Consider the following 72,089-nt stretch of genomic DNA (forward strand, 5'->3'; position numbering starts at 1 on the left):
TGTAACGACCCCAAAATGGACCGTCACCGGCGCTAGGATTCAGGTCGGCTTAAGGCCGCCAGAACCCATAGCAAGCCTGCTATACTCTCTGTGTACCTGTAAATCTCATATATGATCATACATTTTCTGTGAAAATAAAAACTCTTTTCTAAACCAAGGCTTAACCTGTGCATGCACTATCTCTGTACTCTGTACTCTGTACTCTGTACCCCTGACTAGAGCTTGCTCTAGATGGGTTAACTTACCTCTTGAAACCAAGAAGATGAACGATCCTAACGTGGAGTTGTGGAGCAACGCTCCTTCAAACTCTCCAAACTTCACAACTTTGAGTTTTTAGCTTAAAACCTTCAACATAACATAAAAACTAATCAAACCTTTGCAAGATTTGATGACAACATGTAAAATACTCAAGAAGGACAGAGTCTCACCTCAGAAATCGAAAGGAATCGGCGTGCCTTATCCTTTCAACCGACTGAGGGCCTTTTATAGGTGGCTGGCCAGTCCACCTTCGGCGGCCTATCGTGAAACTGAAAGCCATGCATGTTCGGCGGCCGAACCTCAACTTCGGCGGCCGAACCTGACTTTTCTGCCTTGGTTCATTTCACTCAAAAACTCATTTCCTTATACTTTAAAACTATGAACATATCAAAACATTTTAGAAAAACATAACTCTAACCCTTCTAAAGACTTCCGACATCCCGGACTCCACCGAAAAGTAGAATTCCGATGCCGGAAGCCAGTCGGGTATTACAGGAATGTTGAATGCTAAGCTAGGTTTTTTCTAAGAATGTATTTATAGTCTATCAAAATTTTTAATATTGATTTTAGTTAACTGATAAATCAAATTAAAATTTAAAATTTTTTTAAATTAATAATTAAATTAAACTAATTAAATTAAAAAAATAAATTAAATAATTTAATTTAATTCGATTCGATTTTTAATTTTTTATTTTACGAAAATTACTCAAGGTTACATCAAACTCGCAGGCAACAACCGGATCCAAATACGTGAGATTTAATACTAAATTTATTAGGGAACCCTTACTTGTTTCAGTCATAGCTTTATCAAGAGGTTAAATTTTAATTTTAATTCTAAATGTAAGATTTTTGGCGTTACTATTTTACTGTTTTCATTCTTTTCAAATCCCATTGCTCCAATAATAATTTTACCGTGGAAAGCTAATTTATATGTATTTTAAAATATTATTGACCAATATAATAGGAGTTTTTTTTTTTTTTAACCATATGACATTTTGAAATTTCAATAAAAACTTTTAAAAAGTAAAATCAAATTTATTTAAGAAAACAAACTTGTACTTTATTTCTTTAATTTATAAATATGAATGATTTTTTCTTTATTTAATCTAAATTCTTTTTACTAAAATATTAATATTAATTTTTAAATATATTATTGTGTACAATACATGTTAAAAAAATATTAATTTTAAAGATACTTTAATGAAACAATATATAGATACATAGAAAAATTTCTAATAGGTGCAAGCAATTGTTTAAAGTTTTTTACATAATAATTAAAAAAAGCAATTAAATCATTTAAATTAAATTATTTTTATTTAATTAAATTATTTTACTCTCCACAAATCTCTCAATTATTTTTTCAATAATTAAAAGATATAATTAATAAAATAATAAAATACATCTTTAAAAAAATTACTATTTTCAAAAGAGTGAAATTTTCTACGCTCTAAATCTTATTAATATTACTATATAATTTAGTCATACTATAATTTACGTGATTTATGTTCTATTTGTTTTTTTAAAAAATTATTTTTTTTCATATTTTTTATGTGATATTTAAAAAACTAATTAATATAAAATATTTTTTAATATGCACTCCAAGACTTAGCCTGGTGGAAAGTGCATCCTGTAGCCTTGAAAGGTCTAAGGTTCGACTCCCCCAACCCCTATTTTAAAAAAAAATATATTTTTTAATAAAAAATTAAATTATATTAAAGAAAATAATTTATTTTTTTAGAAAATAATTCTCGTATATATTTTAAAAATTTTATTAATATCATTATATATATTATTTTTTATTTTTTAAATTAAATTCAAGCCATAAAAAATAAGTTCTTTTGTTAAAAAAATTTTAATTTTAATTGTCTGCTAAATGAAACTCATCAAATCTGCTCAGCAAAAATTTTTAAAGCCTCTTTTAATACAAAAAGAATTATTTTCTAAAAAATATTTTTTAAAAAATTAATTTAATTAAATTAAAGAAGTAAGTCGCTTACTTTCTTTACATTAAAAAAATTCATTTAATTTTTTAAAAATTAAGAAAAATTAATAATTAAATAAATAAAATTTTAATATTTTTGAAAATTTAAAATTTTTTAATTAAATTAGTTAAATTAAATAAATTTCAAGTAAAAAAAATAAAAGAAAAAAAAAAACGTCAGAGTGTTGAAGCAGGTGACTCTTATTTATGTCGGTCATGACATTTTTTATTTAATATTTTAAAAAAATATATATTTTACCTTGATTTTGTTGTCGTGGGCGCCTCTTTGTTCGTGTTATGCACAGACTTCAAGGCCAATAGTCGTTGGTACGAGGGAGATAGTCACGTGTTTAGTTGACGCAACAAGGACCAAACACGCGTTATAAACAAGACTACGCAGACACTTGGGTTTGGCATGACTACCAAATGACTGAAATAACCCTCGCGTGTTTAATGACCGGTGAAATATTGAAAAAAATATCAAAATATAAGTTGTTAGAACCGTATGAATAGGTTTTTAAGGCGTGAAAAAAAAATTATTTTTATTATGTTTGTTGTTGAATTATAGAAATACTTTTTTAAATATAAAAAAATAAAGAAAATTATATATAATAATTTTATATATTTAATTTTTAAAAATATCTTTTCACATGGATAGATATATTTAACTAAAAATTATAAAAAATAATTATTTAAAAATATTTCTATATCAAGTAGGGTGAGCACTATTCGGTTCAAACTAAAAAAATCGATCGAATCGAATTAATTTTAAAATTCAATTCGATTTTTTATTCAATTCAGTTCGATTTTTAATTTTAAAAATTTGGATTATTTCGGTTCGGTTCGATTTTGATAAAAAAAATCGAAAAAATCGAACCGAACCGATTAGTGATAATAATTTGTTATTTTTAATAATATAGAGAAATTAAATTATATTAAAATTAAAATATTTTAATTAAATTTTAAAAAATTAAAAATAAAGTATAAAAAATAAAAAAAATTATTAAAAATCGAAACTGATCAAATCGAACCGAATCGATTAAATCAGATCGGTTCAGTTTGGTTTCTAATCAAAATTAGTTCGGTTCGATTTTTATAATACTAAAATTTTAATTTTTTATTTATTCAATTCGGTTCAATTTTAAATCCAACCGATCAAATGGTCAGCCCTAATATCAATTAACTACGGATTTCAAGTGCTAACTGTACTCAATGTTAAATATTTAATTTATAATATAATTTATTAATTTTAAATTTTTTTCTATATTTAAGTTAAAATTTTTTATAATGTAAATTTAGTTTATTTAATAAACAAGCTAAGTTACTATAAAATTAATTTTAAATGAATTTTAATTTAAAAATAATAAATTAAAAATCAAATAATTTTAAATATATATATATAAACTTTTAAATTTATAAATAAATTAAACTCTCAAATCTCATATAAATTAAGTATTTGTGAGTTCGAGTTTAATTAGTTTTTTTTATATAATTTTGAATTTTATTTATTTAATAAACAAATAAAATTAAGCTTAATTTTTATTAAGCTGAGTATCAAATATTTTATAAGCAGATTATTTTTAATAAAATAAATAAATTTATTTATAATCCATTTGAAAAAGAAATGTATCCTGTCAAATAATAATCTTATAAATAAGGTGAAAATGTAAATCTTGTTAAAATTATTAATATTTGCTATTTATATCAAAATTACTTAATTAATTTTTGAGAATTTCAATTTTAAATTTGGGTTTTCTTAGTTAATAATTATTTTCTTTAGAATTTAATTTAATATTAAAGTACTAATATTTAATGTATTTATAATTGATATTAAAAAATTTATTATATTATTTTGTTAATTTTTTTAAAAAAAGTATCCATTTTAATTTATATTTTTAATGATAAAAATTTATGTAAAGTTTAAGTTTTAAATATTTTGAAAATATTAATAATGGAGTTTAAAAAATGTTTTGTGAAAAAATAATTATTATTTATAATATAAATATTTATATTTAATTTAAAAATAATAAGAATAATGAAAGAAAAAAATCAATTTATTAATTTATTTAAAATAAATAAATTCAATAAAACTTTATTATTTTAAAATTTATTTCAAATAAAATAAATATTTTTATAAATGTAGATTGGGTGAGCTTTTACCCTCACCTAGTTTAATAATGGCAAAAGCTCTATTTTGAGTTCATTAGTTATATTCTAAATTCTACTTCATAAAGGAACGTTATGAAATCTTCTGGCTCATATTATAATTTTAAATAACGACAGTTATATAATATAATCATCGTTGTGTAATAAATTTTAAGAACCGTTATTCGTTATTCGGTTACGTAATAACTCTCTTAATTTATAGACATAACAGTCATAAGATAAAGATAATGGTAATTATACGTAATTAAAATTTTTTTATATTCTTCCTATTTTACTTACTATTCTCATTTTTATTAATTTTTATACTTTTTTCAAACAGTTTTAAAGATTATATTTTTTTAAGTTCTCTTTCTTTTTCATTTAAATTTCAATATTTCTTACATATTTCTCATTTAAATTTAAATTCATCATAAACTATTTTATTTTCAAAACTTATTTTTAAGAAAAAAATCAGTTAAATTTTATTTATTTTAATTTTTAATTAGTTATTTAAAAAAAATTGAATTAAAATATTAATTTTAAATTAAAATTATATTTTGAACTATTATTTTATTCATCTATAAAAATTGATTTTTTTCTTTTAAATTATATAATATTTAACTTAAATTAAATAATATATATTTTATATATTTATATTTATTATGTATCCGTATATATTATTTTAAATTAAATCTAATTAATAATTTTTTATAAATTTTATAAATTTTTAAAAAAAATTATATAACATTAAATCATTACTGCTATATTACGATGGTTATTCATAATTTCAAGTAGATGATTGAAGGAATTGTGATGCGTCGGATTGGGATTAAATTCCTTTATTAGGCAAATTGAAAGAATCGTTTTACTTCATATTAAATTCCTTCTCTTTGTAAGGGTTAGGAATTTTATAATTTTTTATTTAAAATATTAAATTAATATTTTACATATTTCAAATTTATTTATTTTATTTTTTACACTTAAAGGATTTATTTAAACCCTCAAATACTTAAAAGGGATTATTAATTTGACTATTTAACAAAATATTAATGGATAAAGTAGGTTTTTTTTTTCCTTTAATAATAAATAAATAAATTGATTTAAACAATTAATTTTATTTACTTTTTAATATCATTCACTCATATTTAAAATTAATAAAATATATCTTAATATATATCGAATAAAAATATATTAATAAGCAAATACATTATTATTTTTTGAAAAACAGTATATAAAATTATTGATGAAAAAAGATAGTGTATAATTGAAAAGAAATAAAAAAATCTATATTCATGGGGAAGGGATGTATCATATTTTTTAGAAGTTTATGAAAAACACTAATTTTTCAATTTTTTTTTTAAATTTATTGGGAAAAGAAAATTTAAAGGCTTATGGTGACTTATATTTATATTTTAAATTTTAAATTTTGAATAATATATCAATTCTTTTATATTTACCTCCATCTTAATTAGCCATAAACCTCAATTAATTTTGATAAAATTTTTAGTTCATGTATTATACGATATAAAATTGTTTTTTTAAAAATTTATTAAATAAAAAAATTTATAAGTTTAAGTTAACTTATTTATTTCTAAAATTTTAAATTTTAAATAATAAAACTGAATATTTTTTAATTTGTTACTATTGAAAGGAAAAATTAAACTGAATCTGAAAAGGTATGACAAGTTATAATATAATATTTAAAGTTTTATATATTACTAAATTTAAATTTTATGTTGAAAATAAATTTATTTTATATTTCTTATAGGATCACTGTCCTTTAAAAAATTATGCCCCACAAATATTTAAAATGGCAAATTCTTTTATGAATGTCATAATCTAATTTTGAACATAACCGTTTGTAATAATAAATGTCTCCAGTGCCCAAGTGTCATCTTTTGAATTTCAAATATTAATTTATTAAAAGTTAATTTAATTTAATTTTAAATTTTTTCTTCAAACTTTTCTGCTGATTATTAAAAGCTTATAAACATAAAAGTTTTCTTATAATCTTTAGATATGGGATTGCTAGTGTAATACCCATAACTTTGATATCAAAATTTTAATTTTTCAACAAAATCTCTATTAAAATTCAAAATTTCAGAACCAAAACACTTAGATGGATAAAATGAATTTTTATAAAATAAATTTTGAGCATTTTAAAATATATTTAAAAAAAAAAAAGAAAAGAAATCTTTTCAAATCATCAACATTCAATTGCTGAATTGCCCAACCTTTCAATTTCAGTTGCCGAACATTTTAAGTTTAGTTGCCAAGCACAAACTGGAAAATCAAGCTATAAAAAGCTTCCAACCCGATTTTGAGAGGAGTTTTTTTCTCTCTTTTAAGTAGAGGTGAGCCTAATACCTCTTGATGATTTTAGCTTTGAGTTTTTTATAAATCCTTTAGAAATTCATGAGTTTTACTTTTATTTTGAAGAATCAAGTTGAATTTTCGAAGTTTTTGGCCATCGGATCCTTTGGAGCTCATCTCTTTCTCCTCCACAACTCTTCTTGTATTGTGCCTTTTTCGAAGAGGTAAGTTGGACTCTTATTTTCCTTTCGGTTTTGAGAAGTTTATAAAATTTTTTAAGTGTTTTCACTGCATGCAAGGGTTGAGATTTGAGTTTAAAGAAAAAGCTTGGGTGGGATGAGTTTTCTTGATTTGATGTTTTTGTTGAATGCATATTTAAGTTTAGGTTAGTTTTAAATAGTTTTTGGTGTGTTGAGTTATATATGTATGTTTTTGAGTTGTTGCATGTGGGTTTAATTCTATTTTGGTAGCTATTGGCTGATGCAGAATCGAATTCTGCATTATAGAAGAATCCAGATTTGATCGTTGAAGTCGGATTCGATTCTGCATTACAGAAGAATCTAGGTTCGACTGCCTTTGGCCGCCTAACCTGCCTCCGAAAGTTTGACCTTCGGATCTGTAAGGGGACTTTAGGCTAAACCTGCTGTCGAAAGTTCCCTGTCTAGCTGTTTTCATCCCATTTTTCACATATTTTCTTATATGTTTTTAGGAGTTTCTTAATATAGCTTCAAGTACATTAAAAGTTATATTTGGTTTCTCATTTGAGTCTATCTGTGTATGATCAAAATTGAGAGATCGTGAGGCTAGTAAGACAAATGCTTTAGAGCTAGGCTCGTGTCAGTTAGAGATGAGTAGAATTAAACTAAACTATTATTTTTAAAGAAATCAAACGTTTTAAACATGCTCATGCATCACGAATGTCATGTGTATATGATGTTTTGCATTAGAATTTATGAATATGATGCATTGCATAAGTAATTGTTATTGTGGATGGATGTTGAATGACCCACTAGACATCGAGTTATGATATGTTATGACAGATATAAAAAGACCAGGATTACCCATTCTATGCTTCTAGCATTATGTAAGGGAAATACCAGGATTCCATTTTATGCCTTTGGCACTATGAGCATGTTATGTCATGTTTAACATGAAGTTCTAAGGAGCATATGTACCGGACTAGACACTATTGGAATTATAGAAGGTTACGAGTGATAAGTCCATATTAATGTGAGTTGTTTGTGTTATGACGCATTCATATGATCATATATTTTATTAAACTATTTTATGATTATGTTTTTACTTATTAGGCTCTTGTAACTAATTATTTTTTTCTTAATCCCAGATTTGCAGGATCAAAGTTAGCTCAAGAGGTGAAGAGTATTTTATGGTATAATTCTAATGTAATAGTTATAGTAGTGGTCATGTAATCCTTTATGATTTAGAATTGTGTTTTGTAATCCTTTGTTTATGATTTTATTATGTAAAAATTTTAAATTTTAAGTTTTGTTTGGACCAAATTGAGGTATGTAATGATGATTATATTAGGATATTTGACGATGGTTACAGTATGAGTTTTATATTTTCAGTTATATTTTATTCACATGTCAAGTTTTGATTCATGAGATAAAAATATTTTTATATATTTTTATGATCATGTTTGAGATTATATCAGATGTACAAGATGTATAATAAACTTATTACGGGTTCCGACAATTTTAAATCGATAATATTTTGACTTTTAGTTTATTACGACTAGTTTTACTAACTATATCTAATAATATTAAATGAATATTTATTGCAAATATATTCTCATTATATAAACTATTACATATTTCATTAAATATTTAACTCAATATTATAAATTATATATATTTTTAATTTATGAAAAAAATACTATTTCAAAAAAAAATTATGAAAAAATAAATTATTAACATATTTTTAATATATGAAAAATTATAATGCATATCAATAATATTAAATAAAATAAATAAAATGAAGTATTATTTATTTTAAGAGATATTCAATGTTTTATTTTGTTCACATATACAATAAGTAAATTTGTGATGGATAATTTATTAGCCTATTCACTAAAATTGTATTTCATATCAATAATATTAAATAAAATAAAATAATATATATTTTACTCTATAATTTTTTTTAACATTTAAATTTTTATTTATATAAAATATTTGTATAAAAATAAATAATAAATAATCAAATTAACAAAAAATTGACATTGTTGAATAAAATATGCATTTTAAGGACTACTTTATGAATCAAAGAAAATTTTAGAGATTATATTATAATTTACTATTAATTTTTTAAATTCAACTTAATTCTCTCATTGTAACTTTGACAAATTGAAAAAAAAAATTAATTTTATTATTTAAAATTTAAAATTTTAAATATAAATATAAATTAATGTTAACGTTTGAATTTTTAATCAATAAACTTTTTAAAGAATAATTAAATATGCAATGACATGTGAGTTAAAAATTTTTTAATTAAAATTAATTGAGATTAATTATTAAAATTAAGGCATGAAAAAAGTAATTTTATTCTCTAAAATTTTAAATTTAATATATAAATATGAAAATTAGAAATTTTTAAATTTTCTTTATTAATATGTTTTTCTTTATTGTTATTATAACCCTCAACACAAACACATTTTTAATATTATCTAGAAATTAATCATAAATATAATATATAATAACATTTAATCCAATCTCCAAACCCCATTTTTGAGTCAATAAGTTAAAATTTTTTAATTCATTAATTAATTTAGAGAGAATTATGATTGTCGCTACAATTTACTTTAATTAATCAAAATATCTTATATTTAATAAATTATATCAAATTATCCTTATAATTTATTTTCCTTAATTTAAAAGGAAATTAATCCTCTTTAAAATTTTTTGCCATTAGTTAATGTCTTTTCTTACGGTCATTGGTGAGATAAATTATTTTAATACCAAAATTATCCTCCATTCACAAATAAAACCTTCCTCCCATCTCCTTCTACTTAGGGTGGATGAGCAGTATTCGGTTTAAACCGAAAAAATCGATCGAACCGAATCGATTTAAAAATTTAGTTCGGTTTTTTATACATTTCGGTTCAGTTCAATTTTTAATTTCAAAAATTTCGGTTATTTCGATTCGCTTCGGTTTTAATCAGAAAAAAACTGAAAAAACCGAATCGAACCGATTAATGATAATAATATATTTTTTCAATAATATAGAGAAATTAAATCATATTAAGATTAAAATATTTTAATTAAATTTTAAAATATTAAAAATAAAGTGTAAAAAATAAAAAATTATTAAAAATCGAAACCGATCAAACCGAACCGAATCGAACCGAATCAGACCGGTTCGATTCGATTCGGTTTCTAACCAAAATCGGTTTGGTTCGGTTTTTATAAACACTAAAATTTTGATTTTCGATTTATTCGGTTCGGTTCGATTTTAAACCAAACCGACCGAATGCTCACCCTACTTCTTCTGGTGATAGTGCATTATTGTTTAGGGTTTTAGCAATCAAATTCATGTTACCTTCTTCTCCCTTCTTTCCTGCTCAAAACTTTCTACAGTGTTGATTCTAATTTTGAGAATGAATCGTTCGGGATGAAAATGAATATAAATTCGAATTTGATTTATATTAGTAATATCTGAATTTATTTTTAAAATTCATTAAAAATTAATCTAAACTATTCAAATTTATTTTAAATCCGATTATTATTACCTTAATAAAATCCAAACTCTCTTAATTAATAATTTAGATACAATAGTAATAATGTTTATTAATAATTTTTATTTAAAAATTTAATATTTTTAAATAAATATTTAAATTTTATTTTTTAAATAAAAACATATAAAAAATTTATAAATTTTATTGTAAAATATATTTTTATATTAAATTAATTATTTTTATAAATGAATTCAGATAATAGCTATTTTCTATATAAAATTCGAATCGACTACTAATATTATTTTTCAAATTTAAATTTGTTTATAACTATACAAAATTTATCTTAGTGAATCACATACCCAAATATATCAGACCGATTCACATCTCTGTTCATCATCCTTGAGATTTGGAATTCTTAGTTTTTTTGCTTCCTACAATGTTCAAAATGTTGGATCTACAAACATGGATAAATATTGCTTCCATAGTAAGCACAATAGGAATAAGTATATTTTTTAACAAGAGGAAAGTTTTATTTGTGAAAGGAAAGCAATTCTAGCATTTGAATAATTTATCTTACCTTAACCATAAGAGAGAATATTTAGAGACATTAAAAAGATTCAAAGAGGATGGATGTCCTTTGATATTAGATAATTTATATATAAATCCCTAAATTTTGATTAAATCCACGTATCAGTTCGAAATTAAAATTTGAGTAATACGTATGTTTTTTAATTTAATTTTATATAATAAATTAGTCATTTTATTGAGAATAGTGTCTATTTGCTATTAATTTTTATTTGGGAAAAATTCAAGAGTTAAAAAGCTTAGTAAAAATTGATTTTATCCAAATAAAAGATAAGATATTTCTCTCTTCTTACATGGACAAACAATAATAAATTTGATTTCTCATGGTCGGTATTTTTGACATTTATTACAAATTAATGGCAAATTTTAATCTATCGTAACAGAAGAACCAATTTATTATACAGAATTTTAACTTAAAGACTCATTTATTATCCAAACTTTAATTAGAGATTAATATATAGGTTTAGCTAAAATTGAAGGATTTGCATGTAAATTACCTTTTATATTAATATAATAAATAATAGAGATATTTTAATATAATTTATAATATATTGATTTATTATATAAATATTCATTATATTTGTTTGACATCACATGTTATATAATATGAGACTCATCATTTTCCTTTTATTTTATCATATGGGTCCCATAATATACGATTCATGAATGAACATCTATAAAACAGAGAAAATGACATCAAAAGTCCATCGAAAATACTTTCAATCAAAACTCTTCGATGTTTAAGTCAAATTTAGTGAGAGGATACCCTTCAAGTTCGGCAGTCCTAACTTTCGAAAAAGGAGTTTCCTATACCTTATTTACCTTATAAAAAAACGTGGGAATATATTTTGGTAGAGTTTAATTTTTAATTAAAATAATATTATAATTTTCATATGTTATTACATCTCATATTAATTTATATAAATATTTAATATGAATTATATCCGATAAGAGATATTAACAGTGAATATTTTATAGCGCTTATATTGATACGTTCTATCACTTATATTTTTAATTTTGAAAAAAAATTATTAATTAAAAACTAATAGATTATTTATAAATATATTGAAAGAAATAAAACACATTCAAATTAAGAAATATATATTATATTTCTCATGATTTGTATTTATTTATTCAATTCAAATTATATTTTAAAAATTTATTTTTAAAATTAAAGATAGCAAGTTAAGTAATCGGCTAAATTAAATTGTTTAACCGCAAATGTTTTAAAATTAAAGGGAAAATAAATTTATTTTTTATGAATAAATTAATAATTTAAATTAGCAATAACAAATTAATAAATATTTTTATTAACAAATAATTAACTTTAACTATAAATTTAAAATACGAGAAAAATGAAAAATGAACGAGGAGAGGGATAAAATAGTAATTTCATTTGAAAAGAGATGGATAGAATAAAACTTTCTTTTACTTTTATATTCGAAAATCTGATATTTTTAAAGAGAGACTGTTCTCAAATAAATTAAAATTTATAGATTCTTTTGATAGTAAATTAATGTTAAATAATAAAAATTAAAATAATATTTAAAGTTGAGAAAATTTTAATTAAAATATATAAAGTAAACGGAAAGGTAACCGAAATAACTGAATTTTTAAAGAAAGGATGAGTGAAATCAAAGTAGTGATAAGAGAGGGGTAAAGCGCCCAATTAATAAAAACAAAAGGGAGTGCCCAAAAGAATTGCATGTATTGATATGAATTAATTCTTTGTCTTCCTCTCTCTTTCTGTTTCTCTCTCTCTCTTCCTCTCTCTGTGCTACGTCCCTTGTTTAACGTAGACTGACTGGGTCTTTCCGGCATTGACTCGTTTAAGGACGATAAGCTGACTCAGTGCCAGATCGGTGAGCTAAGCTGAACATGACATATAATTTTACCATATATGTGAATTTTAGGTGTGGGTTAACGGGTATTGACCCAAAAATCAAAATACTAGCATATAAAAGGGAAAGATTTTTTGGGAGATTTTGGTGTGGGTTTTTATGATCTTAAGAATTTAAAACAGATTAGAATTCAGTCAATATATGCAGATTTAGGTAAACCTGTTTTGTAAAAACACTAGATTCTTTCTATGGTTGTTCATGTTTTCCTTGTTTTTTGAGTAATAGCTAGCTGTCCTATTTAGTTGTTGAGAAATATCTGGGAAATAATATCCCTGCATTTATAATAATAGATGCTTTCTTTGTTTTCTCCTACCGGAGAGTTCTTCTTTATATTTTATTTCTATTTTTTTCCTTATTTTTTTAAACAAGATTTTGTTTAACCATATCTGTGTGATTTTGGTATTTGGACTTGTAGGTGAGTAAGAAATGAGTGTGGGGTTTTTTGAAGGACATGTTCAAGCAATGGGGGGAATTTGAGCCAGAGGAAGAAAACGATTGGATTTGAAACAGAGAAGTGAAAGAATTGGTAGAAGTTTGTATAGTATGGATCCAAGGATCAATCTGGGAGAGGGATTTTCAACCCAAGGGAGAGAATTCGAGTTTATGGGTTCTTGGGTACCAGCAACTCCGAAAAAGCCTATTCAAACAAGATCTAATTCCATGCCAATTGACAGGCATGGGTATCATCAATTGGGCACAGCGAATTGGCAAGAAGTGGCAGGATTTCCCAATGGGTATGTACAGGAGGTGTCGACGATTGAGCAAATGGGTAGAAATGGGAGTTTGGCAGAGAGGAAGAGAATGATAAATCACATTGCAGGGTCCTACACACAGTCACTGAGTCAAGAGATTGGGAGTTGGAATTGTAGTTCATTTGTTGATCTTTTAACAAAGGATTATGCAGCTCCTTTTGCCTGTCCAGATACAAGTTTAAGTAGAAGTATGAGCATGGGAAGGCCTTTGATTCCAGATTTCCATTTCCAGGTTACCCACTTGAGAGAATCCAGTTCAAGAGAAATGCTATTCCCCAACCAGCCTCACTGCTCAAGTTCAAACCTGTCAAGTGGCTACAATAGCTTACTCCATGCATCACAATGTAAGTGATTCTATCTGCTCTTTCCATCTGTTTTTTTTTTTTCCCTCTATCTTTTTAATGATAGTTTATGAATATAATATCAATCACCAAAGACATACCATGCAGATTAAATTGCTCAACACATGGGCTCTGTTCATTGTCCATTGACGGGACCAAAGAACATTAATCTGAATTTGATCGCTTATGGTGTTGATTTTTAATTTACCTTCACAGCTATTGATCCCATTCAATTCATGAAAAATAAGTTTACCTTTTCTCATAGAAATGCATGTTGATCCCATTCAATTCATGAAAAATAGGTTTACCTTTTCTCATAGAAATGCATATTTGACAATTTTACTGTTTTCCATGTGGATTATGTTTGAGTCCATCAAGAGAGAAGAGAGTGGTACTATATTAAAACATATTTTTTCCCTATAGCTTACCCCAATAAATAAATAAAACTATATGTTCTGACAATGTAAATCAAGAAAAACAACATATGTTTTTGGAGTTAATCTCAGTAAATCTTTATTACATTTTCTCAAGTAATATTGTTTTCTACAGATGGATTTTCTATGCCTTGTGATCCTAACTTTGACATCAATTCACAAACAAGTAAAGGAGTCAATGCTGCATCAATTGCAACCGATTCATTTCAATTTGCACCAAAAACGCCACCACTGACAAAGAGGTTGAAGAACCAGCTCTCTGCAAAATATTATGAACAGGAAAAAGGCTCAAATGAAGGGATAGACAAATGCCATGATTTAGTCACATCCGTGGACTATACTCCGAAACAGCACACTTCTGATGAGCTCTTATACAACATTCTGGACTCATCATTTGCTGTCATTTCTACACCATCTGAGGAACCAAAAGATTTTGGCAAGCAAATTGACCAAGTCATTGACCTGAACCAAACACCCCAGCAGAAAACACAAAAAAGAAAAAAGCACAGACCTAAAGTAGTCAGGGAAGGAAAACAGAATAGGACTCCCAAGGCTTCAACCACAAAAATAGCTGATCTTAACATGAAAACAACTGAAAAGAGAAAGTATGTGCGCAAAAAGGGCCAACAGGAATCACCAGCTCAATGTCCAGATTCAATTGGTGAGACTACTGATTCAAAGGAGACACTGAATGGAAGGAAGAACAATGTAGATCATATTAGTGAAAGAATGAATCCCTCTGCTGGAATGGCAGGACCTTCATGTAGAAGAGCATTGAATTTTGACAACTTGGAAAATATCAGAGATGAAAGAGAGAGCAATTCAGTTTCTCAACAGGAGATAATGAGGAAAAAAGAGGCTTTCAACTCAAGTACAGGTTTTCAAGCTGCAGAATCAGTCGATAAAACCAACATGATGCACAGAACAATATCAGATTTGCAGTTGAGACAACACAATGAGCTACTCCTAGAAAACCAGGAATCAGCAGCAATAAGTAACCTCACCTCTTCCCCAAGTCGATTGCTGTGTAGCAACACCTCAATTTCGCACAGAACAGAAGCTGGAGCCATTTCAGTTTCAGACAGAAGAGAAGCTGCAGGACTACCAGCTTCAAAAAAAGACGCGCAAATGGATAATTTAAATGCCAATGCTCGAGAAACAGATACCAGAATGCAGCAACATCTGCATGCAGACCCTGAGAGGACCAGACAATTGATGCCTCAGGATACTCAATCAGTTGGAGAGATTCCACATCATTTAATTCATGGTAGGGGAAACAAGAGAGGATTTGGTAATGTTGAACAGACAAGCCACTGTTCTGCAAGTCCACCAGATTATGACTCAAATAGCTGCATATTCAGTGCAGTTTGTTCAGAGACCCATAAGAAAATGAAGATTGAAAATGGAATCCTAACAAATACAAATGGTGTGCTACATTCTATTGCAGCTGTCAACTATTCAATTGCATCTACAGCACAAAGGAATAGGGAAATATGGAACTCATACTTGAACAGCAAGAATATCAAAAGGAAAGAAAATAATGGGTCCACCAGATACCCTGTTGACTATTACACAAATCTTGTGGCTTCTGGACAAGATTTGTCGATGCAACAAATCTTTTCTGGGCCTAATTTGTACATGGAAAGGATTGCAGAGGCCAAAGCCACACATGTTGAAACTCTTGCCTCCCTAACCACGGTTGAGAAGTATAACCTGCTCCCACCAACTCCTAAAACAGGCTGTCAACCTGAAGGCCAACTACAAGCCAAAACTTCCAACATTGATGTGTCAATGAAGCAGGCAATGGGCAACAATCAGTCCAAATATGCTTCATTCAGAGAAGGTAAAATGCTACAAGAACATGCGGACATCCTGAAAGATCAGCAATCACCTGCAAAAAGAAGAGGTATAGATATGGCACATTATGAAATATACTTGTAACATCTTGCAACCTCTGATTGCAAAATATACTTGTAACCATATTGAAAAGCAATATTCCTGTTATTTGATGAAGGGCGGCCATCAAAGCAGAGATTTTCCACTACAATTGAAGAAATTACATATCGAATGGAATGTCTCAATCTCAATGCAGTAGGCAATGAAAAGACAGGCAATGAGCAAAATGCACTTGTGCCATACAAAGGAGATGGCACCCTCATTCCATATGGAGGGTTTGATTTTATCAAGAAGCGTAAGCCAAGGCCTAAAGTAGACCTTGACCCAGAGACAGAGCGAGTGTGGAAACTGTTAATGTGGAAGGAAGGAAGTGAAGATGTTGATGGAACAGATGAGAACAAAAAGCAGTGGTGGGAGGAAGAAAGGAGAATTTTTCGTGGACGAGCTGATTCTTTCATTGCAAGAATGCATCTTGTACAAGGTATGAGTATAAATATCCAATAATATAAGATGCTCTAGTATTTAACACTTTGACTAGAAATTATGAGACTCCAGTATTCAAACCATAGCCTTTGACAATTTCATTGAAGTTTTTACAGATAAATCTAGGTGAAACGATTTTTTTAAATATTAGTCAACAGTTCACAGTTAGAATAAAGTTAAAAAATCACCTCCATGTTTGCAGGAGATAGGCGCTTCTCAAAATGGAAGGGATCAGTTGTTGATTCAGTGATAGGAGTCTTCCTTACTCAAAATGTTTCAGACCATCTATCCAGGTGAACTCCAGGATTTGTCTGAATTTTCAAGTTACATTAGCAGGAGAACTGCTCTTGAGCTAAACAATCTCTTCTACTACTTGCCCATCATGCAGCTCTGCCTTCATGTCTCTAGCAGCAAGATTTCCTTTTAAGCCAGCAAGAAACAGGACCTCAAAGAGAGATGGGAAGATAATATTGGTTGAGGAACCAGACGCCTGTGTGCTAAACCCAAATGACACAGTCAAATGGAATGAAAAGTTTTTACATCATTCCTTCTACAATCAGAACTCTATGGCAAACTGTGAATCAACAGAATATCAGAGAGAAACTGAGACCTCATGGACTGGCAGGACAAGCATTGTAGAGGTTCACAGTCACAGCCCTCAAGAAGAAGTTTTGTCATCTCAAGATTCTTTTGATTCCTCACTTATCCAAAGCAATGGAGTCAGATCCTACTCAGGCTCCAACTCAGAAGCAGAAGATCTTGCAAATGGGTGCATACACAGCAAGCATCTTGATACACATTTAACAAATCTTCCACAAGTTGAGAGCACCACCTTGTTTGAGGAGTTCTATGGTAGTGTCAGTGGAAGATCACTGTTTGATATACAATCCAGGCATGAACAAAAGCAACCTGAAGATATGGAAAACAGGCAGCAGCAATGGCCAAGACTGGAGAGATTAGATGGTAGCATAAAAGGCCCTTTTACGTTTTATCAGCAAATCAATTACAGTACTCCGAAGATGCAAGTACCAGATGTTTCTTCTAGTAAGTGTCAACTGTGCACAACTGTACTATCTGAGATCCTTGACATAGACAGTGTTGATTTTAACAGAGAAGAAAGCATATCTTCTTGGCCTTCAAGTGCCTCCAGATTCAACAAGGAAAAATATGCAAGCTGCACAAGTGCAAGGGTTGTACAGGGGGCAGAGAGTATAGCTTTATCCACAGCACAACAATATGGGCCATGGAGCTATCAAGAAACCCGGACAGTTGACCCACATCCTTTCCTAAGCAAGCAAATGACAGATCAACAAAGCAACACTGAACCTTACCTTGGCAGTCAACCACATAAGATAAACAAGACCTTCCAGTTGGAAAGAAAATCAACAGGTGAGACTGCCAATCTTGCTGATGCACAGGTTAACGGGCAGAGTAGTTATGAGCAACACCTCTCAAACCTTCCCAGTCTCGCAGGAAAAGTTTTTGATGTTGAAGAAAGAATTGTTTTGGTGGATGATAAGCAAACATGCACTGAAAATGGAATCATTGAATCAAATTTGGAGGAGCAAGTGCATTTTACTAATAAAAAAAACTTAAAAACAAGTTATTTGAAAGCAAGAAAAGTGAAAGCTGGAGATGAGAAAAAGGATGCAATTGACTGGGATAGTTTAAGGAAGCAGGTTCTGGCGAATGCTAGAGAAAAAGACAGAAGCCAAGATACAATGGACTCCATGGACTATGAAGCGATGAGATGTGTTAGTGTTGATGAGATTTCTAATACTATTAAAGAAAGAGGGATGAACAACTTGCTAGCAGAACGAATCCAGGTAAGCTGATTAAATTCGATTGAAAACCCCAAAAATGACCACCACCATATTCAGCTTCAGATGGCAGTATAAGCAAACGATATTGCTTAACATGTCAAACTATTTACAGATTTTAACAGCTGTAAAGTATTGCAGGAATTTCTGAACCGACTGGTCAGAGAACATGGAAGCATTGATCTCGAATGGTTAAGAGATGTCCCTCCTGACAAAGCAAAGTAATCATCTAACTTATTAGGATTCCTTTTAAAACGTTGAAACTACATTTATTTAATCAGATTACATATAGCTTCATGTAGTCAAAGTGAACAGAAAATAATGATTTTGAATTTCACATTCTAGTTTCTATAATATCTTTACTCTGCAGGGATTATCTGCTAAGTATAAGGGGATTGGGTTTGAAAAGTGTGGAATGTGTGCGCCTTTTAACACTTCATCATCTTGCTTTCCCTGTAAGTTAAATATGTTTGAACTACAGAGAGGCTGTAGGATCTTACAATCAATGTAATTCATTTATATCTTTGTGAAGGTTGACACAAATGTTGGACGCATAGCAGTTCGATTGGGCTGGGTCCCTCTTCAACCACTGCCAGAGTCACTGCAATTGCACCTCCTTGAACTGTAATGATTCATTTCCAACCAATTCGCCCTTTATAGTTTCATTGATAAAGAAATTTTAACCACATTTTCTGCAGGTACCCAGTACTCGAGTCAATTCAGAAATACCTCTGGCCAAGATTGTGCAAACTTGATCAGAGAACATTGTAACTATTTAACTCTTTCTTTAAGCCATTTTCTTCATTGGGAACAGTATTCCTGTACAAAATTACTGTAGAAAAACTAATTTTTGATTCAGATATAGATTTGTCTCATATTGTTCTATACAATGGATTACAGGTATGAATTACATTACCAGCTGATAACATTTGGAAAGGTATATCTAAAAAGTTCGACTTTTACTTCAATATTTGCTGCAACTTTATTTTTGGTATGATCATTTTGGAAAATAATTATAATGCAACGTGCTTCAACATGTAATCAGGTTTTTTGTACGAAGAATAAACCAAATTGCAATGCATGTCCAATGAGAGCAGAGTGCAGGCATTTTGCTAGCGCCTTTGCAAGGTTCATCAATCAATCTATGCTTATGTTGTTATCAATATGCTAAAAAGAACATTGTTGAATCCCATATAGGTTTTGGGATAGGGTAATATGCCCTTATAAGGGTCCCAGGAGAGTTTGGGACGAGTTAGGACCAGTCCAAATTTAACATGATACAATATTAGAGCTTTTGTAAATATATCACACTCCAGTATAGTCCTGGGTCTGAGGGGCTGTGTTGAATTCCACATCGGTTTGGGATAGAATTGAGATAGAGGTAATGTAGTCTTATAAGGGTTACAAGGGTCTTGAGCTAGCTTTTCCTAGCTTTTAAGTGAGTTAGACTTGAACAGAAAAGCATTCAGCTCCAAGAAATGTTTTAAAATCCCAGACACCTAATAAAATTAGGGTAATAATGGTCATCTGATCATTGCCAGGAGACAAAACATAATTTTAGTAGAATTGTTCCATTACTGTCCAAAGTGTATATCCATAGATATTTTGAAAGTGTTAGATAACAGGTCCGAAAAAATGACCAAAGTATGGTTCATAAGACAAGTACAATTGTGCTGCACAACTCTTCTTCACTTAAAGAAAGGAAATCCTAAAATCAGACATGAGGTTTGGGAACAGAGTTTTCATTCCAAGTACCAACGCTGGACAAGGTTATATCATTACTTGCCAGGCAAGTCTCTCATGCTGTTCTATACAAGGCATAAGATGGTTCTGACATTAATAAAATTGTTTTCCTTACCTCCCAAAAGTTCCAAAAGAAATAATATGGACATAAAGTTTTCCAATCTATCAACTATCATAATTATGAGGCAGATGGGGGTGGGGGAAGGATTGTAATGACAATCTTTGATTACTGAATGATCATAGGAGTTCATTTTCCAATATCTATAAAGCATAATACTTCAGAGGATGGAGCTGAATGTGACCTTTGTTTGCTGCAGTGCAAGGCTTGCACTACCTGGGCCAGAAGAGAAGATTATGGTGACTTCAACTGTTCCTTTAAGAACAGAGAGAAGCCCTGGCGTAGTTATTGATCCTATGCCATTACCTCCATCTGAGGAGAACTCAGTTAGAAAAGGAGGATCAGATATTGTTACTTGTGTGCCTATCATTGAAGAGCCAGCAACACCTGAACAAGAACACAATGAAGTAACAGAAAGTGATATAGAGGACATAAACAATGAAGATACTGATGAAATACCGACTATAAAACTCAACATGGAAGAGTTGACGATGAATCTACAGAATTACATGCAAGCAAACATGGAACTTCAAGAAGGTGACATGTCCAAGGCTTTAGTTGCTTTGAATCAAGAAGCTGCCTCCATTCCCACACCCAAACTAAAGAATGTCAGTCGGCTACGGACAGAGCACCAAGTGTAAGTGAATATCTTCCATAAGATAATTGCAAATGAACATCAAGTGAAAGTAAAAATATTCTCATTGCTATTGTTTTAGCAAACACACCACTGCATTACAGCTGATATAATCAAGTTAGATTGATTAGAAAAACTCATCAAAATCAAATGATTAATTTTACGTGCTAATTGTCATCATAAACATCTTGCCATAGTGATATTCTGAAATAGTGTACTTTGAAAAATGAAAGGCAGTTACCAAAACTTAGAGAAGACTCAAAGTCCAAGATATAAAGAAATGGAAAAACAAAATTAAAAATAAAGAATTTAATACTAAGACAAGGAATATGCACATCAAGATATATTTAAAAAACAAGGGGGAAAATTCTTGATACTCAATTTGACACCCATCTCCTACTGTGATACAGATATGAACTTCCAGATTCACATCCTCTCCTGAAAGAGGTTAGTTTCTCCTTTATTTGGCACTGTCGGTCTCCTTCAATTATTTTTGTTTAATGGTACATTAATAAAATTGCAGATGGATAAAAGAGAACCCGATGATCCCAGTCCATACCTTCTTGCAATATGGATTCCAGGTGAGTACGACCCACTCAAATACAACTAACGAATGGTCTCAATGGACCAATTAAAGTATAGGCTACCATGGTGTACATAGATAATATTGTTATGATATACCATGTTATTTTTAGAGTTTCTTAATATGATATTGAAACATATGAACTATTCAGTGTATATAATGTTGAGACAGTTTTAGTACATGCTCCTACGTTGCATTAAATATGCCCCTCCCCCATTATCTAGCATGGCTAAACAATAACCTCTTACTAGGTGAAACTGCAAATTCGATTCAGCCACCAGAACAACATTGTCAATCCCAGGAACCAGACAAATTATGCAACGAAAAGACATGCTTTTCATGCAACAGTATCAGAGAAGCTAATTCACAAACAGTCAGAGGAACACTTCTGGTAAGCAAATTCATCCACTAGGACATAGAACCATGGAAGACAAGTTGAGAACAAAAAATGACTTCTCATGTCACTTACTGGATTCACATGGCTTCACACACAGATACCTTGTAGAACAGCAATGCGAGGAAGCTTTCCACTCAACGGCACCTATTTTCAAGTGAATGAGGTAAATAGCATTGAAGTATGTGCTAAAAACTCTGATTTTAGAATGTCAGCCTACAAGGCTTGAGTTCCAGGTAGAACACCAAATTGATTATTTTTCAGAGAAGGTATAAAACCTGCATTTTCATTTTTGCTGTAAAAGCAAATGGAAAAAACAGAGAGCACTCCTTTACGAGGAGAGCATCCTAATCATGGTTTCAAATAACGGCCATTAAATTCATTATTTATAGGTTTTCCAACATATTTTAGGCATCTTCTGAGTTGTTTATGTAACGTCTGTTCCCACCATTACTCCACGGGAATGTTGTTTTACCAATTAGTAATGATAACAGCCATTATCCAAAGTAACACAACTTCTGCAAGTCGCACAAAATCATTTCTATTGATTCTCTACATTTTCCAGCAATCCCTACCTAGTATTTCTATCACACTTCCTCAAAATTTCACTCCAGTTTCTCCTCCTTTCTACAAATCTCACCTTTTAAGCTTAGACCATCATACATATCTCTATTTTCTAGAGCTAGTTCTTGCAAAAAGTGAGTCTTATTTTTGGTTTTTTGCAGTTTCTTTTCATTATTTGATTTATCTCAGTTGCTTATGCTCATTACACTGTAGTGTGTGTGTGTATATATATATTATAATTTCTCTAGTTGATGTATTTACGCTTATTTTGACTTGTATCTGCCAATATCTACTCATTTCATTAAATTTGTAATAGCGCTAGACCCATGACCGGGACTGTGATCGCGAATGCATACTGAACAGCAATTTAAAACCGTACTCCTAATTGATTCCATTATCTTATCTCCACCGGAATTTGAAATCATTCATTTCATGTACTAGTGTCAGTTGTTGAGCAAATTTGCCTCGCAGGTATTTGCAGATCATGAGACTAGCCTCAACCCGATCAATGTTCCAAGAGCATGGATATGGAATTTGCCAAGACGAACAGTGTACTTTGGAACCTCTGTATCAACAATATTTAAAGGTATGAAAAACACTCTGTTTATGATCATCGACAGAGGATCAATGTTCCAATTACATTAAGGTAAATCTAACTCATACAACAATTATTTCTTCTAGGACTTTCAACTGGAGGAATTCAATACTGCTTTTGGAAAGGTATGCACTGCTACATTTAACTTTGTATGCTATCTTATTTGAATAGAGTAAACAAGAGTTCCATGGGGACCTTGTTTCACATGGATGTAAGAAGAAATAATTCCACCATTTTCTACCCTATTTACCCAGCATTTAGATTATTGTGTTTAGGATGAGATATATAAGCTCACTTAATTACTTGAAATAAAAAAATAGTAAAAAAATCCAATTAACCTTCTTAGAAGTATTGAATGTGTTTTTGACACATTCAATTTCTAACCAAAATTATCAAAGGCACAATCAGCATACCAGTATGAGATTATATAATTATGCTAATTACATAATGTGTTGTAATTACTTCATCATAATTCTGCAAATAAATGAGCTTCTCATTAGAAGATATCTGGACCTCGTACCTGTATGAAATGAAATGGCACATAGCATGTTACAAGTTATGAGGTATGCTACTTTATAACATAACACTATATGCAAGCATAAATCATATTACATGACATGATGTACAAGCACAAATCATAATTTGTAATAATTTTTCAAAATGTTGGTGCATGTTACTTGCAAATGATGTTACTGTTAACAGATAAAATTAGGGTGGAGGCAAGTGATAAGTTAGAACTATAGTTGAACAGCAATTTAAAGTTCAAAGATTTTATACCGTGTAGGACTATAATAAATTCACTTATGGAACTAGTATTAGCCAATGCCCAAGAGATTTTGGTATCTCAGCATTTGTCTCCAAAGCAGATGATATTGAAGAAAATATTTATCATAGAAGTAGAGAAGTACATCAGACATAATGAAATAGAAGAATTTGAAGAATGAGAACTTGATACAAATGTTAAGATGAATATGCAATAACATAAAACGTCAAAATACAAAAGAAAAACATTTGGGACAGGTGGAACAAGCACCAATTGAAAAGGAAAAATATCAGTAAAAATAATCAAAGATGGTTAGGGTCGTTAATCCTTCAAGCAAGATATAGCTTTATCTTATGAGCAAAAGTAATTGTTTAGGTTGAAAAGAACAATAATGTTTCTTGAAAAAGGGAACAAATTGGCAGAAGCAACTACCTTTAAACTACAATTACAACTTCAAAGTTCTAGTTCATATTAAATTAACCAATTGGTTAATACAAAATTCAATTTAACCCAAAAAAGAAAAGAGTTTTCAATCCAATTATAGTTCTAATAATTCTTTGTTTCAAGTAAGCTGATATTAATATGAAGAGATTTATCAAAAAATTCCTTAACTAAATTATTTAAGCGCCAACTCATGAGATGTAAAACAACAAATGTAAACTCATGGTACTTTAATCTAGCGCAGTCAAAATAGAATGGTTGAGAGATCCGCAAAAACGTTAAGAAATAAATTAGGAACATCATTGTTAATCACTCAAAGGGACATGCTATCAATTACAGATCCAACCAATGGGAAAGGAAGTTGCTTTAACTTGATCTCAAGGACAATGAATGACTTCAATGACAACTCAAATTGTAAAGGGTTCAACAAGGTGCAAGCTATTTTTGAGCCAAAATGATGGGAGCATTACTCTTAAATAAATTAAGATTTTGGAGAGGCTGCTTTTGAAGCGTTTAGTCATTTGGTGTTGCTACTTGCTACATAAGCATTCGACCTAACATTCCAAAAACATTGGTGGTGCCTTGTTTAGTCAGTTGTCTTATATGGTTAGACTCACTAGTGATATAATTTGCAGATTTCAGCCATGGTTCACATATCACTAAGGTGAAATTTTATTTGCAGGATTTGTTTGTGTGCGAGGGTTTGACCAAAGAACGAGAGCACCCAGACCTCTTAGTGCTCGATTGCACTTTCCAGCAAGCAAGCTAGCGAAGACAAATAAAAGAACACAATAACAAGCAGGCGGTGATCATCTCTTTTATGGCCAGATTGTATCCAGCAAGCCAGCCAGTGAAGACGAAGAATGAAAGACAATAACAAGCATGCCGTGATGCACAGATTATCAATAGGAAAAGTCCTAACCAGCAAAAGATCGGTGATCACAGATAAGTGAAAGAGATATCATTGCTTACTGTTGTACATCAATTATTCTTTGTCTAACAAGAAATGCACTTGCCCAATCTTAGCCCATCATAAAGAAATTTTTAACATTGTGAGGTACCATGGCAAATTGGCAATTGGGATGTAGTCAGATAAATGCATTTATAATTAAATTCATGCTCAAAAGGAGCAATTTTATTTTCCCACCCAAAAGGGGGGGAAAATTCCTTTCAAATAAACACAAACACACACACAGAAACAGAAAGAGATTGATTGTGTAACTATTGTTATGTATTTGATAATCATTTTTCTAAAAGAGTTGGGAGTTATTAGACAATTATTAAAGATATTTACTATTTTAATGGCAGAGCCAAAATAGAAAGGCAATATTCTTTTCACACATGAAAAATAGGAATACAACCGATGCGGAACTCAAGTTCAAATTTATTATAGATAATTAGGTGATAGGTCAAACCAGAAAATGACACAATAAATTTTTAATAATTTAACTAAGTATAAAGCGATAAACTTCAGATTAAAAAGCAATCATTGATAAGTAACTAAACAGAGAAATTCATTTTTGCATTAAAGTAAAAAGAATCATCAAATTCCCATTATAAATAATATTTGTTTGCAGTGTAAAATAAAAGTTATTTATAGTAAAAAAATCTACAGAATCAAATTTAAGTAGAATTATATAATAAATTATAATTGCAATAGAAAAATAAAAAAAAATTGTATTTAAGTAGGATTATATAATAAATTATACTTGCAATAGAAAAATAAAAGAAAAATTGTATTAGATTCAGTTGCGACTTTAACAGCAACTTTAGCAGAAAGAATGTGATATTTAGCTGTTTGTGGGACGTTCCACATCCTACCAAAATATGAAATTTTGTCTACGATAAAAAATTAAAACTATATATACTAGTTAACATGAAACTATTAAATAATTTGAGTTAATTATTTTAGGTCAATAAATTATTTGGATTAATTTACGCCGGACTATTTTAAGATAGAAAAACTTTCGATGTATTTGTATATGTATTACGATCTTAAAATTCTTATTTTTTTATACGTTATCAATATCCATCATTTGCATATATTTTTAAAATCCTTAAATTATAATATTCGGTCTATATGCAATTTTTTTTTAACTTTATCAGAACAAAAAAAAAAGTAAAATAATGATGAATTTTAGTCACTATTTTTTTTTTTTTTTAAATGGGGGATGGTGGATTCGAACCTGAGATAAATCTATCAGGTTTAACCGGATGCACTTACCATCAGGCTAAGCCTGGGAGTGCTTTAGCCACCATTTTGTAACCATCTGAATATGAGGAGGTTTTTATTAAAAAAAAGCTTAGCAATTAATACATTAATATTTGTTTTATGCAATTTTTATTGATTCAACCATTATAACTTTTTAATATCATTACTTATAAATACAATTATTTATTTTAATCGCATTAAATCTATTAAATTTTTATAAATAATTTATTTAATATGAAAATTCATTAATAAACTTAAATTCACATCTCTACCATTTGCCCATTTAAATTTTTTTATTATTTTTATTTTTATTTTATATTTCTTTTTTATCCTTAAATTCTTATTATTACTTTTATACTTATTTAATAATAATAAAACTAATCATTTTTATCATTTTACAATAAGCTATTTATACTTGAATTTATAAATTATTTTAATTTCATGAATTCACTTTTACACTTTTATAATTTTAACTAATTTACATTTTACTCTTAATATTTACATTAAACATCATTTTCCACTTTATAGATTTATTAAATTCTCATATCACATTTAATACAACAAATTAAATTTCATTTTACTTTTAAATTTGGATTCAATTTTTATAATCTTATTTAATATTTTGTTAACATTTAACATTAAATAAAATATATCTAATTTATCAAGTACACTTCATTTTATTTTTATAAATTTCATTTTAGCTCTTAAAATTTCAATTTGATCCCTTTATGTTTTTCATTATTCAAATATCTTGTAAAATTCATAATTTCAATTCAATATGTATGTATTTTAGTCCATATTACAATTTTAACGTGCAAAGTTTTAAGTCCAAGTAATTTTTATAATTAAATCTTATTTAAAATTTAATTTATCCTAAAGAAATGTCAAAATTTTAGTTTAGTCATTGGCTTAACTTTGGGCCAAATTACATATTAATACCAAAATTTCCATATTATTATTTTGTTGATTAATTCTAATTTAAATATTCACTATAATTCAAATATTATTTACTTGATTCAATTTATCTAATATAATAAAAATTCAAACTAAACATAATTGAAAATTTGAAGGTTATTTAAGAAAAATTGAGCACAAATCTCTTTCTTCAAAATCTCTACACTTTCTTATCTTCTTTTTCCTTCCTAAACTTCTTTTCTTTTCCTTTTAAATTTTTAAAATTTTTCTCAACTTGAAAATAAACCAAATAAATCCAATTTCTTCTAGTAAATGTGATAATAAATATTGCCTGACACCTCGCGGCCCCACCACATTCTGGTTCACTGAATCGAGCAGAATCCCATTTCATTCGCTGTGGGCCCCACGGACGCCAACACATTATAGTATAAGAATTCCATGCTTTCTTTCTTTCTCCACCACTTCTCTCTCTCTCTCTCCCTGTGTCTGTCTCTGTCTCTCTCCTTCTTCTTTTGTCTTCAATTTAAGAAATAAAAAAGAAAAATAAATAATTTACCTATCATAGTGGACGAGGCAAGATTCTCATGGCCATCGGTCGCTCTCAAGATAGCAGAATAGAATAATTTTTTTAAGCTTCATTTTGGTCCGGTAGCTGTTGGTGTGGACTGGCGAAACGGAGAGAGTTTTGTTTTTTCTTTTTTTTTTTTGTTTTTTTTTGCCCCTCCTCGTTTTTAATGGAGTACGGTGGCTGGGAAACGACGGCGGGGAAGACTAAAACGGCAACGCCTAATAGCTGGGCACAGCAGACGGAAGAGAGTTACCAGCTGCAGCGGGCGCTAGCTTTGAGGTTGTCTTCTCAAGCAGCTTTAGCTAATGATCCTAATTTCTTGGTTTTCAAATCCGATGATCGTTTAGGAGGAATCGATTCTTTCTCTGATTCTGCTGAAGCCGTTTCTCATCGATTTTGGGTAAGCGAGTAATTCACCTATCTTGTGGAGCTTTTCAATTGATGTTCTTGGTTTATCTGACTTTGCATATCTTTAGCTTGATTGTTAAGATTCTTGGTGTTGGTCACTCTTTAAAACTTCTATTGTCATCCAGCCATAGTTACTTGCCTATACTTATGAAGAAATTAAATTTCTTAGTTTATTCATAGGTGACAGTGGAATGGCATTCAATTGGATGGTTATGGATAGTTGTTCTTAACTTAGGTTCAAAATTTGAAAGTTAGAATGGTGGGAATTATTTCACGGAATAGATATTCCATAATCTCAAATTGTAATTTTTAAGCATGTCTAGAATGGATATTTCACAAATTTTTGGGATGTGAACTACACAAGTGTTGGCAAAAAAAAAAAAAAAAAAAACTACACAAGTAAATGAAGAACAGCTATTCCATTTTATGAATTATTGGTATGAAGTAATTGAATGTAGTATAATGTTCAAATGTATTTCTAATTGGATGTTCTTTTGAATTTTTGTATACTTTTTGCAAACTCTATAAATATTTGGAATTTTGTTGAAAAAATTGCATGTTACATAAATGTACTGTTACATTTTCCTCTGGTTTCACCTAATCAGGTAAATGGAAGTCTCACTTACTTTGACAAAATCCCAGATGGGTTTTATCTAATCCATGGGGTGGATCCTTATGCTTGGACTTTAAGTACAGATCAGCAAGATATTGGCCTGGTCCCATCTTTTGAATCCTTAAAGGCGCTTGATCCTTGTGCTGATTTATCAATAAAAGTGGTTTCAGTTGACAGATTCAGGGATCCTGGTCTGAAAGAGCTGCTCAATAGTGTTATTAATAATTCCAGTAGCTGGTTAACCACAAAAGACGTGATCGTTCAGCTTGCCAATCTTGTCACTAATCGCATGGGGTGAGTTGTCCACTGTCTAACATCTGCAAGATGGATCTTCATGTTTTACAGTTCTTTTGAATAAGATTTCCTTTTTGTCATAGGGGTGTAACCTCTAATGGAGAAGAACATTTTGGCAAATGCTGGAATGAATGCACTGAAGTTCTGATAAATCGTTTACGATCTGTTGTGCTTCCAATTGGAACCTTACGTGTTGGCCTTTGTGTCCATCGTGCCTTACTTTTTAAAGTAAATGCTACAAGTTGTTATTTTTTTTTTTCTTTTCAATATATTCTGCAACTTTTGCATGTTGTCTATGCTAACGTTACATAACTGTCATTTTTACGTTCAATGGAAAAGTATTATCCTTGAGGCTATTTAAATCTGCCTTTCAGATATTCCAATTGAATTAGCCTAAATGTTTATTTTGCATGGCACTTTCTTTTATTCCTGGAAATGTCTATTGGAAAGGCTAAAAGCATGAGTCTTCAACTAATTTCTGTAGGTGTTAGCGGACTCAATTAACTTGCCATGCAGAATTGCTAAAGGCTGCAAACATTGTAGAAGAGATGTTTCTGCTTCTTGTCTTGTACTGGTCGGTAATGAGAGGTATGTAGTGTTTATTATATGTTTGCTAGCTTACTACATAAGAATTGTAAATTATTTGGAATTATGAGAGCATAAAAGACTTCAATTTGCAATGCAAAGGGATCTAAACTGTTTTAAGAGTTGAGAAAATAGAGTTTTTTACTATGTAGGTGCAAAGAAGTTAGAAAAAAAAAGAAGACATATTGAGGTTTTAGGATTTTATTTTATTTTATTTATCCCTTTGGTTTTGTACCTTAGTATATAAACTGGCTTAGCTTTGCTAGAAATTCAGAAATAAGCTGAGGAAAAAAACTAACAAATGAAGGAAGCAGCACTTGAGTACTTTCTCTGTGCAAGAGTAAATCAAATTGAAGATCATCATACATGTTGGTATCACACTTATAAATGATATTAGAGAACTTTTGAACAGAATTATTCTCTGAGATCTATATACTATAAATATAAAGTACATCAAACTATTCTATAATTTGCGGTGTGGGAATTGTCCATGAAGCTGCTTTCTTAAATTGGTGACTGATGAAGAAAAATCGGAACTAAAAAATTGCTTAGATTGGTGCACTTGTTTAGAGGGAAACATTGCAAGCGGGACATAGTAATTGGGGTTTTCTTCAACAGAGCATAAAATCTGGGGGAAAGATGAGTGAATTTGCACTTCCTGGGCGATTTCAGTTCAGGTTTGACATCAGACATACTTTTAACTAGGCAGTTAGTCAAACTGCAAGGAAACAAAGAGTAAAGAGTATTTTACATCCTATTAAAAAATTCCCAGTAACCATGTTAAGTTTATAGCTTATACAAGTAATGACTTCAGAGTTAGAATGGTACATGAGTCACATAATTACCAATAAGCATCCCTCTTTAATTGCGTCAGCTAATTTTTCCTAGTTGCAATCAGGACTTGTTGCTTTTTTCAAAAGGTGAGGTGCTAGCTCTGCTATATATTGAGTTAGTTGATTTCTGTCAACAAAGTTGTCAAGCAAACTTATATTTGTAATTACTGATGTTAAAGGATATACAAAGAACTATCACTTCTCTTCATGTTATCAGCACTTCAGCATTTCTATTAGCCTTTTTGCATGCTGAATATTCAATCTATTGTAGAATTGCTATCATAGTTAGACTTTGTGGTAGCTCTATCACTCAGCATTTGTTGACATGGCAGACTATTGGAGTTGTAGATGTCTGAACTCATCTGTATATATTTCCAGGGAATATTTGGTTGATTTGTTTGGGAAGCCAGGAACGTTAAGCCAGCCTGATTGCTCACTTAATTGTACTTCTTCAATCTTAGTTTCCTCACCTCTATCTCATCCAAGTTTTAGACCTATCCAAACAGCTGAGGATTTCAGGACATTTGCCAAACTATTTTTTGACAGTCAGTCACTTAATCTTGCATTTGATGACACTAACTCAGGTGCTTCCTTGCTATTTTAAGCATAAATCCTTGTAATATGTCCACATATATCATTGAATATTGTTGTCTGTTTAAAAAGAGAATTTTATCTTCTACTACTGTTTTTTCATGTCTGTCTGCTTTATTTCTGAATAGCCTACTCCTCTCTGTTTCTTTGTTGGTTCAGATGCAGAGTAGTTGTCCTGTGTCTACAACTTATACATCAGTTCTTTGATTGTATGTTTCTATGATTTTATTGGTAGAACCAATTGCCAGTGGTGAACTATTATGATGCTCTGGATGATATGAAACAGTTCGTGTTAACTCAAAAGAAGGACAGATGGTTCCATTGTTATTGAATTTTATCTTGTTATAAAATTATTTATATCTGTAGGGTATTGGAAACAGAAAGCACAAGAGGAAATACTTTGATCATATGTTATATGAGATTATGTGTTATATGAATCATATCAACATGGTGTCTTCCCTGCACATGTCATGCACCTAATTTTCCTGAGAAAATGATATATGTGAATTATTTTAGTAGATGTTTAAGGACAGAAAGATTACTTGATGTGCTATCCTCTTCTTTGTGTATTACTGAATTTGGAGGTGATTTTTGTCGTTACAGTTACAAGTACTGATCATGATGAGAAAAGTAGTCAAACACTCCTTAAAGATAGCAAGAACCTTGTACCGACTTCAAGCAACAACCTTGGCGCTTTGCCCCCACTGCTCAAAAGAGTTGCCACAAACATTACCCACGGCAAGGATCTTGGTGTTTTTAACTCATCTAGTGAATCAGATAAAGCAAAACGTCCAATTCCACCAGTGTCTGTTTTCTTCAATCCAAAATCTGATGTATCTAATTATCAGTTGTTCTTGGAAGCAAATCAGTCATTTGCAAGTAAATCAAGTAGTGAACTTCACCTTGACGAGGATGATTTGGACATCCCCTGGAGTGAACTTGATTTGAAGGAGAAAATTGGAGAAGGTATCTTGTGGTTTGAACTTTGAGAACTTCATAGCTACTTATTTTAGTATAATTGACAATAACAAATTCCCTTGTATGTGCTTTGATTTTAATTTTGAATTTTGTATGAGACTATATTTTAAGAAGGTTGAATTGTGCTTGTCAGGTTCATTTGGAACTGTCTATCGTGCTGATTGGCATGGTTCAGTAAGCACTTTTTGCTTTGTTTTGTTTTCGATGGCATAACTAATTTCTGATTCTTCATTTTTAGTGAACCTTAAGACTGAGCATGTCAATGTTAGGATGTTGCTGTCAAAATTCTGATGGAGCAAGATTACCATGCAGAGCGCTTCAATGAATTTTTGCGTGAGGTAAAAAAAAAAAAAGTTTAAGCTGTCTAAGAATTGGTACAATGTTGATAAAAGGATAAAATTGCAGCTTTTTCATTTTAGAGTAATTATCACCTGTTTTTTGTATTCATGTTTCCTAGTTTAACTTAAACATCAATTTATTATCAGGTTAAAATCATGAAGCGTTTGCGGCATCCAAACATTGTTCTCTTTATGGGTGCTGTTACTCAGCCTCCTAGTTTGTCCATAGTCACAGAGTACTTATCAAGGTATTAAGATTCTATGTGATTATTTGGTAGATCTTTTTTGCATTCATCTTTTTTCTTCAGGTGAACGCATCATATTTATAGTGTCAAAGTGAAAAATTTGCTCTGGATTACAGGGGTAGCTTGCATAAACTTTTGCATATGCCTGATGTTGGATTAATACTGGACGAGAAACGTCGCTTAAATATGGCATATGATGTGGTATGCAACTATTTCCTACTGATAATGTTTCTGTGTGAAAACAAATGATAATGTCAGTTGAGCAACAGCTGGAAAATTTTGGAACCTGAATTGTACTTATCTTGTTAGGCACTAGTTTGTTTATTTGTTGGGTTTAGGAGTTTTTACTGCTTTGTGCAGGCAAAGGGTATGAATTATCTTCATCAGCTTAGACCTCCTATTGTTCATCGAGATTTAAAGTCTCTAAACCTCTTAGTGGACAGTACATACACAGTAAAGGTTAGCATTAGAAACTTAACACACTCGTATTTGTAATCCTTTTTGATTTGTTATGTTCATTGCAAGTGATAATAACTGATATTTAACATATGAATGTTTGTGTTAATTATAAAAGTAATGGTATTTTTATTAATATTGTTTACAAATATTTATATATCAAATATAAATCTTCAGCCCTATTAGAAGATTTTATAAAATTATAACGTCCACCTTATATAACATGTTATTACATGATAAGCAATCATAGATAAGCTCTATTTGAGTTTCTAATGCTACATTTAAATTTAATACAAATACTGTCAACAATAGAACTCACATGACAAATTAAACATATATTGAAGTTATAGAACCCATAATATACTAGAAATTATGCAAATGACGGTTATCTTATTATTTTACACTTTACAGCCAATCAAAATTAATAATAAAAAAAATTTGGCTACTACTTTGATGGTCTACATTTATCGAATAGCTAGGTAACGCTGAAACAGAAATGCTGATACATGGAAATGCAGAAATACACACACACATGATGTGGCATTTCTCAAAAACGTCTGAAACAGAGTGTGGGAAAACGTATAACATATGGGGGTATAATTATAAATATTAATTTTTTTAAAAATCTTTGTAATAATTTTTTGTTTTTAAATTTTGTTTAATTGAAATAAATAGTGAAAAACTAAGAAACTGTAAACATAATCCTATCTAATAAATCATGCAATGAATATTAAATCAATTAACCAAAATTGTTTGAGTAATATAAAAAAAATAACAATGGGAAGAAGAAAACAAAAATTGGAAAAACATTAGGATAAAAGACAAGTAGTAAATTGCACAGAAATATAAAGACAAATAGGAAAAAGAAAGAACAAAAATCGGAAAGTGGAGAAAAAGTTATGGCAGCCAGTGGGGATGGGATTGAGATCAGTCAAAAGATCCTGATAAGGAGAAGGTGGTAAGTGGTGTTTCAAGGGAAGATGTGAGAGAGGAAGGCCTAGGGAGAATTACAGTGTGGACTAGCAAGAAGGGAAGGAGGAAGTAAGTTTGGTGTTCAAAGCATGACATCACAATTGGAATAACCACCTGATGCTGATTGTGGCAAGCTGGTTACCAGCATTTTCAAGGACAGGTGCAAAGGGCCTTGGAGTTGGAGACTAACAGTAGCTACAAGTCAGACAGGAAAGAGTTTTGTCTTCAAAACATGGTAGAAGGGAGTGCTCACTGCTCAGAATCTTTTTCTTTTTTTTTTTACTGATGCATTTTCAAACAAGGAACACATTTCCAATTTTCACAATTTGTGGAAATGTCCCAGGGTTGTGTTGTATGCAAAATAATGCTTTATAATTAAATAGAATTTTACACTAAAAACTCTACTTAACTCCTAGGTTACTATAATTAAATCTACAGTAATTAATGGGATCTCTTACTCCACCATTAAACACAAAGGAAATAAAGCCATCATCATGAAGTTTTGATTCGTTAACTAGAAGGTATTCATCGAAAGAAGAAAAATGAAAGCAGAATTTGAGGAAAACAAATGAGTTGAAGATCAAGCATGGGAAGATATAACCTGAAAATGCAGTAACAGATGGTAAGTGATTTTTATGGGGGATAGATGGGTAGTTGAAGTGCTAATAGAGATGATAGAGATAGTATCAAATACTTTCTCAGAAATCTTGTTATTCTGCCCTGTAGAATGTTGTCATATCATCAAGCAATGCTATTAATTCCCTTTTTCCTTCAATCAATATTCACATTATACAGTGCCATTTGCTCATCATGCTTCATACCTACCCATGAATTGTTAGCAAATCATATATTGTTAAGTATAAATAAAAATTTGTAGGTTAATTTAATTGTGTACACACTCACTTACTGCTCTGGTTAAACCCTTCAAGCTGGAATTTTTCTGGTCAACCCTTAATTTGCATTGCAAATATCCTATTGTCAAATAACTTCAGTGGCTCCTGTCAGCCTTAGTTTCTCTAATACTCTAATGTATTGTGCTGATGTCACTGAAATCTTTTAAGATGTATTGAGAATGGAAATAAACAAAGAATTTAGGATAATTTTGTTGCAAAAATATGTGCATAAATTTGTATGTCATTCTTTTCCAAGGATGTCTATCTTAATGATATGAATAGGGACTCTGACCCATTGTCTCTTGCAATATGGCATATATAATTATCCAGGTTTGTGATTTTGGTCTTTCCCGTTCAAAAGCAAACACATATCTTTCGTCAAGAACTGCAGCCGGAACTGTAAGTTCTACCTTAAATTTACAAAGTTATTGGGGGGGCACATGTCTCTAATTGTTTGTTATAAAAAGGGAATAGCTAGCATTTGAATCACTAAAAATCTCCGGTTCTTGCTCCTTTTCTTTAGCCTGAGTGGATGGCACCAGAAGTTCTCCGTAATGATCCATCAAATGAGAAAGCAGATGTTTACAGCTTTGGTGTAATCTTGTGGGAAATTATGACCCTTCAAAGGCCTTGGAGAAATTTAAATCAAGCACAGGTTGTTCATCTTTCTGTATGCAATACAAGTACTTCAGGAAAAAACTGAGAATTGGATTGTTTTTATCGATTAATATTTATGAACTTGACGAACAATGGATGATTGGTCTTTAGAGGGTAATGTATCATAAATTTAGTTTTCTAAAAAATAAAATCTATGGGGATAACCCATCATGGGTATTGGTTCTTCCTCATTAAGGAATATCTGACTAGTGGTTGCCAGCTAGGAATACTACTGACTTGGATTAGGTAGTTCTACAATATACACTGGCATCAAAGGGAACTGCTATTTCAGTATATATTTTTTCACATTACAAAATGATATCAAGTTTTGAATGAACTAAACTTCTGTCTGATTCAGTCCGAAGGAGGGGAAACAAAAAGTGAGAAAATAATGGTGAAGGGAGTGGAGCGGAGGAAATGGAAGTTTAATCTATATTTATTTATGTAGCGAGAGTTAATTGGAATTAAGACAAGGAAACCCAAATCATAAATTGAAAGCGAAAACACTGCACTTGGCTTAAAGCAAAGGTTGTGAAATCTTTCCTATTTTGAGTGGAATCTGGGGACTACTAAAGAACTTCACTTAGTATCCTCTTTCTTGATTATTTTATGGAAAAATTATTCTAAGGCAGACAAAACATTTAGAATGGACCAAATAGGCAATATAAACCCCACTATTCATTTTCTATTGATGAATCTTTGGTACATTGGAAATTTCATCAAGTTAAGCAGTCTATTTACATTTTTTTTTTCTGTGGAATGCCATATAATGTTTTGGTTTGTAACTAATGTTGGATTGCATTTGAATGTTCACCCTATGGCTGGCTCTGCAGCTGCAAGTTTTACTCAGATACGAGAATTAGATGTTCATTTGGTTTTATCTTGGCCAAGTTACCTATGTATTTAATTTCTGAATGTGAAGTGGAATCATGAATACAGAATGGCATTCAGCCAAGGAATTAGAATATGGTACATGCTCTGGAAACAGAAAGGAAGAATGGCACATAAACCAAATTGAATTTTGTCTATAAACATTTACAAATGAGCATATGAGATAGGAACGTTTCAATACTATGGATAATTTAATTGGTGAGGAGCTGAATGGATAGACAATACATCATATTGCAGGTTGTAGCAGCTGTCGGTTTCAAGGGTGAGAAACTTGAAGTTCCAACTTATGTAAATCCTTCAGTGGCTGCCCTAATTGATATCTGCTTGACTAGGTAAGTGGGCATTCCTAATCCTTTTATGAACATTAGTATAATGCAAGAAGTGGTTTTTGGAGAAATTAAATGTCTAAGACATTGATCAAGGACAGTGCACTGCTTTGATGTCTCATTCTCCTTTCTTACATTCTAAATGCAAGCTTGTCTTTGTTGCAGCGAGCCCTCAAAGCGTCCATCGTTCTCGTATATCATGGAAACTTTACAAAAATTGATAAACAACTCTATTTCTCAATCACCTAATGTACATGTTCGGTGACAAATCTGTGGAGTGCAACCCCAGTAAATTATTTATTCTTAGACATGATCATCTGGTTTATCTTTCAGGTGCGCCTGTCTTTGTATAAATAGATGTGAAATTGAATCATTTTTGCCGGCATCTATGGCTTTCATGTCTGGCAATTTGCTGCCAGAGCCTCGTGTATCTGATATCTCAATATGCATTTATGTCTATGTCTCAAGTGTTAATCATGGATATGCAGAATCTACACACATCATGAGCTACTACTTGATTTCTTTTGCAATTTCTACAGTTTACACTTGATATTCTCCTCAAAACAGTGCAGAATGTCATAATTCCATCTGTATTAGCTCATCCTGTTAACAAATCTGGACTTCTGAGCACTTTGTTGCTTGAATCCCAGTGGGTTTATGAATCAACAGCACATCACCTAATGTGCTATGAGTGTGCATTTCAATTGCATTAATTTTAAGGTTGGTGGTGTTTCCCAAGTCTGTTTTACCTTCCTGCTAATTCTAATTATCCTTTCCAAATCTCTTGCTGAAGTACTTTCTTCTTGCCTGACGTGCAAAGAAAATACTTTTCTTGATAGTTGAAATTCTTCAAGATATCATATCGGATGCTGAATTTGCCTATTAATTTACAAGGTGGTTTGCTAATTGTCCAATTTTTTTTTTTATCCCTATACATTTGAAACTTGAGAGATGATTGCCTGATGGTTTTGCAAATGTTGCATTTGAACACATTTGACGAGTTATTACAATTGTTGTCGTGATGTTTCTATAGAGCTTGTGATTATGAGTCCCTGACCTTTGCTATTAATGTTTATTTTATAATGTGTCCAAAAAAGACACAAATCTAACCATTATCTTGAGAGCATGTTTAAATTATTCTTTGAACATAATCATGACTTGTACTTCAATTTTAATTTTGGAACTCTTGACATTTTGGTTTAATGATTACAAGCCACAATTGATGTTGCATCCCTTCCATTCCTATTGTCCATTGTTGCGTCAAAGTTGAGTTTAATCATATGAGCATCAGGAGCAATCCAGTTTGAAGCTGGTTGTGGCAGGGGAGGAGGCAAAGAGGTGCTATACTATTGACCTGTGAAGCTGAAGGCGAGAAAGACGGCTCTAATCACGTCATGAAAAGGTCTGGAGGATTGAATAAAGACCTTTGCATTTCGGTCCTTCCAATTAAACCATAAGCCAGACAATTGAATAAGAGAATTACCTTCTGCAGCTTGAGAAAGAACCAACTTAACTTCAATCCATTTACCAATCATACACTCAGCTCTAAGCAATGTAAATTGGTCCAAAAGATTTTCAAACCTTTTTTTTGTTTTAAGTAGAAGATACTTTTAGTAAAACAAAAGATAAATAGTACATAATAGGAGACACCAGCTCAAACCAAAAATTAGAATATGGGAATTGATACGATAATATTGCCAATTCATGAGCAGTCCTTGTAGTTTGGCATCCAACAAAGAGAAAACTCATTTCCCTGCCGAAGAAGATGTTTACTGTCATAATAAATTCATGCGACTGTATACTATACTAAATCTCCTGAGCAATCTACCTCAAATTGAATAGACTTAGTTGCTTATCCATTCTACATCTCAATACTTCACTTAATCCACAAGCCTCATCAATGTTGGGAGTTAAAATACCGTTGATCCAATTTGACCAAGTCAAAAGGGGTGTAATTGAAACCGAATTAGCAAACTTTGTAAATTTTAGATTCGTTTATTAAAAAAATTTTGGAAACTGGAATTCAGCTGGAACTCGATTTGTGAATTAAATATTATAATTGAGTTTAGTTTGAATTCAATTCGTGAAAAACTCGTTTAATATAATAACGAGACTAATTCGATCTCAAACATGAAAAATTCGATTAAGAAACTCATTAACAAAGTTTAAACTCGAAATTAAAAGGCTCAGTACGATCATTATTAATATAAATAATATCAAAAAAAGAATACGCACGTTAAAAAAAATTACATAATACATATTTTTCCAAATACATATTTAATTCAGACTTCACCTGCTCAATAACACTAATTGAGTAACTCTATTCAAATTAACTTTTTTTTAAGAGAGAATTCATTGTAATTTTTCAAACAATTCTATTTTCCAAATGCTGAGAGAGCATGTTGAGAAATGATGAAAATAATAAAATAATTAATTATTCAAAAATCAAAGTGAAATTACTCCAAGTTAAGAATGTCTAAACAATATAATGATACCTATAAATTTGGATTTCATAGTAAATTCATAATGCTTCCAACAATACCAATCAAAATTCTACCCGGAACTATTTTCTTCAGATTTTTAAAAAAAAATGCTTATCGTTGAACTGCTGAATTGCAGAGGAGCGAGGTGGGTGGCAAACGAGCAGTCGATGCAGAGGTGTAGGCATGCGGCGAGCCGGCGGCGGCTCACAGTCGCGTGATATAGAGGTGGGCTACAAATGAGCTATCGATGTAGAGGTGTAGCGTGCGGCTCACAAGCACGAGGTGCAGTAGTGCGGCGGCTTCCAATTGCGCGATGCAAAGGTGGGCTGCAAATAAGCAATCGATACAGAGGTGCAGCGTGTGGTGGCTCACAGTCGCACGATGCAGAGGTGGGCTACAAACGAGCGGTCGATGCAGAGGTGCGTGCGGCAACTCACGAGCACGAGATGCAGTGGTGTTGCGGTTCACAGGATCGTGATGCAGCGGTGGTGCTGGCGCAACGTGTTGCTACTTAGGCAGTCGATGGGTCCTCTGGTTGAAATACGAGTGTGATTGGCTTGGGAGAAATATGAATTGGGCAAATTTCAGATGCAATTTGCTAGGTTATTATTAGCAACACACTAAAGTTTTAATGAATAATGTATTTCTTTTGTGATTACATAATTTAATTAATGGGTTATAAAATATTTTTTTATATAACTAGAGGATTTTATTTAAAATTATATTATTTTAATTAAAATTATAAAATTTAAACAATACACTTTATATGAATAATTATATATATATATTAACAATCATTAATTAGGTATTTATAATAGTATCTAAATTTAAAAAGATTTTTATAATTATATTTTAAATTTTAAAACATTTACTTTTACAATTCAATTTATTATATAATACTACTTGAATTAAGGAGTATTTATTATAATAGTTTATATTTGCTATTTGTGATTTCTGAAAATGTGATTTTTAAATATTTATAATAGTTTATATTTTATAATTTTATAGTTATTTTTATTTTAATTATTTAATAATATTGCTTTTTAGGATAATTTATAGAATGTATATATCCAAATATTAATTTAGTTTCGTATTTTATATTACTTATTTATATTTTAATATTTATTTCTATAAATATATATACTATCTAAATTTAAACTATAATTATCAAACTTATAAACATAATTAACATTATTAGTCTACTTTTATAATTATTCTCATCTTTCTTACTTATCAATAATTATAAAAAAAATTTATAATTATACTTTTAATTTTAAATAGTATCAAAGAAATACTTATTACAATAATTTATATTAGTTATTTGTGATTTCTAAGAATATTATTTTTAAGTATTTATAGTAGTTTATATTTTATAATTATTTTTATTTTAATTGTTTAATAATGTTGATTTTTTACTATAATTTATTGGATGTTGACTTACAAATATTAGTTTAGTTTTATATTTTATATTACTTAGTTATATTTTAATATTTCTTTTTATAAATATATACATCATTTAAAATTAAACTATAATTATAAAAATTTTTATAAGTATAATACATATCTTCTACCTAATTAATTATTATTAATATACTTTTATAATTATTATTATCTTTTATATTTTGTGTTTAATTATCAAAAATGAAAGTTTTCATTTTATTTTATTTATAATTTAATTTTAATTTTATAATAAAAAATAAAATTAATATTATAATTATATAATGAATAATTTTAGTATATCAAATAATAAATTTGTCTTTTATATAAAACAATATATACTATATACTAAATATGAGATAATGTAAGAGTTTATTAATGAGTTTACTTATTAGCTTGTCAACGAGCCTATTTTTAAACTTACTTAATAAACCTATTCATGAGCTTTTTTAATGAACTAGTTCATAAGCTTATTTACTGAGTTTGCTCGCGAGCCTATTTAATGAACAAGTTCATGAGCTTACTTAGTGAGTGTGCTCGCGAGTCTATTTAACAAGTCTGCTCAACAAGTCAGTTTGCGAGCTTACTCAACGAGTCTACTCACAAAAATGAAAACGAGCCGACTGACGAGTCTTAACGAGCTAGCTTGTGAATCTTAACGAACTGAATATTATTTAGCTCAAACTCAGCTCATTTAGGTGACAAACTTCAAAATTGAGCTCGAACTCAACTTATTCAAAAAAAGAGTCGAGTTCGGTTGAGTTTTTATTGAGCCGAGTCTTGAGCATGAATAGCTTGGTTCATTTATGTAACGACCCGAAAACTGGACCGCTACCGGCGCTAGGATTCAGATCGAGTTAAGGACGCCGGAACCCGTAGCAAGCCTACTATACATCCTGTGCACCTGATAAAATCCTATACATGATCATACATTTTCATAAAAATTTTAAACATTTCATATACTAAGCTCAACATGTGCATGCATCATAAACTGTACATATAAAACTCACACTAGAGCCCTCATCAATTACTCTAGTATGGTCAACATCACATGCATCAAGTTTGGTTTAACGTAACTCATCATTAAAACTTTTACATAATAATCATGTTCACCGGGATTTACAAAATATAAACTAGGGCAAAGCACAAGTCTAATCCATTACATAGTACATGTCCACTACTAATCTATTATATAAACTTATACCAGCCTCTAGCCGACTTCCTGAGCTATTCTTGACCCTGCAAACCTGGGGTTAGGGGAGAGGGATAAGCTATAAGAGCCTAGTGAGCAGAATATAAAAACAGTTTAATAAACATATGCTCTCATGAAATGCGTCATAACACAAACAATACACATCAAGGATGGACTTGTCACCAGTAACCCTCTACATAATCCAATGTGCCCGGCCCACTATGGGAGCTCCTCAGGACTTTCGCTTAAACATAACATATCCAATATGCCAGGGGTGTAGAATGGGCCTCACCTGGACTTTCTCTTACATCGTGTTAGGGGCGTAGAATGGGCCTCACCTGGACTTCCATACCGTATCATATCATATCATCTCGAGGGCTAGTGGGTCATCCAATATCCATCCACAACAACAGTAAATTATGCAATGCATCATATTCGTGAATTCTAATGCAAACAACCTATTACATAACATGGCATTCGTGATGCATGAACATGCTCAAAAGTTTGATTACTTTAAAACAATAGATTAGTTTAGTTCTACTCACCTCTGGCTGGCGCTTGACCACAACTGTAGCAGCTGACTCACTACTGGCCTCTACGGTCTCCCAGGTCCGATCCTACATAGATGGACTCCTATGAGGGACTAAGCATAGCTAATACATGACTCTAACAACTTCCCAAAACCCCCCCCAAAACATCATAAAACATGCATAGAAAACAAGCAAAGGAAGGCTTGACAGGGGACTTTCGGTGGCAGGTTCAGAGACCGAAGGTCCTTACAGATCTGAAAGTCAGACATTTTCGGGGGTAGGTTCGGCGGCCGAATGTCTCTACAGATCCGAAAGCCACTAACCTTCGGGGGGCAGGTTCGGCAGCCAAAGGCTGCTTCCACTGGCAGGTTTGGCGGCCGAACCTTGCTTCGGCGGCCGAACCTTACTTCGGCGGCCGAACCTAGGTTCTCCAGAATGGCAAAACCCAATTCTGCCTCAAACGCTCAGCCACCAAAAATCGCCAAAACTCAAACCCAACACCTCAAAAGTATTCATATTCACTTCAACATGCATCAGGGGTATAAAACTAGCCTAAACCCCAACAAACAACTATAAAACAATACATAAGCAAACATTCATCAACACAACTAACACAAATCCTAACACTTTAGATCTAACCAAAACATGCATCTTTACCCCTCAACCCTTCATAAAACTTAATTAAAAAATAATAAAAGCAAGGATCTACACTTACCTCTTGAAGATCGAAGGTATATGTGACCCAAGCTTGGAGTTGAGGAGGAACGGTCTCCCAAACTTCAAAATCCTTGATCCAAGCTTAAAACTTCAAAAATAAGAAGAAAACTCATGAATTTGTAAAAGATTTGAAGGAAAACTAACAGGAACACAAAGAGAGGGCGTGAACTCACCTTTGCACGAAAATGGAGAGGAAAACCCTCTCATTTTCGGGCTGAAGGCCCTTTATAGGTGGTTGGCCAGACCACCTTCGGGGGCCGAAAGGAGAGCTCTCGCGGCGGCACCATGTTCGATGGCCGAACCTGGGCTTTTCTCCAAAAACAATTTTCTTTTCCTTTTAAAACTTTAACTAAAAACCAACCAATAAAACCATGAAAATCATTTTGTAAAAATATATTTTACCCTTCTAGAGGTTCCAGAATCCGAGATTCCGGATTCCAACAGAGATTCCGTTGGAAGGTTGGAATTCTGCGTTGGGGTCTAGCCGGGTATTACATTCTTCCCCCCTTAAGAACATTCATCCCCGAATGTTCAAACAGCACACATGCACACATAACATCAAGAAAGCACATAAAACATAAAACACTTACTTCAAAAGAGATAGGGGTACTGCCTAAGCATGGATTCCCAGGTCTCCCAGGTGCATTCTTCCATATTGTGGTGATTCCAAAGGACTTTCACCATCACAATTTCCTTGTTCCTCAGCTTTCTGATTTGTGTGTCTATGATCCGCACCGGCTGCTCAACATAGGTGAGATCTCCTAGGATCTCTACCTCTGGTTCATTAAGAACTTTACTCGGATCCGACACGAACTTTCATAACATGGAAACATGGAAAACCGGATGGATTCTCTCCATTCAAGCGGATAAATCTAACTTGTAGGATACATTCCCAATCCTCTGTAGGATTTCGAAGGGTCCGATGTATCTTGGAGCTAGCTTACCCTTCTTCCTAAAATGAATCACTCCCTTCATAGGAGACACCTTAAGCAATACCCTATCCCCCTCTTGGAAAACAACATGCTTCCTGCGGATGTCTGCATAACTCTTCTGCCTGCTCATTGCTGTTTTGATCCTCTCTCTAATGATAGGCACTACCCTGCTGGTGATCTCTACTAGCTCTGGTCCTGCCAAAGCCCTCTCTCCCACTTCTTCCCAACAGACGGGTGACCTGCACTTCCTCCCATATAGAGCTTCATAAGGAGCCATCCCAATGCTAGCATGGTAACTGTTGTTGTAGGCAAACTCCACCAACGGTAGATGTTGTCTTCAAGAACCGCCAAAATCTAGCACACACATTCTCAACATGTCTTCTATCATTTGGATGGCCCTTTCTGACTGTCCGTCAGTCTATGGATGGAAGGCAGTGCTAAAGTCTAGCCTTGTGCCCATAGCATTCTGCAGACTCCGCCAAAATCTGGAGGTAAACTGGGGTCCCCGATCTGACACTATTGAAACTGGAGACCCATGAAGCCTAACGATCTCCTCCACATAAACCTGTGCCAGCTTGTCCACCGAGTAACCACTCCTGACAGGAATGAAGTGAGCAGATTTGGTCAATCTGTCCACTATTACCCATACAGAGTCTAATCTGTTGGACGTGGCTGGTAACCCCACTACAAAGTCCATCGCTATATTTTTCCATTTCTATTCTGGAATCAGTAGTGGTTTGAGCATCCCAGCTGGCTTCTGATGCTCTAGCTTCACCCTCTGACATATTTCGCAAGTGGATACAAACTGCACCACTTCCTTCTTCATAGCTGACCACCAATAAACTCTCTTTAGATCCTGGCACATTTTGGTGGCCCTAGGGTGAACACTATATCTGGCATTATGAGCTTCCCTCATAATGTCTCCCTTCAAATTTACGTCATCTGGTACGCATAACCTGTTCCCATAACGGAGGATCCCTTTGTTGTCGAATCTAAACTCTTCATTCTTGCCTGACTGAACAGTCCTGGCAATTTTTACCAACTCGGGGTCCTCATACTGTTTCTGCACCACTTGCTCCAGAAACACGGGTGTCACTCTCATCTGAGCCACAAGTGCACCTGTACCAGACAACTCTAACCGTAAACCCTCATTGATGAGCTTGTAAAATTCTCTCACCACCGGTCTTCTCTCTGCTGAAATATGGGATAAACTGCCAAGTGATTTCCGGCTGAGGGCGTCTGCCACTACATTTGCCTTACCCGGATGATATTGGATCTTGCAATCATAATCATTAAGCGGTTCCACCCATCTTCTCTGCCTCAGATTCAATTCTTTCTGACTCAAGATGTACTGCAAACTTTTATGATCTGTAAAGATCTCACATTTTACCCCATACAGGTAATGCCTCCACATCTTGAGTGCAAAGATCACAACTGCCATCTCTAGATTGTGTGTAGGATAATTCAACTCGTGCTTCTTCAGTTGTCTAGAAGCATAAGCAATTACCCTTTCATCCTGCATTAACACACAACCTAGTCCCACTTGGGATGCATCACAAAATACTGTGAAGTCTTCATTACTCGTAAGCAGAGCTAACACCAGTGCTGACGTCAACCTTCTTTTCAGCTCTTCAAAACTCTCTTCACATTGTTCTGACCAAACAAACCTCTGATTCTTTTTGGTCAGCCTGGTCATAGGAGCAACAATTTTTGAGAAGTCTTGAACGAACCTCCTGTAGTAACCTGCCAAACCCAAAAAGCTTTTAATCTCTATTACTGTAGTGGGTCTGGGCCAGTTAGCTACAGCTTTAACATTCTTAGGGTCCACCTCGATTACCTTTTCTGACACCACATGCCCTAAGAAAGAAATGCTCCTCAACCAGAATTCACACTTAGAGAACTTGGCATACAAGCCGTGTTCTCTCAGGGTCTGCAACACAATCCTCAGATGATGGGCATGCTCCTCCGCGTTTCTGGAATACACTAAGATATCGTCAATGAAAACAATAACAAAGTGATTCAAGAACTGGCTAAAAACTCTGTTCATGAGGTCCATGAATGCTGCAGGGGCATTGGTCAGCCCGAACGGCATCACTAGGAACTCATAATGCCCATATATGGTCCTGAAAGCTGTCTTTGGCACATCTTCTTCTCTGACCCTCAACTGGTAGTACCCGGATCTCAGATCTATCTTGGAAAAGCAATTGGCTCCTGCTAGCTGGTCAAAAAGATCATCAATCCTAGGTAATGGATATTTGTTCTTGGTAGTGACTTTGTTCAACTGTCTGTAGTCGATACAAAGTCTTAAGGATCCATCCTTCTTTTTCACGAATAACACTGGAGCACCCCAAGGCGAGGTACTAGGTCGGATGAAACCCTTATCTACCAACTCTTGCAACTATTCTTTCAACTCCTTTAACTCTGCAGGTGCCATCCTGTAGGGAGGAATAGAGATGGGTCTGGTTCCTGGCATCACTTCAATTTCAAACTCTATCTCCCTAGCAGGTGGTAAACCTGACAGCTCGTCTGGGAAAACATCAAGGAATTCTCTAACTACGGGCACTGAAGCTGGTTCCCTGACCTGACTGTTAAGCTCTCTGACATGAGCAAGAAACCCTTGACAACCCCTCCTAAGCAACCTACGAGCCTGAAGGGCTGATATCAAACCTCTAGGCATCCCTACTCTATCTCCTCTAAAGACAACCTCTGACCCATCTTGTTCTCTGAACCTGATTACCTTGTCTCTGCAGTCCAAGGTAGCACCATGAGTAGAAAGCCAATCTATCCCTAGAATGACGTCAAAATCAGTCAAATCTAGAAACACAAGGTCAGCTGGAAGGCATCTACCCTCAATAAAAACTGGACTGAACCGGCAGACTGACTCTATCACAGATGGATCACACTTAGGCCCACTAACCCAAAGAGGACACTCTAACCCAGAAGCTATCAAATCCACTCTGTCTATGGCTCTCAGAGCAACAAAAGAATGAGAAGCACCAGGGTCCATAAGAGCATACACATCAGAACATCCAATAGTGAGGTTACCTGACACCACCGTGTTTAATGTGTTAGCCTCCTGCTGAGTCATAGTGAAGATTCATGCTGGAGCTGATGGACCTTCTCCTTGGGAACCTACGGAAGAAGAGGCTGCCCCTCTCCCTCTACCATGCCCTCTGCCCTGAGATGTGGCTAAAGCTGCTGGTTGTGCTACACTACCAGAAGCTGTCTGCTGGGACTGTACCATCAAGGTTGCATTGGGACACTCACGTACCATATGCCCCTCTTGTCCGCATCTGAAACATGCTGTAGTCCCAAACCGACAGATCCCTTTGTGCGGCTTACCGCACCTCATACATCCGGAACTATCCGAATCAGAGGTTGAACCACCACCCATTCCTAGACCAGACTTCAATCGGTTCCAGAACTTGTTCTTCTTTGGCTTTCTGGTGGCTCTATCCCACTTTTTACCCTTTGAGGCAGCTGCACTCAGAGAGGAGAGATCAATATTCCCTGTTCCCAAGGTTTTAGAACCCGAGAACTGTGCCACCTGTTGTTTAACTATCCCTTGAATAATGGCACTAGCCTCCATCTTCCTAGCTGCATCCACTATGGTGTGAAAACTCTCCTTCTCTGCTGCTAAGATCAGGGAGGAATACCTAGAGTGGAGTCTCATGGTATACCTCCTGACTTTCTTCTGATCCGTATCATATGTCTGTCCCACAAACTGGAGCAACTCCAGGAATTTTTTTGTGTACTCATTTACACTTATGTCTTTAGTTTGTCTCAGCTGCTCGAACTCAATTACTTTCAGCTCTCTAGAACTGTCTGAAAAAGCCCATCCTGCAAATTCATTTGCAAACTGCTCCCAGGATAAGCTGTCCAATCTCGGGTCCACATAGTTCTTGAACCATTCCTTCGCTTTCTTACATTTCAGAGTGAACCTCACCATCTGAATGGCTCTGCTATTACTAGCCCCCAATTCATCAGTTATCATTTTCACCGTCTTGAGATACTCAAACGGATCATCACCTATCTTAAACTTGGGAGCATCCAACTTCAGATGATCTGTCATTTTCACTTTGCTCCCATCTGATGGGTTGGGTCTAGATGATTGGGTTTCAGGAACCCTTGGTTCTATTGGGAGAGGAGGAGGTGGTGCAACATTCCCTGGATTAGGGTTTGTTGGATTCTGATAGAAAGGTGGGGTGAAAACATCGGGTAGGGTGGATATGGTGGGTAAAAGGGAGGATATGGCATGAATGAGGGATATGGGTTGTAGCTAGAGAAATCTGATGTGCCTCCCATCGAATACCCGGGTCCCTGTGGATAGGGTTGGTACTGTGGTGGATAAGTATAACCCGAGGCCTGAGTGCCTCCTTGTGATTCTCCCATATCCTCTTCTGACATACTCACACCCAAACTGCCATCCCTTCTCTGATCATCTTCCACTGTTTTCCTCACATCCGCAGACATCTTTCCCGGATCTGTTCTCCTCCTATTTACATCAAAAGACCTTCTAGGGTCCCTTGATGTTTCCCCTCTGCTGGTTCTACTAGACCTTGCTCTTGGCAGAGTAGGGGGTAGGGCGTCCATGCCCTCATTCTCAGGTGGAACTCTAGTCAATAGTGCAGATCGACGAGTGCCTCGCATTCTGATTTCTGAAAAGACAACATACATCACATAAACATTAGCATCATATGGTTCATGTGGTCACACATGAACCCATATCATATACATAACATATCATTAATGCTCATGCATAAAGTCATGGCATTTCACATCATCATCAAGACAGGACGCTACATCCTATCCTAGAGGACATGATTTTTTTTCCCTAATGTTCTTGCCCTTCTATACCATCTATGAGCCCGACACGCTAGGTCCGACCATATGAACCTAGGGCTCTAATACCACTCTGTAACGACTCGGAAATCGGACCGCTACCGGCGCTAGGATTCAGATCGACTTAAGGTCACCAGAACCCGTAGCAAGCCTACTATACATCCTATGTACCTGATAAAATCCCATACATGATCATACATTTTCATAAAAATTTTAAACATTTTATATACCAAGCTCAACCTGTGCATGCATTATAAACTGTACATATAAAACCCACACTAAAGCCCTCATCAATTACTCTAGTATGGTCAACATCACATGCATCAAGCTTGGTTCAACGTAACTCATCATTAAAACTTTTACATAATAATCATGTTCACCGGAATTTACAAAACATAAACTAGGGCAAAGCACAAGTCTAATCCATTACATAGTACATGTCCACTACTAATCTATTACATAAACTTATACCAGCCTCTAGCCGACTTTTCGAGCTATTCTTGACCCTGCAAACCTAGGGTTAGGGGAGAGGGATAAGCTACAAGAGCCTAGTGAGCAGAACATAAAAACAGTTTAATAAATATATGCTCTCATGAAATGCGTCACAACACAAACAATACACATCAAGGATGGACTTGTCACCAGTAACCCTCTACATAATCCAATGTGTCCGGCCCACTATGGGAGCTCCTCAGGGCTTTCGCTTAAACATAACATATCCAATATGCCAGGGGCATAGAATGGGCCTCACCTGGACTTTCCCTTACATCGTGCCAGGGGCGTAGAATGGGCCTCACCTGGACTTCCATACCGTATCATATCATATCATATCAAGGGCTAGTGGGTCATCCAATATCCATCCACAATAACAGTAAATTATGCAATGCATCATATTCATGAATTCTAATGCAAACAACCTATTACATAACATGGCATTCGTGATGCATGAACATGCTCAAAAGTTTGATTACTTTAAAACAATAGATTAGTTTAGTTCTACTCACCTCTGGCTGACGCTTGACCAAAACTGTAGCAGCTGACTCACTGCTGGCCTCTACGGTCTCCCAGGTCCGATCCTACACAGATGGACTCCCATGAGGGACCAAACATAGCTAATACATGACTCTAACAACTTCCCAAAAACCTCCCCTAAAACATCATAAAACATGCATAGGAAATAAACAAAGGAAGGTTGGGCAGAGGACTTTCGGCGGCGGGTTCGGCGGTCGAAGGTCCTTACAGATTCGAAAGTCAGACACTTTCGGGGGCAGGTTCGGCGGCCGAAGGTCTCCACAGATCCGAAAGTCACTAACCTTCGGGGGCAGGTTCAGCAGCCAAAGGCTACCTTCATAGGCAGGTTCGGTGGCCAAACCTGGGTTTTCCAAAATGGCAAAACCCGATTCTGCCTCAAACGCTCAGCCACCAAAACTCGCCAAAACTGAAACCCAACACCTCAAAAGTATTCATATTCACTTCAACATGCATAAGGGGTATAAAACTAGCCTAAACCCCAACAAACAACTATAAAACAATACATAAGAAAACATTCATCAACACAACTAACATAAACCCTAACACTTTAGATCTAACCAAAACATGCATCTTTACCCCTCAACCCTTCATAAAACTTAATTAAAATATAATAAAAGGAAGGATCTACACTTACCTCTTGAAGATCAAAGGTATATGTGACCCAAGCTTGGAGTTGAGGAGGAACGATCTCCCAAACTTTAAAATCCTTGATCCAAGCTTAAAACTTCAAAAATAAGAAGAAAACTCATGAGTTTGTAAAAGATTTGTAGGAAAACTAACAGGAACACAAAGGGAGGGCGTGAACTCACCTTTACATTAAAATGGAGAGGAAAACCCTCTCATTTTCGGGCTGAAGGCCCTTTATAGGTGGCTGGTCAGACCATTTTTGGGGGCTGAAAGGAGAGCTCCCGCGGCGGCACTATGTTCGGCGGTCGAATCTGGGCTTTTCTCCAAAATTAATTTTCTTTTCTTTTTAAAACTTTAACTAAAAACCAACCAATAAAACCATGAAAATCATTTTGTAAAAATATATTTTACCCTTCTAGAGGTTCCGGCATCCGAGATTCTGGATTCCAACGGAGATTCCGTCAGAAGGTTTGAATTCCGACGTCGGAGTCTAGCCAGGTATTACAATTTACACCTCTAAACACCATAGAGCCAATTTGACCTAGTCATCACAAATCCACTCTATTCATTCGCAATCATAAAGTCAAAACCAGTCTTATTGTCATTTGTGAAAATAACACCATTCACATGAAACTTGCACCATCCAGCATTCGACTTAATCCACTGGCTTGACGTACAAGTCTGACTACTAGATGCTTGCTGCAGTTGATTGCACTTTGACGCGGTCGAAATCGATCAAAAATAACCTTTCCGGTTATCAAAAATATTACTACTGCAGATAGTGGTAAAGGATCGAATCCACAGAGAATTGAAAACTTATCTATTTTTCTTAACAAGACCAAGAGAATTGATTGAAAGTAAAACTGAAAGCAAAATAAATTAAAACGAGATAAATCTGAAACCAACTAAACTGAAAGTAAAATGGGGGGGGGGTTTGAGATTGATTTGATTAAGCAACTACTGAAAGCAATTAAATAAGCGAATAATGAAAATAAAATGAAAATCAAATATGAGAAAGGTCTAGTTGAAGAGTTGGATCCACTTCAGTTGTTTGGATTGATCATTGAAACTTATGTTCTTTTGATTGATTCAATAGATTAGTTATGGAGATGGAAAACGCTTCTCACCACCATGTCTCTCCTTATTAGGGAACGTCCTCTAATTAATTACTAATTAACAAATTGCCAAGGAACGTCCTTAGGCCTTAGGCATCAAACAATTGTTAACTGCATGAAGAGAGAGAGAGATCCAATCCTAACTACTCAAACGCATGAGATGTTGCTAGATCATACAATTTCCTTAGTTTTCACACCAAGTGTTCTTATGTTTGAATAATCAAAGCAATTACGGACTTAAAATTATCCAAACTAACAATATATTACCTTGCAATCAATAATCAAGTGGCCAATTTGATCAAAATAACAAAGCAATAATAGAATCAAGCATGAAACTGTATGAACGTTGAACAAACCAAAGACAAACAGTTTATGTTCAGATCTCACAATCCATAAAACAACTTAAATTTCAACCAATCTTCAACTAGATTAAAAGGTTTCAGCCACTCATGGCTGAAACAAAAACCAAAAATAAAGAAAGGAAGAATAAGAGATGGTGTCACTTGCAATCCCGTAGGTGTGTCCAATGGAGAGTAGAAAAAGCATGGGGAGGCTCCTTATGTGTCTTTTTATAGTTGAAAGTGTTGCCATAGGGAGGCTCCTTATGTGTCTTTTTATAGTTGAAAGTGTTGCCATAGGTTCTTATTTGCTGCCCAAGAGGTTGCTTGCTGCCCAAGTTGTGTCTGAAAAGGAAAGAATCGCATTGCAAGGTCTTCAGAAGGAAGGAGGCGCGCAGATGGCTCTTCAGAAGGAAGGTGGCGCACGGATGGATTGTGCAAAGGGAAAGATATGTTGTCCAATATTTTCTTTTTAGGTGGAGCCTTCGTTTGAATTTCAAATTTTGAATGCTGAATGCAAAAGAGGCAAGTGCGTCTTCTTGAAATCTTGCTGCCTAAATAGGAAGATCTGACTGCTGAGGTGTCTGCACGTCTTTAAACAAGGAAAGAAAGATCTGCAATTTGAATTTCAAATAATCTTCTGACTGCGCTTTCCTTATCTGTTTTTGCTTATGCACTTTCCTTATTTGGTACTTTCTATATTTGGCACTTTTTGACAGTTTTAAGAGCATTTTCGCCAGATTGTCTCTTTACACCTAATATCTGCAAAACAAGATTAAAACCACAAAATTAAGCAGAAATGGTGTAAATAAACATCAATAACATTAGGATAAAATGGGCTAAATTGTGCTCTATCACACTTAGACTTGCTTCCAACTCTGCAAATAAGATAGGCCAAACCCTATTCCCGGATTGGGGGTTACACTATTGGTGCTGCCAAAGTGATTGGTTTCGACAACTCCAAATGCTCCAATAGACTGCAACAGCTTGTTCAGCCTAATAACCCATGTCTGTTTGTAGAAGAGGAAAAAACCTATATGTGAAAATTTGCAACAGTAAAGACATTCACAATTAGATGTTACCAACATTCTCTTAGAAAAGAACAATAGCCATAAAACAAATAGTGATCATCCATTTGGAGGCCTCTTTGGTCACTATATGCTTAGTTGGCAAAAAGTTCTTACAAGCTCCATGCAAAAAGTTTTTCATTTTAGAAAGAATTTTAAGGTGCCACACATCCATTGCCCGTGACTAATATGGCAATACACATAATGATATGCCTATCATTAAAATACATATACCTTAGAAGCAGGTGCTTTGCAAGACTTGGTATTATGTTCAACATGGTGATATCTACTGTAACTCATTTGTCCTCTCCATCGTTTTTGCCACCTGCTGAATATGTTCATTGCACACCACCTTTGCTCTGTATAAATAAACTCATTCTTAACTGCATTGATTAATCCTTACATGAAAAGTAAGATTTTAATTACATCTCACTGAGATAAAAAAAATTTCTACTAATAGCATGACATACTTGCATTTAATTTGAAGAAAGTCAAATTGATTAAATTATGAAAATTGACCTTTTGCATATCATTGACAATTGTTAGATCTAAGTCATCTGTTATATTTTAGGTGGAGTATGGTTGTTTCCTTGAATGAAAGTGAGTGAACAAAATGGACAATCGAATAATGTCGCTTTCCTGATTGCTTGCAAGCGACCAAATTCATAATACACATATGAGAGAGAGAAGAGACCATTTTCCAAAGCTGAAACCTTTGGTCATTTGTTATTAAGAATTTTTTTTCTTCAAAAATCTCCATTTGATTGTGTTTGTTTCTTCAATAATATTTTCTTTTAATTTGGAATGATAGCTATTGAGAAAGGCAATGGAAATTTTTTTGAAAAATTAGGGATTAATATGAAAAAGAGTAGAAGAAAGTTAATCGATGACTTAATTGAGAAATTTAAAATTTTAAAAATTTAAATTCTTAATTTTTTTGATCTAAGAGGAATTATAACTCATGTTCAAAATTTTTTTTGTTAATATTTTTTTCTTCTTTCATGTTATATTTTTTTATTATTAAAAATTTCACTCCCTCCTTAATACACGATTACAACTTATGCACATTTGGTAGATGCAGCTTTTTTAGTTTTTTCATTAAAATTTCAGTGTAAAAATGGCTGAAAAAAACGAACATCATTATTTTTCCCTCTGATAGATAATTTGGGGACATTTTTGGACTCATTACCAATTATTAATTACGGCTAAAATTTAGTTTATCAAATTTAATTAAATTATTAAAAATGTTTGTTATTATTATTATTTATTTATCTTAAAGAACAATATTTAAATAAATTTTATTTTTTTTGAAATTTAAATAAATTTTATTTTAAAAGTTTTTTTAAATATATGACTTTTATCTATCGACAAATTTAAAGAGATTTAATAATAATAATAATAATAGTTCGATTGTAACTCACAAAGGACTAGTATGCAGTTGCCCTTGACCGCCACCAACAACGGAAAGTAGCAGTGAATTTTCCCTCCTCTAGATATTGACTTTCCGTTCCCCTTCAAAACCAAAACGCTCCCCGAAAATTCTTTTTATCTTCCCATTTTTATCGAGAAAATATGGAGAACTCAACCCAGGAATCTCACCTCCGATCGGATACTTCCATCACCTATGAATCTCCATACCCTCTTTACGCCATGGCCTTCTCCTCCTCCCCTTCCCCTCACCACAATCACCATCGTATCGCCGTCGGCAGCTTCATTGAAGACTACAACAACCGTATCGACATTCTTTCCTTCGACCTGGAGACCCTCTCCTTCAAGACTCACCCTACTATTTCCCTCGACCACCCTTACCCACCCACCAAGCTCATGTTCCATCCTGCCGCTCCTTCCTCTCTACGCAAGTCCTCCGATCTCCTTGCCTCCTCCGGCGACTTTCTTCGCCTCTGGGAAGTCCGTGAAAATTCCGTTGAACCCGTTTCCGTCCTCAATAACAGCAAGACGAGCGAATTTTGTGCTCCGTTGACGTCTTTTGATTGGAACGAAATCGAGCCAAAGAGAATTGGGACTTGCAGTATCGATACAACGTGTACTATTTGGGATATTGAAAAGGGTGCTGTTGAAACCCAGCTAATTGCTCATGATAAGGAGGTTCACGACATTGCCTGGGGCGAAGCAAGGGTTTTTGCTTCGGTTTCTGCAGATGGGTCGGTGAGAATTTTCGACTTGAGGGATAAGGAACACTCCACCATCATCTACGAGAGTCCCCAGCCTGATACGCCTTTGCTCAGATTGGCATGGAATAAGCAGGATTTGAGGTATATGGCTACTATTTTGATGGATAGTAACAAAGTTGTGATTCTTGATATTAGATCACCAGCCATGCCTGTAGCAGAACTGGAAAGGCATAGAGCCTGTGTTAATGCCATTGCTTGGGCTCCGCAGAGCTCTAGGCACATTTGCTCTGCTGGAGATGATGCACAGGCCCTAATTTGGGACTTGCCTACTGTGGCTGGGCCTAATGGGATTGATCCCATGTCTATGTACTCTACTACTGCTGAAATCAACCAGCTCCAATGGTCGGCTGCCCAGCCTGATTGGATTGGAATTGCATTTTCAAGTAAAATGCAGCTTTTGAAAGTCTGAATTCTTCTGACTAGTGTATTAGCTTTGGTGTTAATTGTAGTATTGAAACTGTAGTGTTGTTCTGATTAGACATTGCCTTGCTTTGGCTGCATGTAGATTCATTCGTCTTGGCCTAACGCTTTAAATTTTACTTGTATTACTGTTTCTGGTGTTTGAATTAAAGCTGTTGTGTAGTTTTTAAGCTAGTTGATGAAGCTTGTTCTGCAACTCTGAAAGTGCTCCTTCCAAGTTAGGCTCTCCTTTAATTGTGTTATGCCTGCTTAAATGTTTGTGCTCTGCTCCCATTTAATATAGGCTGTGGCTACTATAAGCTTGACTTCATATGAGAATGAAGTTAAATCTGTTAGATTAAACAATTGTATCTAGATTTATGCTCTCATTATAGAAACTTTAATTAATTCTGTAAAAATCTTAATATAAATATTTGATATAATAGTTGTAAAACTCGTTCTTGTAATCCCTAATTATTCAATGTTGATCACAAAGCAAATTCATATATTTTTTTTCCTTGCCTCTCAGCCCCACCTTCTGGATTTTCCCTTGATTTTATTTTGTCTTTATGGCCACAACTGGATTCCAAATCCTGCTAAACCTATCAAGCGAACATTTTATATATCCTAGCGTTTCAATAATCCAATGATTGCTGCCGATAGAGAAACTCATCAAAGGTCAAAAAGTTGTCCAAGGTTTCTGGTGAAACCAGTGTATGTTCAACGGTTTCGTTATATCCATCAATTATATAGTGGGACTCACATGGAACTCACTATAGTCAATTGTTGTATAATAAAAATGTTGTATGTGCATCCCATTTAAGAGATTGTTGCTGACCTTTGAAATTTGAATTGTGGAAAGCAGTCCAGGACTTGCTGGTATACTGCCATTCAAGCAAATTGGAATTGAGAGGCAATCCTTTGAATGCTTGATACTCTTCAGAAAGCAGTTTTGTGAAATATCAAGGAATTCTAGATTGTTAAGTAGTCTCAAGCTATCTAGAAGACTACCGTTGAATTTATTATCAGAAAGATCTATTTTTCTTAAACTACTGTGGATGCAACCATTTGGGTTGCTAAAATGTTCACTATTCTCAACAGTCGAGAGATTTTACTAGGAGTATGAGCCCAGATGTTTACATCAGGTGCCCATCATTATCACAGAGGAACCACAACCAGCTTCTGCAAAATGTCTTTGATAGAGTTAAGAGCTCTATGAAGAAAAGAGAAGGACTATGACGGCAATTCTGAGTTCTTTAATATTGTCAAACTCTCAAGGAGAGACTCCCGATTACAAGAAGCCCAACTAATAGCTGAATAAGAAAAAAAAAAATACCACTATAATACCACCATACCTAACCATTCTCGCAATTCTTATTTATAGACAAAAGACCAAATATTTTTCAGCAGTCGTATTCCAGTCGTAGTGTGAATTTCTCTAACCGTATGATACATTCCTTGTCCCCAACTAGAATATTCTCTTCTTATGCCACTCTTCCTTACCTTTTGAATTTCTTCCTGTAATATACTCTTAATGGACTTATTTTTGGACTTGGGCCTTCTAATTGATCTGTAACAATACTATCCTCTAGAAGAATAGCCTTGTCCTCAAGGCTAAATTTTGGAAACTGACATACGAAGTCCTCAAGTTCATGTTGCCATCAGAAGTATGCTCTCTTTGTTGCAAAATAGCTTCATGTTCAAAAGGATCATCTTCAATCTCCAATCCAAAAGGTAATTTTGTGAGAGGCTCATGGGGTCCTAATGTTTTTTCAATTGAGACACATAGAAAACTAGATGCAGCCTTGATCCAGGAGGTAATTGTTGATGATAGACCATTGCTCCTACTTTAGTAATTATGCGAAAAGGACCAAAATAACAGATTGCCAATTTCTGATGAATGTTGCTAAATAAAGAACTCTGTCAATGTAGGCGAATTTTCAGAAACACAGATTCCCCAACACTGTAATGGACTTGTCTATGATGCTTGTTAGCTGCCTGTATCATTCTTTGTTGTGCCCTAGTGAGTTATACTTGAGCTGCCGAAGTATTTCATCTCTGATAAGCAATTCTTGTGCCACTTCTTCTGTTTTTATTTCTCTTAAAAGAAACTGATGTAAAGTCAGAGGAGGTCGTCCATATAAGGCTTCAAATGTAGATGTGTTAACAGCTGCATGATGACTAGTGTTGTACCAATATTTAGCCCAAGGAAGCCAATTGCACCATTTTCGTGGCTGCTCTGATGAAAAACAGCGAAGATAAGTTTCCAATCCCTGATTCAACACCTTAGTTTGTCCATCTATTTCCGGATAATAGTCGGTGCTCATCCTTAATTGGGTCCCCTGTAATTTGAATAGCTCTGTCCAAAAGTTGCTGAGAAAGATGGGATTCCAATCACTTACTATAGGGCGAGGCATGCCATGTGACCTAACCACTTCTTTTGCAAAGACAACAGCCACTGTTTGGGCTGAATAAGGATGCCTTAGTGGGATGAAATGCCCATATTTTGTCAATCGATTGATTACCACTAAAATAGCATCCATTCTTTGAGATTTTAGCAAGTCCGTGATAAAATCCATAGCAATGTCCTCCCAAACTTGCTTTGGAATTAGTTGAGGCTGGAGTAACCTGGCTGGAGAAGATGCTTCATATTTGTGTTTTTGACATGTTAAACACTCAGTCACATACTTTTGGATCATCTTCATCATGCCAGGCCAATAAAGAGTGGCAGACAGTCTCTTATAGGTGCGAAAAGTCTCTGAATGTTTCCAATTAGAGAGTTGTGGAACTTCCGTAGCAGCTTTGGTATGCATGTGGAGGAAGCAGGAATGACAATCCGACCTCTATAGGACAACCTTCCAATAATTTATTTATCGATGCTTGAAATGTTATCGGGGTATTACTTAAGCCAAATGACATAACCACAAATTCATAATGCCCTGAATATATCCAGAAGGCTGTCTTGGGAATGTCTGCTTTGGAAACTCTGATTTGATGGTAACCGGACTTCAAGTCAATTTTTTAAAAATATCTTGCCCCGTTTAATTCATCTAGCAACTTTGTGATTACTGGAATGAGATATCTATAAGGAATTGTGGCTCTGTCAAGTGCACAATAGTCGGCGCAAGAATGCCAACTCCCATCCTTCATCCTAACAAGTAAGACTGGACTTGAAAATGAGCTAGAACTTGGATGAATTATTCCCATAGCCAACATTTCAGTAACCAATCTTGATATTTCATCCTTTTGGAAATAGCCATACCGATATGGCTTGACATTGACTGTAGATATCCCTGAAGTTAAAGGAATAACATAATCAGTTTGCTGCTGAGGAGGCAAATTTGTAGCATCAAAAAAAAAAATCTCAATACTTACGAAACAACTCACCTAAATCCTTCTGATGAGAATCAGTAATTTCAACCTCAAATAGTGATGGCTCCTCATTGTCAGAAATTTTCCATAGGAATGTCGAATATTCAACATCTTATCTTATATAATTTAGAAGCCAAAATACTTGCCCAGGTGGAAGAGGGATTTCCAGTCAAAGTTATGGATTTACCTCCATGATCCAAGGTCATCTGCATTATGGCCCAATTGACCCTTACTTCTCCTAATGTCTGGAGCCATACAATTCCCAAAATAAAGTCTACCCCTCCCAAAGGAAATAGGAAAAAATCAATTGTAACTGGAAATGACCCAACCCAACAGTAACTAATCGACATACTCTTGAAGATTCAATTTTATGCCCATCTCCCAATCTGACTCCGACTATAGAAGTTTACTCAATTGATAATTTTAGCCTATCCACCAAGTCACCAACAATGAAATTGCAGTTGGCACCACTATCAATCATTACTGTGATTTCACGCCCTGCAATTCGGCCTATCAATTTCATGGTTCGTGGCGAAGAGATGCCTCCCACAGAATAAAAAGGAAGTTCCACGGAGGAAAAGTGGGTTTCATCTGTAGTCGACACTAACTGTGACATTTCATCAACAGAAGGAACCCCAACCTCTAAACCAATAAGGGCTGGCTCATTAGGGCACTCATGCATGAGATAAAAGGACTGTTTGCACTTATAGTAGAGTCCATTGGCTCGCAAATCTAAAAATTCTTGATGAGAATAGTTGTGAGTGCCTCTTGATCTAGGGTTCTATCGAGGTGTGGAGGAAGAGGTTAAGAGGGATGGTGACTTGGGAAGGGAGGTAGGAGATTTTTCGGTAGATGTAGATAGTATTTGAGGCCATTTTGTGAGCTTGGTTTTAGGCGCCGAAAAGAGAGTTTAAGGGGGTGGGTTTAGGAATTGGGTTACGTATTAGTTTTGGTCCAGAATAAAAACTAGAGGCCCATCTTATATTGCCATATGTGACTGAGTTGAGAAAGGTAAAAAGAGTTTGCAAAAATTGAAGTTCCAGCTCGATATCTCAAAGCAATGTCATTATACAAGAAATATCCAAAGTATCATGGGATTGAATATATACCCGAATCTCCTCCTTCAATCCAGTGAGGAAAAATCAGATGTATTGTTCATCCGATAACCTCGAAATTTGAGAGGTCAAAGCTACAAAGGTATCGACATATTTATCAACAAATTTCTCTTGGCAAACGGTAGCTAATCTTTCGAAGGGGTTGGCTCTCTTATCACCGCTATAATGGAGCAACAACTCCTAGACCAGCTGTGTCCATGATAAGGCAGGGTTACGCTGACGCAACCAACGTACCCAATGTAATGTGACGCTTTCCATACAAACAAAGGGTAGATGAACCTTGAGATTTTCTAGAGTCGAATGCAAGATGAAATACTGGTCAGCCTTAGCAATCGAGCCTACTGGGTCTATTCCGTCAAAATTTGGGAGTTCCACCTTTTTTGCAGTAAGCATTGAATCTTTTGTAATAATATATGGTGGAATTTGTCGGCCCATTAAACTTGTTCTATTGGTTGGAGAAGTTTGAGAGGTTGTTCCTTCCTCAATAATGGCTTTTCCTCGAGCTAAAGAAATAATAAGAGATTTCAATCTTGTAAATCGCTGCTCCTGTTCCGATTTGAAACTGGCCATCTGTTGCTCATTATTGGTTTTTAACGAAGCCATCAAGGCCTCCATCTCTATCAGACTCCTCTCTATTTGATCTACTCTTCCCGCCATTCGATTTTCTGTCATGCAAACCAACTCAGATCTGGTAGGTCAGACCAAAATGATAGAGTTAAGAGCTCTATGACAAAAAAAAAAGAGAAGAACTATGACAACAATTATGAGTTCTTTAATACTGTCAAACTCCTCAGGAGAGACTCCCAATTAAAAGAAGCCCAACTAATATCTGAATAAGAAAAGAAAATACCACCATACCTAATCATTCTCACAATTCTTATTTATAGATAAAAGATCAAATATTCTTTAGCAGTCGTATTTCAGCTGTAGCGTGAACTTCTCTAAAGAACTGTTACAGATCAATTCCAATCCCATTCCTTACCTTTGGACCAAAAGTCACTTAATGATTTGGGACAAGAACACTTACAAACACAGGACTCAGGAAGAACTCAATAAGAAGCTTGTTTATTAACTAAGTATCAATCCAGAAAAAAGTCTTTCTTACTAATTCTCCTCCAGATATGAGAGGTTCGATTCTTCTTAAAAGTCAAAATATCAAATTTTACTTTATATTTGTGCCAAGTAACCGGATCATTTGCATCCTAAAGACTTATGCTCACTCTATCAAGAAGCTTTAGTTTAGCAATATCTAAGTTTATTCATAATTATAAGGTTTTGAATTTCAGTTTTAATAAAAGCTAATTATATAAAACGAAAATATAAGTCCTAAGAGGTAACTTAACCGAAATAAGATCCAAAATATGTGAATAATCAAAGGCCTTTATTCGGTGGCGGAGCCAGGAGCTTCGCTTTGGTAGGGCACCGGCTGCGCCGCTGCGGCACCTTCATCTCCTTCAAAGCATCTTCATCTCCTTCAAAGCATTTTCTAGTCGCCGGTACGGCACGTTCCTCTGCCGTACCTTCCCTCCGCTCCTGCCTTTATCCACCCATGAATAGCTAGATCCCAAAACCATTACAAGGCTATCACTTACACGGGACACTAAAGGTTTGGAAAAGTTGGAGAATCAAATCTTTGTAGGGTAATTATACTATTCTTCTTTCAATTTCAAATATGGTTACACTTGTAAAAATAATAACTTAAAAAATAAAATATTAATATTAATAATATTCTCTCTTTTCCCTCTCTCATTAGCTATATGAGAAGAGATTAAAGAATATTTATGTGATTTTCTTTTTATTTTTTTAATTTCTTATTTTTATACCAATGGTTTTGTTGGAAAAATGAATAATGAATGATTTGATGGATTTTTACATAATATTTTTTAAAAACTAAGGATTCTATGATAAGAAATTATTGGACTGCAATGTAATAATCTTTAAAATTAAAGGGTGACTAATATAAATTAGCAAATCTTTACACGTAGGAAAATAAATAATTTTGGTTTTGCATAAAGCCCAGATGCTTTTCAAAAAGGACCTGGATATGCATTATTATTTCCACGTGTTGCATTTGAAGCATCCCATCGGATTCGGTAACAACAATTTTTTTTTTTTGGACGGTAATAATAATTTATTTACTGGACCAAATGAAAATAGGCAACGGTAACCATTGTTATTATTGCATTTAAATATGTTTTGATAGGCATAGTGCGGTCAATTATTGTGCCTTTCTTTTTTTTTTTTTAATTTTTTAAATGAAATCTATGGTAATTAATTAAAATCATGTTATAAAATAATTTTTTTATATATTTTTTAAATTAATTTGAATATATTAAACATCTCCCACATCATTATGAATATGAAATTTGAGAGTAAGAAGTACAAATTCTGTACAAATTTATATAAAGCAATTCATTATGTTCATATTATATATTTTGATCGAAGGGATTTTGGTTTCAAAATATTTTTTCTTTATTATACATGAAATCCCATCAATTTTTATATATTTTTATATTTTTATTAATTTTCATGTATTATATATTGTTAAATTTGGGTCAGGCCTAACTCACCCCAAAAGCTAGCTGAAGGGGAGGAGTGCCTATAGCTCATATAAGGGGCACATTACCCCTTTCCACAATCGATGTGGGATTCAACACACTCCTCACGCCCAGAATTTTTACTGGTGCGTGGCACATTTATAGGGTGCCCAATATCGGATGGGGAGGCTCTGATACCATGTTAAATTTGGACCAGGCCTAACTCACCCCAAAAGCTAGCTCAAGGGGGAGGAGTGCCTATAGCCCATATAAGGGACACATTACCCCTTTCCACAATCGATGTGGAATTCAACATATATGAATTTTTAAAGTTATAGAAGTAATTTAGTATTTTTAAGTAATTTTGATGTAACACTCAAAATTTCAAAAATCTATAATTTGATTTTTTATCATTAAATTGAGTAATTCTTAAATCTAAAATCAAGATTGAGGAATACAATACAATTATGAATTCTTAGTTTTTTTACGTTCTAACCTCTACTCATAGCCATTTTGTTTATTTTGACTTGTATTGTAACAGCCCTAAACGGTTAGCAATATCTCAAAACTTATAAATCTTTTTTATGTATTTCTTTAGAGTAGAATATCTCTATAAAATTTTATAATTTTTTAATTTTCTAAACTTATTTAGTATTTTTTTTCTTTAATTATTAAAATGTGTTTTGATATTAGAACAGGATGTAGATAAAGGGTAGGTTTCCTTTGGTGTTAGCTTTGGCAGGAAATTACTTTTAAAATTGGGAGAGAACATTTACTTCATTTCTTACTTAGGATCATATTGCCTTAAATTCCATATCTGATTTTATTTTTTTTATTTGCTATACCCTGTCTTATTATAATTATTTCTTGCATTATTTTAATTATCATACTTAAATTATTCCTTATTATATTTTTAATTATCTCTTGCCTTAATTAATTATTTCTTGTGTTCATTTATTACTTCCTTTATTTATATTTATTTCTTGCCTTGTTTTAGTTATTTCATGTCTTATTTTATTTTTTCTATTTTGGTAAGTAATTTCAAAGAATGAAAGAAAATCTATCTTCCTATCTTTTGGCTGAATATCCTCCCTCCTATTTAGTGTTCAAGCCTTATTTTGGTAGACCTATGGAATCCATGATGGAAGTCCAATCAAGTATGGAAGCTTAGGAGAACACTTCGAAAGTTCTTTGTAAAGAGTTATGGGTCTAAGATATTATAATAATTTAGAAGTAGTTTAGTTAATTTTTTATTAATTATTCTAATTAATTTTGAGATGTAATTTTTTTCTCTTTATCCTTTCTTATGCCTTTTGGATTAAGTTATATTCTCCTCCCTTTTTCTTTTAACTTATGATTTATTTGGTTAATTCTTTTACCTTATTCTTTCTTTAAATGGTTTTAATTATACAAAAAATGCATGTGAATTGAAAAAGTAAATTAGGTAACTAACTTGATAATTTCTAAAAGTAAATTTTGCATGATAAACATATAATCTTGCATGCTTAGGAAATAATTTACACTTTGGCATGAAAATGACTAAAAAGTAATAACGTTAGGGCAAGTTAAGCATAAAATTGAATTTAAGATGTATGCTTAGAAATCTAGTGGGATATTTCTTTACTATGTATTGAATTCTAACTTAGAAACTATGTATGTTTAGGATTCTCCACTTTAGTGTGAATTGAACCACGACATGAAATGAGTTTAGAAACATGACTAATTAGGACAACTTGGCAATTTCTCCACTTTAAGCTAAGGAGAACTTTTACATGCCTAGGCTAATGGATACATATGAAATGGGTGTTTTGTGTGAATCAATGTACGTGGTTGTATAAACCTGAAAAGGATTTCCTATTAAATATACTAAGATAAGATATGAGAATCAATATAAGGAGGCTGGTACTGGTTTTCAAGTAAATTCTAATCGAGAAGGGTGCTTACTACCTAGCACATTCCTTCACTTGTATCCACTATTTTGAACCTAGACTATTGTGTTATGAAATATGAAAGATAATAGATCTCTACTATGGTAGTATTCTCTAACCAGTTATAGAGAATTTATGCACCCACAATTTGTTGACTCCACTGGGGATATAGGAAGTAACCCTGTATGGTTCTTATATTCTATTTTTGTATTTCTTGAAAAATCTTTATATTGCATGAGTACTTTACCATATATTGAAGCACTATTGAGCCCTTAGCCTCGTGTGTGGATCAAGGAGGTGCTAGCTCCATCTGACGTAGTGCATAATCGATTACATCACAATTCATAAATCTTATACCTTTGGATATATCAAAAGGATTCTTAGATGGTCATTTGTATCTTTATTTGCCATCTAGTTTGGTAATGGGAGGCCTATCGGTCAAAGGGTCCTAGCTATGGTGTAAATCATCTACTGACCCAAGATGCAATATAAGAAGGAACCCATGCTATGCCCTAGGAACATGCAGTCTTAAGACCCCTTATGCATGTTATATGTTGTTTATCTATCCTATGTGTAAGAGTTTGAGATCAAAGGAGTATGAAATGAACTTAGCCTAATAATTGAACATCAAAGCCATATGATACACGACAAGGATAAGTCGAAACCAATTACATCTCTTAGAGGGCAAGTGGAATCAGGAACTATCCTGGACTATGATTCCGTACCTTCTCTAGTTGCATTGTTATCTTCCATACCATGATTAGAGTTGATAGGATCAGAGGACAAGTAGAGCATCAAGTGCTTTGGTGCAAAAACTCTTATACTTAAGTTAGTAATGTGTTCACGGATGTAATTAGTAAAAACTATGAATAATGAGATAACATCTGCATATCTGGACACTTAGGTTAGTAATGTGTTTAAGGCTGTAATTAGTAAATAAATGTGAATAATGAGATAAGATCTGCATATCTAGGGATTGTTTCCATTTATAGTTATCGAAAGTCCCATCCTAATAAGATTTGGAGTCTGTTATAGAGTCTTGGTAGGAAAAAGATTCATATTTGATTCTATTTGAGACTTTTGCTTTGTAGGAATTTTATCTAAACTAGGAGTTAGAATGTCTGAATGCATGTTTGAGCCCATTGAGTATTCAGATCTCAGGTTTCCTTCCTTCGACTTTTTTGATTTTTGAGTCCATTCATTCTTAGTATAGGTACTATATCAAATAGGAATTGGATTAATCATTTCATGTGAATTTCTACTGAAGTATAAAGTTGCTTATTGAAAGATTAAGACTGAGATTCGTGATCAAGACGGATAATGTGGTGATGAGTGACTTCCATTTATGTTTCAAGAATGTATTCTTGTAGATTTTGAGCCTCTTGAATTATTTAATTGAACTTCTTGATTATCCGATTAAAGACAATGTTGGTTATGTCAAAACATAATAGTTCTTATGTTGGAAACTATGACAATCTTAAGTTAAAGGATTAAAACATAACTATGTTGAGATTCACTTATGACAATAATCCATGTAGTGATCTCAGTGTGGGTCCATCCAATACTTTATTCTCTAACAAGTATCTATGATTATTGATTTATATTAACATACACATAATCATCTCATGATTATCAATCAATAATTATACTAGTTATATTTTATTATTATCATCATAATAATAAGTAACCATGAATGTTAATCATTATTATGTCATATGCAAATAAATAATAGTGATAATAAAACCTCTTTTATTAATAAACAAAATGACATACAAAAGGTTCAAGATAATAGCCTAAGACAAATACACTAATAAAGACATCACCAGCCAATAGGTGGGAATTTCGTGATCACAGGCATAATGGAGATAGGTTGGGTTGTGCATGACAATGGTAACTTCGTGTCGAGACTCACCTTGTTGAGGAAAGGGCGAGTTTTCTGGTGATGACCCGGCTGTTAAGGCATCTGAGTCTTTCCTTCCTTGGGATAGATTGCGTTTCTTATGTGTCTGGTCCTTGCGACGTGTCCTTACCTTGTAGTGACTGCTTACGGCTTACCTTGGACGGATGTTATATAACATCAGAGGTCCCTCGCTAGTTTTTGATTCTTGAGATTCGAAGGAGATATCTCTCATCGAGGTCTAGGGAACATGGCCCCTAAAGACCGATTTCTTACTGCTCATGTTGTTTTGCCTATCTAGTCTTTCAATTATAACTGCAATGCTAATCGTGCCGCATTTAAAGCCTGCTGTCAAAATCGTCCTATAAAAACCTTTTGTCTCCCCCAAGTACTATTTTTTCTCTCTTCTGCAACCTTTTAGAGAAATTTGCTCCATAGCTTCCTTCACATTTTTATTCCTCACAGTCTTATTTCTCTTATGGTAATTTTGTTTTCCTTTTTCTTCAATACAAACAGGAACCCTCTTCTTCCCCTAGCAGGGTCTCTATCTCTAGCTCCTCCTCTGATGGCCCTATCCAAGCGTCCGCCCCTATTACTCCGTTGAGGGAGGCTTCAAAGAATAAGGGTGGTCTACCCAGTGATACCCCATCTGTCCTCTCGGAGTGCGACGTGGATCATTTGTACGATGCTTACCACATTCCTCGAGAGTCTTTCCTAGTTTTTGCTCCTTCTCCCCGCGTTTGTGCTAATGACTTGATCCCTTCCGAGGACACTATCATTATCTTTGAAGAGCAATTGAAGGCGGGCCTTCGCTTCCCCCTAGGCCCTTTTTTCGTGGATGTACTCCGATTTCACAAGCTTTCGGTTGCCTAACTTCATCCCAATGGCTAGAGAATCCTGGTAATTTTTTGGTTTGTATGCCTTAACAATCATATTAAACCAAGTGTAGCACTTTTCTCCTAACTATACTAGCTAGGTACCCAAAAAAAAGAGGAGTTCTAGTATTTTAGTAGCCGAAAGTACTTGAACATTTTTTACTGGATACCTTCCTCTTTGAAGTGGTGAAGAATAAATTTTTTGTCCTCCGTCATCGAATGCCGGGGGGTTTTGGGTATCTTCAAAATAGTTTGCATTATTAGGTGGAGTTGAAGAAGGATGGGATCCATCTAAGGAGAGAAGAAGATGAAGCTTTAGCCTTTCTCCTAGCGATGTCTAAAGCTCTAAAGAAAATTGACATTACCCAGGCAGTGAGGAATGCCATTTTGTCATGGCAAAGTCATCTACCGGCAAACTAGACCCGTGGTCCTCACTTGCTCAACCTTTCCAGCTTTCCTGAAAGTGCTCCTTTGGCCCGGGATCAAGGTACTTCTCTTTTCATCTTCTTTATTTTTCAAACTGCCTTTTCTTACTTACTTTTCTTTTTGTTTGTAGATATGGCTAGGTCAAGCAGATTTGTTGAGACGATACGTGCTACTCATAAGGGTAAGGTTGTTGCTGTTGGGGTTGCTAGTCTCCTTGCTAAGTGCGCTCGCCCAGCAGAAGCAGTGATTGTGGTTCCTCCTCCCCCTCCTCGGCCTACAGCTGAGGAGTTGGCACCCCTTTAGCCTGAATCTTTAGCCCTGGGTGCTTCTGCTTTTGCCCCAGCTCCTGATTTCCTTACTGATGTCCCTTTCTCCTTTGTACTTATTCCTACGAGTGTAGAGGTCGAGTCTTTCTGGCCTGCAGGCATCCAGTGCTTGGCCTTAGCACTAAACCGGGCACCCTCGCTCCTTGATGATCCTTCTCTAGGCCTCTTGCTAATAAAAAATGCCCTAAAGGCCGCAGATTGCCACCACTTGAATGAGGTTGAAATGGACGAGCTATTTGTTAATGTCATTCATTCTGCATTGAAGGGTGCCCTTTGCACCTATATGGCCAATGAGTGATTTAAAGCCTTGAGCTAGAAGTTTGGTGCAAACAAGACGGATAGAGGGCTCTTGGCCAAGGAATGTTCAAGATTGAAGGCTTGGGTTGCTGAAGTTGAAGGTATCATAAGGGAGATCCTGGAGTCGGTGGACAAGTTTCAGGCTGATCTTGACGAGGCCCTTGCTTTCAACCTGGGCCTTGAGAATCAGGTTAAATCCTTCGAGAATTAAGTGGCCCTACTGCAGCACAAAGTCTTACAGCTGCAGGCTCAAGCTGAAGGGGTCCGAGCTGCCTCTACTAGGGTTATTGAGCTCGAGGTAGATCTTAAGGAGATAATGGCCTAGGGTGGGGAGATATTTGTTCAGGGTTAGGATTTAATGAAGAAAGAGCTGGCGAAGAGTTTTCCTTCTAAGGATTTCTCCTGGATAGACGACATCCTCCTTGAAGAAGAAGATGAGGTTGAAGGGGAGCGTGCTAAAGATACTCCTCGCAATTGGGGCATACTGAAGATACTCCCTCCAACCGGGTTTCTCCTGATAATGTAATAGATATAAAGAATATCAATGTAATGGAGACTCGAGCGGATGAACCTGAAGACACTGTCCTTTTGTAATTTTTCATGATTTTAATAAGAATAGTTTGCCCTTACTTTCACTTAGTGTTTATATGTTCTGCAAATAAGCTCTTTTTAAAAAAATTTTGCTTAAAGGGCTAACACCCATCTGTGATGCCTGGTTATTAGCCTGACTTGTGGCCTTGAAATAAAGAACTTAGTAAATTTGTAGAATGGTACTAATGCCCAGACATGTGGCATGGCAAATGCCCGCCTTGTGGCCTGGGCATGAACTGCCTCAGGATATTTCTTTGTTACACAAGATTGTCACCTGACCATGACTTTGGCGGTTTCCCGCCTTGTGACCTTGTTTGGTGGGACCAATGCCCGGATGGTTTGACAGAGCCCACCTTATGATCTGGCCTGGCGAAATTCGCCTTGTGGCCTCGTATAGTAGGACCAATGCTTAGATGATCTGGCAAAACTTGCCTTATGATCTGACTTGGCGGAATCCCTCTTGTGGCTTTATTTGGTGGGACTGATGCCTAAATGGTCTAGTGGAGCTCACCTTGTGACTTGGCCTAGAGAAATCTGCCTTATGGCCTCGTATAATGGAACCAATGCCTAAATGGTATGGCAGAACCCGCCTTGTGACTTGGCCTAACAGAATCTACCTTGTGGCCTTGTTTGGTGGGACTGACGCCCGAATGGTCTGGCGGAACCTGTCTTGTGACCTAGCATGGCGGAATCGCCTTGTGGCCTTGTATAGTCTCTTTAGTCTTTCTTTCTTTTGGGAAAAGGTAATCTATCATTCCTTATCACTGAAGAACATAATATATGAAAATACCTCATTAGCTTTGTTATTAAAAAAAAATCCTTCTTTTACAGATAACATGCTTAAGGGGGGGAGGTTGGAACCACTCGGTTCCCTCAAATGGTTGACTTATGAGATTTTTAGGCAGATGACTCCCAAGATTTCTAAAAGTTTCCTACCTACCTATTAATTATGTTTGCAATCTGCGCACTTCCCCTACCCCTCGCCAAGTTCTTTTGTTATCACATATATAACTCCTACAGGTTCTCTATCAGGGGTTGTTTCCTCGGGCTCAAATCTCTTCTCTTCTTTTCCCTTTCTTGTGAATTTTCAAAGGATACCATCCCTTATCAGCCTTTTGATCTTGTCCTTTAATTATCGACATTCTTCTATTGTGTGGCCATAATCTTCATGGAAGCAAAAATACTTTGTCTTGTCTCGTTTCTCCACTTTCTCGGGATTGAGCTTGGGCAGCCACCTAATTTCTTTATCATTTTTTCTGATCCACATCAAGATACAAGTTCGTGAGTCACTTAACGGAGTGTAATTCTTATACTTACTCTGTTCATCCCTCTGTCACGAGATGGGGTAACTCCTGTGATCTCCTTCATGTTCTTGTCTCTCGGCCTTTTGACTTTGCTTCTGATTCACCCTCTTGTCTTATTTCAGTGCATGGACTTTATCATCTAGCCTAATATACTTCTGAGCTTTTTTTTATTAACTATTAGTACGTTGCGGCTGGATTTTTAATTAAGGAATCCATGAATTTGACATTGCTGGTTCCTTTCTTTAATGCCTCACATGCTATCTTATGGTTTAACTCTTCTACCTGTATGGCTTCAGCATTAAAACGTGAAATAGAACTCCTTAAAGACTCGCCCTCTCCCTAGAGGATCTTCCACAGGTTAGAGGAAATTTTTTTGGGAGGTATGTAAGTAATAAATCTGAATTTGAATAACGTAGCAAACTGTGTAAAGTTTTAAAATATGGGTTTAAGTGTTGGTATCATTTCTGAGCCAAACCTGTGAGTGTTGATGGAAACACTCAGCATAACATAAAATCATTCACGTCCTGAAGCTGCATGGTTATCTTGAAGATAGCCAGATAGCTTTTGGAGACTGTCGTTCTGTTGTACTTGTCTAAGCTACGCAGCTTGAACTTGGCGGGAAAGATTTCTGCTAATATTTTTTCTGAAATAGGCGAAAAACGATCTAGACTGAAATCCTCTTCTTATTCCTTTTTGGTATCTTTGAATAGCTCGTACTAGCTTCCAATTAACTCCTTTCGGATCCTCGTCCAATTCATCTTCAGATTCGAACCTTCCTTTGGGCTATAATTTGATTGCTTTTGTTTAAGCCCTTGGGGTGTCTAAGCCCTTGGGGTGTCTACAGAGACTTTCTCCCTTCTTTTAGGATCCATCTTTGATGCCTCTTCCCGAGCCTTATACTGCCCGAAGGTAGCCTGCAGCTTTTGGATGTACTGGAATATATGTTCATTATTTAAATTATTAAGGTTTACTTTATTGACCATTGGGGACTTGTTTTCTCTATTATCCGGGGTAGAAGAAACAATGACTCCCTCATTCATAGTAATATTATCAGCAGCTCTAGGACTATCAGCCATTTTAAGTGTAATACCCGGCTAGATCAGGCATCGGAATTCCTACCGTCCGGTGGAATTCAGGGAAGAAAGGACTTAATAGATGATGTGTTTATAAAACTCCAGTGAAAGATAACTGTGAGGGAAGAAAGGGTTTGATTCCCTTGACCCAAAACCAGACCGTCAGGGAAGAGAGGGTTTGATTCCCGTAACCCTAAGACAGGTAGAATCACTGGTGTAAGCCCTAGGGGCTATT

The 72,089-nt window shown here is 33.9% G+C and overlaps 3 protein-coding genes across 7 annotated transcripts; all 3 read left to right on the forward strand.

The window, feature by feature from the left end:
* Positions 1-12,649: 12,649 nt before the first annotated feature.
* Positions 12,650-25,561, forward strand: LOC110625075 (transcriptional activator DEMETER). 4 transcript variants are annotated; one of them, XM_021770589.2, is made up of 20 exons: positions 12,651-12,835; positions 13,290-13,970; positions 14,517-16,307; positions 16,416-16,778; positions 16,983-17,073; positions 17,169-18,606; positions 18,742-18,821; positions 18,971-19,055; positions 19,133-19,224; positions 19,299-19,367; positions 19,501-19,537; positions 19,646-19,728; positions 20,661-21,098; positions 21,506-21,542; positions 21,619-21,676; positions 21,930-22,069; positions 22,173-22,238; positions 23,108-23,222; positions 23,318-23,356; positions 25,118-25,561. In XM_021770589.2, exons 2-20 carry the CDS (start codon positions 13,418-13,420, stop codon positions 25,228-25,230), a joined length of 5,688 nt encoding a protein of 1,895 aa, XP_021626281.1. In that variant the 5' UTR covers positions 12,651-12,835; positions 13,290-13,417; the 3' UTR covers positions 25,231-25,561. The 4 variants fall into 4 exon arrangements, 3 of the variants coding, with proteins under 3 accessions (XP_043817265.1, XP_021626281.1, XP_021626282.1); XM_021770590.2 differs by lacking the exon at positions 12,651-12,835 and adding an exon at positions 12,887-13,027; XR_002489511.2 differs by lacking the exons at positions 21,506-21,542; positions 21,619-21,676; positions 21,930-22,069; ... (2 more) ...; positions 23,318-23,356; positions 25,118-25,561 and having other exon boundaries at positions 12,650-12,835; positions 19,501-19,539; positions 19,647-19,728; positions 20,661-20,901.
* A 2,466-nt stretch (positions 25,562-28,027) lies between these two features.
* LOC110624662 (serine/threonine-protein kinase CTR1) lies at positions 28,028-37,929 on the forward strand. 2 transcript variants are annotated; one of them, XM_021769884.2, is made up of 15 exons: positions 28,028-28,530; positions 29,144-29,445; positions 29,529-29,673; positions 29,930-30,033; positions 31,242-31,447; positions 32,058-32,420; positions 32,566-32,606; positions 32,702-32,770; positions 32,918-33,018; positions 33,132-33,216; positions 33,376-33,474; positions 35,667-35,735; positions 35,860-35,991; positions 37,122-37,216; positions 37,376-37,929. In XM_021769884.2, exons 1-15 carry the CDS (start codon positions 28,297-28,299, stop codon positions 37,473-37,475), a joined length of 2,145 nt encoding a protein of 714 aa, XP_021625576.1. In that variant the 5' UTR covers positions 28,028-28,296; the 3' UTR covers positions 37,476-37,929. The 2 variants fall into 2 exon arrangements, with proteins under 2 accessions (XP_021625576.1, XP_021625577.1); XM_021769885.2 differs by lacking the exons at positions 35,667-35,735; positions 35,860-35,991.
* A 17,031-nt stretch (positions 37,930-54,960) lies between these two features.
* On the forward strand, positions 54,961-56,330 carry LOC110623934 (protein TRANSPARENT TESTA GLABRA 1). The gene has a single exon (XM_021768957.2). The coding sequence runs from the start codon at positions 55,095-55,097 to the stop codon at positions 56,121-56,123; it is 1,029 nt and encodes a 342-aa protein (XP_021624649.1). The 5' UTR covers positions 54,961-55,094; the 3' UTR covers positions 56,124-56,330.
* The last annotated feature ends 15,759 nt before the right edge of the window (positions 56,331-72,089 follow it).

This window comes from Manihot esculenta, chromosome 10, assembly GCF_001659605.2.
Source record: "Manihot esculenta cultivar AM560-2 chromosome 10, M.esculenta_v8, whole genome shotgun sequence".
Classification (NCBI taxonomy): Eukaryota; Viridiplantae; Streptophyta; class Magnoliopsida; order Malpighiales; family Euphorbiaceae; genus Manihot; species Manihot esculenta.

Bases quoted from the DNA above. Each gene is read 5' to 3' on its own strand.
- LOC110623934 (XM_021768957.2), top strand. From the start codon at position 55,095: ATGGAGAACTCAACCCAGGAATCTCACCTCCGATCGGATACTTCCATC.
- LOC110624662 (XM_021769884.2), top strand. From the start codon at position 28,297: ATGGAGTACGGTGGCTGGGAAACGACGGCGGGGAAGACTAAAACGGCA. The intron at 32,421-32,565 runs GTATCTTGTGGT...TGTGCTTGTCAG, and splicing joins GAAGGAGAAAATTGGAGAAG to GTTCATTTGGAACTGTCTAT. The intron at 35,992-37,121 runs GTTGTTCATCTT...ATCATATTGCAG, and splicing joins GAAATTTAAATCAAGCACAG to GTTGTAGCAGCTGTCGGTTT.
- LOC110625075 (XM_021770589.2), top strand. From the start codon at position 13,418: ATGGATCCAAGGATCAATCTGGGAGAGGGATTTTCAACCCAAGGGAGA. The intron at 19,538-19,645 runs GTATATCTAAAA...ACATGTAATCAG, and splicing joins AGCTGATAACATTTGGAAAG to GTTTTTTGTACGAAGAATAA. The intron at 22,070-22,172 runs GTAAGCAAATTC...CTTCACACACAG, and splicing joins CAGTCAGAGGAACACTTCTG to ATACCTTGTAGAACAGCAAT.